Source organism: Patella vulgata, chromosome 6 (genome assembly GCF_932274485.2).
Source record: "Patella vulgata chromosome 6, xgPatVulg1.2, whole genome shotgun sequence".
In the NCBI taxonomy this organism is placed as follows: domain Eukaryota; kingdom Metazoa; phylum Mollusca; class Gastropoda; family Patellidae; genus Patella; species Patella vulgata.
This window is the reverse complement of record NC_065884.2, coordinates 37257461-37329549: the sequence shown is the minus strand read 5'-3', so window position 1 is coordinate 37329549 and position 72089 is coordinate 37257461. Positions and strand designations below refer to the sequence as shown.

Here is a 72089-nt window from a genome sequence, read left to right as displayed (position 1 = left end):
AATAGGTCAAATAGTCACAGAGTTACAGCATTGTAGGTCAAATGCATTCCTTCGTAAAATTCGGTGATTTCGGATTCGTAAAACGTTTTGAAAATATATTTAATCAACAGCCACCACCCATTTTTGGGGGGATAGATAAAAGTTTCAGAACGATCCTATGGTTAGATTCTGAGAAATCCGATTTGTGGACAAAACACAAAAAAAAAATAACAATAATAATCTTAACAGAAACAATAAGCTTTCATATGTAATATGAAAGCTTAACTAGATCTGCATAGCAGATATCAAAGCTTTCATATAAACTTCAAAAGGGGTTATTAGAATCTATGAATCATCAACCACTCTGACGGATGTAGAAAGGAATATATTGTTACTAAATCTGTTGTACTGTTTCTTGTTATGGTAAAGAAAACATGAATACAACTATGAGATTTGTATAGAATTGGCATTAATCAATATATTTATTGTTTAATACTACATGTATATTATAGATACAAAGTGAATTAAATGAACCCAATTACATGTACTTTATATAAGCAATGTTTTTTTATTCATCGTTACTTTGAAATCACATTATTTTCATTGATGATAAAAAGGTTGTATTTGTACCGAATCCAAAAAGTATGTTGTATGACATTGCATTATCTGTACCAATTATTTATTTACAAACCAATATACAATGTTTATTTCTACTCCAATATATTTGTTTCAACCCATGATAGTTTATTCACTCTTCTCACTTAAATACAAGAATAACACACGATTAAATTACTGAAACAAGTAATGCTGGTAGATTATAATTTGATATTGTATACCATTTACTCTCTGTTAGATAAGGCGACGTGGTAATCTGTTAGATAAACATACATGGAAGTATATGTTAGATAACTACAATTTATGATATATTTTAAACCAAGGAAGTGGCCTTTCTAAAAATAAAAAAAAATAAAGGAAAATATATTTCATACAATTGTTATACTGTTACTGTTATCGTGAAGAAACATGATTGTTTATTTAATGTTGTTTATGACAAACATGTAATCATGTACATTTTTTAAATAAGAACAATTATGCTACATGTATGAATAACTCTCAAAAATTATGTTTTCATCAATCCAAGTATTTTTTTATTTGTATTACTTGATTTATACTGAATAAAGATTACACAAACATACAAAATGGTGTTGGCTGTGTGACTGAATTCCTCGTTGAGAAGTGGTATCGGGTGTCCCATAGAGAAGAAGCAAACCCTCCTTGTGAACATTTTAAAAGACCCATTTCGCTGTGTTCCAGAAAAATCCCCATTATAGCTAGTGCATTACATGGTTGTTGTTGGGTGGGTGGGTCTTTTCTATTGGCAATGATTTACTTTTTATAGGCCCACATTGAAATGTGGTCGTATATTGTCGTCGCCCCCCTTTTGCTGTTAATATCCGATTGACTTTAAATTTATACGCAGTGTTTAAGGTCATAAGACGAAGAAGTCTTTGATTTGCTCTGCCCAGGCAACGTTCCTGTTCTCCGATTGCCTTCAAATATGCACAGAATGTACCTTGGGATTCTAGCTATCACATATTAAAAATAGAAGAGTGTTGGATTCCGAGAACGTTCAAAATAAATTCAAAACCCGCCCCCAACAATCAAAGGTTTTTTGCTTAAAAAATTGCCATATTTTATCGAATTTTTATTGTTCTTGATATCTGAGGATTTTTCTCAATTTAGTATGTGATAAATATCATCGCGGCGCAGCCAACCGCTAGAAATTCCAGAGATTTGGACCACCGGAGTGATGCCTCAGCAGTCAAAAAAGGTCAAAATAGGCGATTTCGGTTTCTAGTGTCGATACATCGTTACGGTCATTTTAAAAAATTGTCTTTTAAGGATAATGTGTATAGTACCAGAACCTATCACATACGGAAGAGGCGATAAAATCTCTTTGCATTTGCAATTTCAAAATTAATTAAAACCAATATTAAATTCCGAAAATCGTTTTTTTGCTAAAACTTTTTTTTTTTTAATCGGATCAAAATGGGAGTAAGGCACAGAGTCCGGGGTGGTAATGGGCGTATTGTGTCCAAATTTCATGGTTTTCGGACAATCGGTGCCGGTGTCACGGCGAAATTCCACTTTTTTCCCCTCATGGAAGCCGTAAATTGACTTGAAGCCAGGGTCCTTGAAGTTGTACAGCTGCACCCGGTGACCGATATTTATTTAACGGGGAATAAGTGATAATTCATATTATAGCAGTAAATAATTAAAATATTTCATAGGGATTATAATAATATCTATATCTTGTCTGGGTACAGGGTTAAAACCAATATTAAATTCCGAAAATCGTTTTTTTGCTAAAACTCTTTTTTTTAATGGGATCAAAATGGGGGTAAGGCACAGAGTCCGGGGTGGTAATGGACGTATTGTCTCCAAATTTCATGGTTTTCGGACAATCGGTGCCGGTGTCACGGCGAAATTCCACTTTTTTCCCCTCATGGAAGCCGTAAATTGACTTAGAAAAAAAACGACGAAAGGCAGGTGACAAGAACAAACGACTTGAACGAATGCAGGTATCACCTTGAAATTTTCAGGGTACCTAGGTACCAACGTGCAAAGTTGCTCGCCGGAATTTAGTACTCATGGTACCTTTGGTTCCAGCGTAGCGCATGCGCGAAGTCAAATCCAGCTAAACTCGAAAACAACCTTGTCGGCACGGAAAACATCAAAGGAGAAATTCGAATAAAAAATGATACAATGATTTCACACAACAGGCCAGCTATTAGCCTCTCGATTGACAAGAGTTTCATCGCCCTCCATTCATTATAACCAATGTCATCGTGCCCTAAAGAATCAACAAATCAGCTTGCTTATCTCTGCTTACCCTAGGCAAAAAATGCTCATCTTTGAACTCAATCATGACATTGACCTAGTGAACGCCTACACCAAGTTTGAACATTCTAGCTTAATTAGAAGGAGAGTTCTTGTGTTCCAAAGTCCCGGCCCTTCAAATTGCTTCTATTTTTCATTTTCAATTCAAAATGGTGACCATCACGTGACCGAAATCAAAATTCTGATCCGATAGATTTTTAGGTATTCCTTCCAGTATTCCGAAAATATGACGACCGAGTCTGTAAGTAAAATAGCAAAAAAGCCTTTTTGATTTTTCACGTTTAAAGATGGTGGCACTTCCGGTTCGATCGACAAACTCCATATTTTGTGTACGAATCAGTAATTACTTGTCTAGTATTGAATTTTTTTTTTAGGTCATTCTGACCTATATTTCGACGATTTTTTTGAAAACTTTGATCCTTAATTTCACCAAGGGGAGATAATTTAGAAAATTTCCAAGGACATCATTGAAGTCGCATTGGCAAGATCTACTAACATTCTAAATTTCACGAAAATCGCACAACTATTAAAGAAGTTGTCAAATTGGTAATAACTTCCGGTTCGAAATGACAGCGACGAATTTTCGAAATGCCAAAATCCGAAATTGCAGATTTGAAGTAAATGTTTCAAGATACTCAAAGAAAAAAGAATTAGTAAAATAGGTCAAATAGTCACAGAGTTACAGCATTGTAGGTCAAATGCATTCCTTCGTAAAATTCGGTGATTTCGGATTCGTAAAACGTTTTGAAAATATATTTAATCAACAGCCACCACCCATTTTTGGGGGGATAGGTAAAAGTTTCAGAACGATCCTATGGTTAGATTCTGAGAAATCCGATTTGTGGACAAAACACAAAAAAAAAATAACAATAACTAGATCTGCATAGCAGATATCAAAGCTTTCATATAAACTTCAAAAGGGGTTATTAGAATCTATGAATCATCAACCACTCTGACGGATGTAGAAAGGAATATATTGTTACTAAATCTGTTGTACTGTTTCTTGTTATGGTAAAGAAAACATGAATACAACTATGAGATTTGTATAGAATTGGCATTAATCAATATATTTATTGTTTAATACTACATGTATATTATAGATACAAAGTGAATTAAATGAACCCAATTACATGTACTTTATATAAGCAATGTTTTTTTATTCATCGTTACTTTGAAATCACATTATTTTCATTGATGATAAAAAGGTTGTATTTGTACCGAATCCAAAAAGTATGTTGTATGACATTGCATTATCTGTACCAATTATTTATTTGCAAACCAATATACAATGTTTATTTCTACTCCAATATATTTGTTTCAACCCATGATAGTTTATTCACTCTTCTCACTTAAATACAAGAATAACACACGATTAAATTACTGAAACAAGTAATGCTGGTAGATTATAATTTGATATTGTATACCATTTACTCTCTGTTAGATAAGGCGACGTGGTAATCTGTTAGCTAAACATACATGGAAGTATATGTTAGATAACTACAATTTATGATATATTTTAAACCAAGGAAGTGGCCTTTCTAAAAATAAAAAAAAATAAAGGAAAATATATTTCATACAATTGTTATACTGTTACTGTTATCGTGAAGAAACATGATTGTTTATTTAATGTTGTTTATGACAAACATGTAATCATGTACATTTTTTAAATAAGAACAATTATGCTACATGTATGAATAACTCTCAAAAATTATGTTTTCATCAATCCAAGTATTTTTTTATTTGTATTACTTGATTTATACTGAATAAAGATTACACAAACATACAAAATGGTGTTGGCTGTGTGACTGAATTCCTCGTTGAGAAGTGGTATCGGGTGTCCCATAGAGAAGAAGCAAACCCTCCTTGTGATACACTTGTGAACATTTTAAAAGACCCATTTCGCTGTGTTCCAGAAAAATCCCCATTATAGCTAGTGCATTACATGGTTGTTGTTGGGGGAAAGGTGGGTCTTTTCTATTGGCAATGATTTACTTTTTATAGGCCCACATTGAAATGTGGTCGTATATTGTCGTCGCCCCCCTTTTGCTGTTAATATCCGATTGACTTTAAATTTATACGCAGTGTTTAAGGTCATAAGACGAAGAAGCCTTTGATTTGCTCTGCCCAGGCAACGTTCCTGTGCTCCGATTGCCTTCAAATATGCACAGAATGTACCTTGGGATTCTAGCTATCACATATTAAAAATAGAAGAGTGTTGGATTCCGAGAACGTTCAAAATAAATTCAAAACCCGCCCCCAACAATCAAAGGTTTTTTGCTTAAAAAATTGCCGTATTTTATCGAATTTTTATTGTTCTTGATATCTGAGGATTTTTCTCAATTTAGTATGTGATAAATATCATCGCGGCGCAGCCAACCGCTAGAAATTCCAGAGATTTGGACCACCGGAATGATGCCTCAGCAGTCAAAAAAGGTCAAAATAGGCGATTTCGGTTTCTAGTGTCGATACATCGTTACGGTCATTTTAAAAAATTGTCTTTTAAGGATAATGTGTATAGTACCAGTACCTATCACATACGGAAGAGGCGATAAAATCTCTTTGCATTTGCAATTTCAAAATTAATTAAAACCAATATTAAATTCCGAAAATCGTTTTTTTGCTAAAACCTTTTTTTTTTTAATCGGATCAAAATGGGAGTAAGGCACAGAGTCCGGGGTGGTAATGGGCGTATTGTGTCCAAATTTCATGGTTTTCGGACAATCGGTGCCGGTGTCACGGCGAAATTCCACTTTTTTCCCCTCATGGAAGCCGTAAATTGACTTGAAGCCAGGGTCCTTGAAGTTGTACAGCTGCACCCGGTGACCGATATTTATTTAACGGGGAATAAGTGATAATTCATATTATAGCAGTAAATAATTAAAATATTTCATAGGGATTATAATAATATCTATATCTTGTCTGGGTACAGGGTTAAAACCAATATTAAATTCCGAAAATCGTTTTTTTGCTAAAACTCTTTTTTTTTAATGGGATCAAAATGGGGGTAAGGCACAGAGTCCGGGGTGGTAATGGACGTATTGTGTCCAAATTTCATGGTTTTCGGACAATCGGTGCCGGTGTCACGGCGAAATTCCACTTTTTTCCCCTCATGGAAGCCGTAAATTGACTTAGAAAAAAAACGACGAAAGGCAGGTGAGAAGAACAAACGACTTGAACGAATGCAGGTATCACCTTGAAATTTTCAGGGTACCTAGGTACCAACGTGAAAAGTTGCTCGCCGGAATTTAGTACTCATGGTACCTTTGGTTCCAGCGTAGCGCATGCGCGAAGTCAAATCCAGCTAAACTCGAAAACAACCTTGTCGGCACGGAAAACATCAAAGGAGAAATTCGAATAAAAAATGATACAATGATTTCACACAACAGGCCAGCTATTAGCCTCTCGATTGACAAGAGTTTCATCGCCCTCCATTCATTATAACCAATGTCATCGTGCCCTAAAGAATCAACAAATCAGCTTGCTTATCTCTGCTTACCCTAGGCAAAAAATGCTCATCTTTGAACTCAATCATGACATTGACCTAGTGAACGCCTACACCAAGTTTGAACATTCTAGCTTAATTAGAAGGAGAGTTCTTGTGTTCCAAAGTCCCGGCCCTTCAAATTGCTTCTATTTTTCATTTTCAATTCAAAATGGTGACCATCACGTGACCGAAATCAAAATTCTGATCCGATAGATTTTTAGGCATTCCTTCCAGGATTCCGAAAATATGACGCCCGAGTCTGTAAGTAAAATAGCAAAAAAGCCTTTTTGATTTTTCACGTTTAAAGATGGTGGCACTTCCGGTTCGATCGACAAACTCCATATGTTGTGTACGAATCAGTAATTACTTGTCTAGTATGGAATTTTTTTTTTAGGTCATTCTGACCTATATTTCGACGATTTTTTTGAAAACTTTGATCCTTAATTTCACCAAGGGGAGATAATTTAGAAAATTTCCAAGGACATCATTGAAGTCGCATTGGCAAGATCTACTAACATTCTAAATTTTACGAAAATTGCACAACTATTTAAGAAGTTGTCAAATTGGTAATAACTTCCGGTTCGAAATGACAGCGACGAATTTTCGAAATGCCAAAATCCGAAATTGCAGATTTGAAGTAAATGTTTCAAGATACTCAAAGAAAAAAGAATTAGTAAAATAGGTCAAATAGTCACAAAGTTACAGCATTGTAGGTCAAATGCATTCCTTCGTAAAATTCGGTGATATCGGATTCGTAAAACGTTTTGAAAATATATTTAATCAACAGCCACCACCCATTTTTGGGGGGATAGGTAAAAGTTTCAGAACGATCCTATGGTTAGATTCTGAGAAATCCGATTTGTGGACAAAACACAAAAAAAAAATAACAATAATAATCTTAACAGAAACAATAAGCTTTCATATGTAATATGAAAGCTTAATAATCTTAACAGAAACAATAAGCTTTCATATGTAATATGAAAGCTTAACTAGATCTGCTAAGCAGATATTAAAGCTTTCATATTCACAGTCACTGTCACATGTCATAGAAATAATATGAACAGAAAAAAAAAAATCATTATAATGAGTAAAAATTTGGTGAAGTTAATTCGATTTTTCACTGGTAAATAATTAAATAGACAAGTGGCATAACTTGACCCGCATCCCATCAGCTATCCTGAAAAATGCTGGAAAAATTAAACAAGTAAATTGTGTTTAGTACTGGGTTAATTAAGACAGGCATATGCCTTTGCTATACAGGATGACATGAGGGAAATTTAGCTTGGGAGGTGTAGGCCTGCAGCCAAAATTTCTAGCTAGCTTAGAAACACAACTCCGCTACACGGTCTTCCATAAAAGAAAAACTATACATTTTTGGAAAGCTTATGATGCCAGGAAGACAAAATCTGGGAGTTCCAAGCAAAATGTTTGCAATTTATTGATTTAGGGCCAGATGAAATTCGTCAAAATTGTCAAATAAATGCTATTTGTGTACTAACAATTCTGAAGTTGACATAAAATTAAATAGTTGGTAAAACACCTCATGCCTTCATCCTTGGCAATGAACAGTTTATTGGACAGATTTTGATGTAAATAAAAATGCTCAAAACACAAATGTCATGGGTGAATAAAGAATTGTGGAAATCCATTAACGGTAAAAAAGAATTATCTCCCTTTCTGTCAAATGCCTGTAATTGATAGACTATCAGGTCTTGTATGAATCATAAGACCAGGTGTGGGCAAACAAGCCCAATAATTATTTTGTTTGTTGGATCTCAAGGGCCTGTTAGGGTTGGTTGTTGGATGTTTGCTCAGAAATTATCGCTTGTATGGAACATGCTAGAGTCGATTTGTAGCATATTCTAGCCAGGGGATATGTTTGACAGTAGTTGAGTGATATGCTTTTGAAATAATGGAGATCAGTAGCACTTTATAAGCATTGAACCACATGATTTTTTTCCACTAAGATAAACATTCTAAACCCACATACATGTTCCCTTTCAATTAGCCACTACAGTATTTTTACAACTGTACATGTAGCTGTGAACTACTATTTCGGATATGATTAATGGTCAAATTACAAACATACATGTAGATATAAGTTAAAAAAAATAATTGTGTATCTGGGCTGGAATGAAGGGAAAGGTTAGAAAACAGGATGAACAGTTGTGAAATTATTTATTAAAGTGAAACAATCATTGAAAATCAAAATTAAACAGTTACTCTGCACATCAAATGTCATCAAAGTTAATCTTCATTATCATCATCACTGTCACTAAATGTATTAACATCAAATTCGGTCTCTTTAACAGTTTTTTTTTCATTTTCACATTGACTACACATGCACAGGTCTGTACAAGAAAGGGGGGTTGGGATGGCCTAGAGTGCCGCGCTTCGACCTCTAGCTGGTCGGTCACCTCTGGCTTGTGGCTGTGGCTTTGATCCCAGGTGTGAGCGTATGTGGCATGGAGATAGAGGCGTCTTCTCAACCTCGTGGGTTTCCTCCGGGCACTCCGGTTTCCTCTCACTGCTAAAGACCCATACGCGCAAGCGAATTATTGAAATAAAATTGAAACCGTATGTTAGTCCCAAAATGACCTAGTTTGTGTTGAGTGGACGTTAAACCCCATTTCTCTCTCTCTCTCTCTCTCTCTCTCTGTACAAGACAACTTTGCTGGCCATTTATGATTCTTTCTCTTATGACATCTTCACAGAATATATTGTATGTGGTTTAATATTCGACGAAAGGCTAGTCATCTTTGCTGAAAAATATAAATAAACATATACATGTACACAATTAAAACAAAATTCTGGAGCTTGGTTTACTCTCATTAATTTCGTACAACAGAGGAAAAAGACACTTACACAGGGGTTAACATCTTATTTTCATGCAGAAACCAGCTAATGAAGACAGGAAGGCATTAGCAGTACAAGGAGAGATAGAGAGGAGAATTGCGGTTTAACGTCCACTGGACAAAAACATAGTAATTTCAGGACTCACCCATGGTTCAGTTTTATTTGAATAATACCAGTGGCAAGAAGGCGGAGAATACAAATAAAAAAAACATCACAAATATTTACCTTTCTGATAACTGTCTAAGAAATTCAGTACATGTATATTGCCTATAACATTTTTGGTGATATCTGACCTCAATGGCCACACAATCTTGCCCTCTGATATGCCTTAAAATATCTTCATCCTCTTTCAATTCAGCAGCTTTCAACAGTTGGCCTACAAACAAATTTGCAAACAAATTATACACCATATAGCGTTGAATGTTGTTTGTGCTCAAGGGTGGGGGAGGGAATGTCACTTTGAGGCCTACATGTACATGTACCTGGCTGGTCAACTCTGGCATGCGGTTTAGTTCAGATCCTTTGTGTGAGCGGAAATGGTCTAGAGACAGATCGTCTTAGCAAGGCACCTACAAGTGGGCCAAGAAAATAAAAAACAAGTTAACTTCTCTATGTTTCATCCCTTGTGCAAGCAAATGTGCAACACTTTAACCAATGACTGTGCCAAATCAACAAATGGGGTAAAGGGCTTTACTGGCTAGCTTCATAACAATTTTACAGTGATTGCAGTAGCACTTCTGATTCCATTTACAACAAAAACAACAACACAATAATTAAAAACTGTAGGATGAATATATTTAATATTTATTAGTAATAATTATAAATTTAGTAAGTAACATAATATTAACATTAGGCCTACCTGAGCCTGTTTGGGTCTGAGTCTGTGTTAATACATCCTTCTTCCTATTTTCTCCAACAGTGACAAATCTGTCACGTTTTTTACATATAATACACACAACAGGCAGCACCGATTTACTCTTTCTTTTTGCTTCAGGAGCGTAATTTGTTTGGAGAGCTAGGTCCCAGATCGTCTACACTCCCGCTATTCCCTGGTTGGATTGTAGCCGGGGATTTTAATTTTTCTTTATCTATACGATTACGGGCAGACCCAATTCGGAATTTGTCTGTAAAAGGCCTGTAGCATGTTGGGTGAAATCCAGTATCTTTTGGCGCGTCGATAAATTCCTTGTTTGATTATATCACCCGAAGTCGCCTGTTCAGCTATCCATTTCGCTCGCCCATCAAGTTTTAGCCATTCATGGGCGAGATTTTGTAAATAATTGTTCTCGTTTCTTTCTAAATCCTTGGTAATGAATAATACAGCGTAAATTTGATTTACGTTACGACAAAGTCTAACACTGTAAGTACCAAATAGTCATACGAGATATGTGCATCTCATCAAATTCAGCTTATACCATACCCACAATAATGTTACGGAGTCAGTGAGTTCAAGTTAGACAATACGCTGACCTTCCACTGACCATGCTTATAATATAAAATCTGTCAATGACAGCTGATTCATTGTTTAGTTTTTTATATGATATATTTAATATCAATAATATATGTATATGCATGCTTTATTTTACTTTACACGACCTCTAAAAATGCCCCAAATCGTAAAAATACGACTTTTTGGATTTCGATCTCCTTTTTTCGGCTACCCCGGACATTTTCAAAAAATGATACAATGATTTCACACAACAGGCCAGCTATTAGCCTCTCGATTGACAAGAGTTTAATCGCCCTCCATTCATTATAACCAATGTCATCGTGCCCTAAAGAATCAACAAATCAGCTTGCTTATCTCTGCTTACCCTAGGCAAAAAATGCTCATCTTTGAACTCAATCATGACATTGACCTAGTGAACGCCTACACCAAGTTTGCATATTCTAGCTTAATTAGAAGGAGAGTTCTTGTGTTCCAAAGTCCCGGCCCTTCAAATTGCTTCTATTTTTCATTTTCAATTCAAAATGGTGACCATCACGTGACCGAAATCAAAATTCTGATCCGATAGATTTTTAGGCATTCCTTCCAGGATTCCGAAAATATGACGCCCGAGTCTGTAAGTAAAATAGCAAAAAAGCCTTTTTGATTTTTCACGTTTAAAGATGGTGGGACTTCCGGTTCGATCGACAAACTCCATATTTTGTGTACGAATCAGTAATTACTTGTCTAGTATCGAATTTTTTTTTTAGGTCATTCTGACCTATATTTCGACGATTTTTTTGAAAACTTTGATCCTTAATTTCACCAAGGGGAGATAATTTAGAAAATTTCCAAGGACATCATTGAAGTCGCATTGGCAAGATCTACTAACATTCTAAATTTCACGAAAATCGCACAACTATTAAAGAAGTTGTCAAATTGTAATAACTTCCGGTTCGAAATGACAGCGACGAATTTTCGAAATGCCAAAATCCGAAATTGCAAATTTGAAGTAAATGTTTCAAGATACTCAAAGAAAAAAGAATTAGTAAAATAGGTCAAATAGTCACAAAGTTACAGCATTGTAGGTCAAATGCATTCCTTCGTAAAATTCGGTGATTTCGGATTCGTAAAACGTTTTGAAAATATATTTAATCAACAGCCACCACCCATTTTTGGGGGGATAGGTAAAAGTTTCAGAACGATCCTATGGTTAGATTCTGAGAAATCCGATTTGTGGACAAAACACAAAAAAAAAATAACAATAACTAGATCTGCTAAGCAGATATTAAAGCTTTCATATTCACAGTCACTGTCACATGTCATAGAAATAATATGAACAGAAAAAAAAAATCATTATAATGAGTAAAAATTTGGTGAAGTTAATTCGATTTTTCACTGGTAAATAATTAAATAGACAAGTGGCATAACTTGACCCGCATCCCATCAGCTATCCTGAAAAATGCTGGAAAAATTAAACAAGTAAATTGTGTTTAGTACTGGGTTAATTAAGACAGGCATATGCCTTTGCTATACAGGATGACATGAGGGAAATTTAGCTTGGGAGGTGTAGGCCTGCAGCCAAAATTTCTAGCTAGCTTAGAAACACAACTCCGCTACACGGTCTTCCATAAAAGAAAAACTATACATTTTTGGAAAGCTTATGATGCCAGGAAGACAAAATCTGGGAGTTCCAAGCAAAATGTTTGCAATTTATTAATTTAGGGCCAGATGAAATTCGTCAAAATTGTCAAATAAATGCTATTTGTGTACTAACAATTCTGAAGTTGACATAAAATTAAATAGTTGGTAAAACACCTCATGCCTTCATCCTTGGCAATGAACAGTTTATTGGACAGATTTTGATGTAAATAAAAATGCTCAAAACACAAATGTCATGGGTGAATAAAGAATTGTGGAAATCCATTAACGGTAAAAAAGAATTATCTCCCTTTCTGTCAAATGCCTGTAATTGATAGACTATCAGGTCTTGTATGAATCATAAGACCAGGTGTGGGCAAACAAGCCCAATAATTATTTTGTTTGTTGGATCTCAAGGGCCTGTTAGGGTTGGTTGTTGGATGTTTGCTCCGAAATTATCGCTTGTATGGAACATGCTAGAGTCGATTTGTAGCATATTCTAGCCAGGGGATATGTTTGACAGTAGTTGAGTGATATGCTTTTGAAATAATGGAGATCAGTACCACTTTATAAGCATTGAATCACATGATTTTTTTCCACTAAGATAAACATTCTAAACCCACATACATGTTCCCTTTCAATTAGCCACTACAGTATTTTTACAACTGTACATGTAGCTGTGAACTACTATTTCGGATATGATTAATGGTCAAATTACAAACATACATGTAGATATAAGTTAAAAAAAATAATTGTGTATCTGGGCTGGAATGAAGGGAAAGGTTAGAAAACAGGATGAACAGTTGTGAAATTATTTATTAAAGTGAAACAATCATTGAAAATCAAAATTAAACAGTTACTCTGCACATCAAATGTCATCAAAGTTAATCTTCATTATCATCATCACTGTCACTAAATGTATTAACATCAAATTCGGTCTCTTTAACAGTTTTTTTTTCATTTTCACATTGACTACACATGCACAGGTCTGTACAAGAAAGGGGGGTTGGGATGGCCTAGAGTGCCGCGCTTCGACCTCTAGCTGGTCGGTCACCTCTGGCTTGTGGCTGTGGCTTTGATCCCAGGTGTGAGCGTATGTGGCATGGAGATAGAGGCGTCTTCTCAACCTCGTGGGTTTCCTCCGGGCACTCCGGTTTCCTCTCACTGCTAAAGACCCATACGCGCAAGCGAATTATTGAAATAAAATTGAAACCGTATGTTAGTCCCAAAATGACCTAGTTTGTGTTGAGTGGACGTTAAACCCCATTTCTCTCTCTCTCTCTCTGTACAAGACAACTTTGCTGGCCATTTATGATTCTTTCTCTTATGACATCTTCACAGAATATATTGTATGTGGTTTAATATTCGACGGAGGGCTAGTCATCTTTGCTGAAAAATATAAATAAACATATACATGTACACAATTAAAACAAAATTCTGGAGCTTGGTTTACTCTCATTAATTATTATAATTATTCTTACATTGTTTGTATTCTATTTTAATAATGAACATTAAAACATGCTAATATTTGTTCATCCTTGCTGTATTGGGTTGGATGGCCGAATGGTTAGTGTGTGCATGCTGTATCATACGGCCTGCCATTAAGTCAACTGGCGTGGTCTCGAATCCCTGGTTGTACGTGGCAAGGAGTAGGGTCACCTGTCCATACTCCTGATTTTCTCCGGGTACTCTGGTTTCCCCCCACTGCTAAAGACCCCTACGCGCAAGCAAATTATTGAAATAAAATTAAACCATATGTTAGTCCCGAAATGACCTTGTTTGTGTTGAGTGGACGTTAAACCCATTTCTCTCTAATTATGTTTTGCATACAATGTATAAATACAAATGTAAAGGATGTAACTTTAAAATAGAAGAAAATCAAATATTTTTAATATTAAACAATTGCTTTGTTCTTATACTTCTACAATCATTCTCATGTTGTTCATTTTGCCATATTTTTGTTTATTCATTCATATGTCTTCTATATAATGATGCATAGTATAGTACACTATGTTAAAAAAATACTAGAAATGTATGTTTCTTTATCACCAAATGATTTATGTAAGTTGTGAAGTAAAACAGTTGAACATTAAATCCCATTTCAATTTATTTGCATGAGGTGAAGAGAAATAATGGTATTGAACAATTGACTATTCATGAAAGATACTAAAGAGAACTTTATTAATTTATACATACTTTTGCTAATTTTATTGTTATATCTTGGTAGTAACATACCAATATAAATAGTAATATTGTTTCTAGATGAAGACTATTATAATTGAAATGAAATGGGATTTCACATCATAATGCTATGCACGGACTGGGCTAATAATGACAAAAAACTACAATGAATACAATAGTATAAAATGTTGCTATGAAATTAAATAAATGTTGTATACAATAATTAACCGGTTTAATACTATATTATACATAAAAGTGAATGAAATTCAATGTTTACTATTTTGCTTTATACATGAATATCACAGGTCAAATTATTGAAATAAATAATGCAAATAGATTATGATTTGAAACATCTTGTATGTCATTGTTCTATTTGTTATATAAGACTACATGATATAAACTTTTTGATAAGCCTCTTTTATCATATTTTGAACCAATGGAATAAAGAGCAAAGACCTAGAATATATTGTAAATATAATCAAGTTTTTGATCAACTGATCAAAGGAAAATATTGCGAATAAATTTGTTGTACTGCTATTGTAAAGAAATCATCATTGTTTTATTTGATATTTAGAATACACATAATCGTGTATATATTTGAAGTTAAGAGCAATTATGATTAGTGATACCTGTATGACCAACTCTCAAAAGATAATCTCATTAAACCAAGTACTTTTTTTCATTTGTATTAGTTGATTTATACTGAATAAAGATAACACAAACAAACAAAAATGAGTTGGCTGTGTGAACACCTCAATGACAAGTGGTATCAGATGCCTCAGAGAGAATATTCAAATGCTCCTTGTGATACGTTTGTAACACAATTATAACCTAATGTATTACACGGGAGTGGAGTGGGTGGGTCGGGGGGCTTTTCGATTGGCAGGGGACTATTAAAATGGGTAAGCAGAGATAAGCAATTTGATGAAACTTTGTGTATAGTTTCATTACATTAGTACCTTGACCATATTACCTTGACCAAGTTCGACAATGAGCATTCTCTTAGTCAGGATAAGCAAAGCAACTTGATTGGCCGGGACTTTGAATTGGTTGATGCTTTGGGGTATGATAACTTTGGTTATAATGAAGTACTGGAACATAACAACCCAGCTTTTAATTGAGCTAGAATGTTTAAACTTGGTGTAGATGTTCATCAGGTCTTGACTGAACAGTTTGAGCTACAGCTTGGCAATTTCATTGGTCGATGCTTTGGGACAAGATAACCTTGATTTCTATCTGACAGAGAGTGATGAAATTTACAGTATAGTTTGATTGCTCGATACTTTTGAAAAAAATATGAAAGTGCGATTAATTAATGTGTCATCTTTTACTTTGGGGTTTTGGCGGGAGACATCATCCATACTGTTTGCTTGTTTAATATCCCCTATACAATATACGCTCGACCTCATTACCCGAACTGGGGTAGAAAAGTGGGATCTTTGACAATGAGGCAATGAACTTGTACATTCTTTTGCAGCTGCACAAGAGGGAACATCAACGCCGGATTAACCATGGTGGTGGGGAGGGGGGCTGATACCGACCGTGAAGCCCCGCAAGGGGGTCGGGTCAGGGGGTTCTCCCGCTAAGAAATTTTAATTGGAGGCCGAAAACGTGATTTCATGGCATTTCAGGCACTTGTGTCGGAGCCATTTAGAAGTACCTCCCCCAGAAAAATAAAATTCTGCCACAAAATTAGCCACAATCCATGCGGGTGCTAAATGAGCAGAGCTACATCAAACCTAATTTTGAGTCCCTCAGTGATAAATAACTTGATTCAAAATCGTATTATAGCCCCAACGACGATTTGATGAATGGAGACCGTAACGTTACGACAAAGTCTAACACTGTAAGTACCAAATAGTCATACGAGATATGTGCATCTCATCAAATTCAGCTTATACCATACCCACAATAATGTTACGGAGTCAGTGAGTTCAAGTTAGACAATACGCTGACCTTCCACTGACCATGCTTATAATATAAAATCTGTCAATGACAGCTGATTCATTGTTTAGTTTTTTATATGATATATTTAATATCAATAATATATGTATATGCATGCTTTATTTTACTTTACACGACCTCTAAAAATGCCCCAAATCGTAAAAATACGACTTTTTGGATTTCGATCTCCTTTTTTCGGCTACCCCGGACATTTTCAAAAAATGATACAATGATTTCACACAACAGGCCAGCTATTAGCCTCTCGATTGACAAGAGTTTAATCGCCCTCCATTCATTATAACCAATGTCATCGTGCCCTAAAGAATCAACAAATCAGCTTGCTTATCTCTGCTTACCCTAGGCAAAAAATGCTCATCTTTGAACTCAATCATGACATTGACCTAGTGAACGCCTACACCAAGTTTGAACATTCTAGCTTAATTAGAAGGAGAGTTCTTGTGTTCCAAAGTCCCGGCCCTTCAAATTGCTTCTATTTTTCATTTTCAATTCAAAATGGTGACCATCACGTGACCGAAATCAAAATTCTGATCCGATAGATTTTTAATCATTCCTTCCAGGATTCCGAAAATATGACGCCCGAGTCTGTAAGTAAAATAGCAAAAAAGCCTTTTTCATTTTTCACGTTTAAAGATGGTGGCACTTCCGGTTCGATCGACAAACTCCATATTTTGTGTACGAATCAATAATTACTTGTCTAGTATCGAATTTTTTTTTTAGGTCATTCTGACTTATATTTCGACGATTTTTTTGAAAACTTTGATCCTTAATTTCACCAAGGGGAGATAATTTAGAAAATTTCCAAGGACATCATTGAAGTCGCATTGGCAAGATCTACTAACATTCTAAATTTCACGAAAATCGCACAACTATTAAAGAAGTTGTCAAATTGGTAATAACTTCCGGTTCAAAATGACAGCGACGAATTTTCGAAATGCCAAAATCCGAAATTGCAGATTTGAAGTAAATGTTTCAAGATACTCAAAGAAAAAAGAATTAGTAAAATAGGTCAAATAGTCACAAAGTTACAGCATTGTAGGTCAAATGCATTCCTTCGTAAAATTCGGTGATTTCGGATTCGTAAAACGTTTTGAAAATATATTTAATCAACAGCCACCACCCATTTTTGGGGGGATAGGTAAAAGTTTCAGAACGATCCTATGGTTAGATTCTGAGAAATCCGATTTGTGGACAAAACACAAAAAAAAAACTAGATCTGCATAGCAGATATGAAAGCTTTCATATTAACTGCAACGGGGTTTATTAGAATCTATTGAAACAATAAGTATAAATGTCATCAGGTATCTGAAAAATTACATTTACCTTATGAACAAAATGGGAAAAATACTAAACAAAAATTGTCGACTTGTGGCTACCATCCAATGCATATTTAGAAAACAGTATATTATATACAGAGTACGCAGGACAGGAATTAGTTGTGTTTCAATGTAAACCGGCCCGTTTCTTGCCTTTAGTTTTAGAGTTACGTGTGATTTTCAAAGGATTCAATCGGAAATCGCTGAAAATCAATTGTCTTCTTACCTTAAACACTGTATAAATTTAAAGTCAATCGGATATTGAATTTAGCCTCTAGAGCGTCCACAAGATTTTTTAAAGGGATCAAGGGCAATAACTCTGACGGGAATAAGTGATAATTCATATTATAGCAGTAAATAATTAAAATATTTCATAGGGATTATAATAATATGTATATCTTGTCTGGGTACAGGGTTAAAACCAATAATAAATTCCGAAAATCGTTTTTTTGCTAAAACTCTTTTTTTTTAATGGGATCAAAATGGGGGTAAGGCACAGAGTCCGGGGTGGTAATGGGCGTATTGTGTCCAAATTTCATGGTTTTCAGGCAATCGGTGCCGGTGTCACGGCGAAATTCCACTTTTTCCCCCTCATGGAAGCCGTAAATTGACGAAAGGCAGGTGACAAGAACAAACGACTTGAACGAATGCAGGTATCACCTTGAAATTTTCAGGGTACCTAGGTACCAACGTGAAAAGTTGCTCGCCGGAATTTAGTACTCATGGTACCTTTGGTTCCAGCGTAGCGCATGCGCGAAGTCAAATCCAGCTAAACTCGAAAACAAACTTGTCGGCACGGAAAACATCAAAGGAGAAATTCGAATTTTTGAAATATTCAAATACCAAACGTTCGACCATGATCCAGGCTATCCTGAAATGTATTAATTTTGGTAATAGGAGACATATTCTCTAGGTCACGACCAATTGTATATGTTTTCAAGCCCATAAATGTGGATTTTTCACTAATTGTCATTTTCAATTCAAAATGGCGTCCATCATTTGCCGGAAATCAAAATTGTGTTCTCTACCGTTTTTCGGCTTTCCTTCAAGGATTCGGACAATATAATTGCCTTGTCTGTTAGTAAAATATCAAAAAAGCCTTATGTAATTTTCACATTTCAAGATGGTGGCATTTCCGGTTTGAGCTACAAACTCAATTTTTTGTGTACGAATCAGTAGTGTCGTAGCTAGTAAAGAAAAAAAAATCAAGGCAATCTGACCTATATTTTGTCGATTTTTTTTAAAACTTTGATCCTTAATTTCATCGAGGGGAGATAATTTAGAAAATTTCTAATGATATTTTTGAAGTTGCATTGATAAGATCTACTTACATTCTAAATTTCATGAAAATCGTGCAACTATTAAAGAAATTGTCAAATTGATCTCAACTTCCGGTTCAAAATCCCAGCGACGAATTTTCGAAGTTCGAAAATTCGAAATTGCAGATTTTAAGTAAATGTTTCAAGGCACTCCTCAAAAAAGGAATTAGTAAAATAGGTCAAATAGTTACAAAGTTACAGTAATGTAGGTCAAATGAATTTGTTCGTAAAATTCGGTGATTTCGGATTCGAAAAACGATTTGAAAATATATTTAATCAACATTCGCACCCCATTTTTGGGGGGGGGGGGTAGGTCAAAGTTTCAGATTGATCCTATGGTTAGATTCTGAGAAATCCGATTTGTAGAAATGACACAAAAAAAAAATAATAGGAACCAGTTGTACGTGGCAAGGAGTTGGGTAGCACGTTCATCCTTCGAGGGTTTTCTCTGCGAACTCCAGTTTCCTTCCATTGCTAATGACCCATACGCACAAGCAAATTATTGAAATAAAATTGGACCATGTGTTAATGCCAAAATACCTAGTTTCTGTCGAGTGGACTTAAACCCCATTTTTCTCCGTCTTCTGATTGAAATATGAATACCACATCATTTATTGTCATTTTATATATTTATTATGTAATAATGATTTTTCTCTGTGTTAATTTTTCTTTGTGTGGATACACTATAATACAACAGCTGGCTGAAAAGTTCTAGATCTGAAGAGGAGAGATTTAATTGGCTTTTACCACCACAAGTAGAATCATTGAATGAATCATAGACATAAGACCTGCAGCTGAAGTGTTATTATTGTATTTGTACCAGACAATCTTGTGAACCTACCCATTGAAATCACCAAAAATGGACAGAACTATCTATATGGCAGTCATCAAGTATCTGCAACTGAAAGTCCTAACCCAAACATTGAAATATGTGGATACGGTCTCCACTATAGGAGACAATGGCCCTTCCTTTTCTGCACTAAAGAAGTGGTTGCAGGAGGTACTTGATCCAGTGACATCCAGTGACAATCTGTGCTGTTTTCAATATTTCCTAAAAAAAATTTAGCCAGATTTTTAAACATAGAGGAGACCTGGATTCATCAGTTTCAACCAGAATGCAAAATTCAATAAAAACAATGGAAGCATCCAGACTCGCAAGTCCCCAATCAAGCCAGGTCAGTTCTTTCGACTGGACAGGTGATGGGTTCACTCGTTTATGATTCCTAAACTATTCTGCTGATTGACTACCTTAAAAACAGCCAGACTATCAATAGAAGTATTATAAAGGTGTTCTATTCAGACAATACTTCTGTTCATAAATGGGTGATATCATTTTCCCTCTATGATTACGTCATGTCAGCTGTGATCAATTTTTTAAGGGTAACTGAAGATAATTTCTTCCTGGCAGACATCAAGGCCATGCAACATCATTAACTAAAGAGTGAGAGTGTACACTTCAAAAGTGACTACATAGAAAAATAAATGGAAACAATGGACTTTATACAATTCTATACAGTTCTTTCACAGATGGGTTTAGAATTTTTCAGCCAGCTCTCAATAGTTATTGAAATTGAATTATTTGTTTTGGTTTGATACATGATATTATAATTATTCTTACATTGTTTGTATTCTATTTTAGTAATGAACATTAAAACATGCTAATATTTGTTCATTCTTGCTGTATTGGGTTGGATGGCCGAATGGTTAGTGTGTGCATGCTGTATCATACGGCCTGCCATTAAGTCAACTGGCGTGGTCTCGAATCCCTGGTTGTACGTGGCAAGGAGTAGGGTCACCTGTCCATACTCCTGATTTTCTCCGGGTACTCTGGTTTCCCCCCACTGCTAAAGACCCCTACGCGCAAGCAAATTATTGAAATAAAATTAAACCATATGTTAGTCCCGAAATGACCTTGTTTGTGTTGAGTGGACGTTAAACCCATTTCTCTCTAATTATGTTTTGCATACAATGTATAAATACAAATGTAAAGGATGTAACTTTAAAATAGAAGAAAATCAAATATTTTTAATATTAAACAATTGCTTTGTTCTTATACTTCTACAATCATTCTCATGTTGTTCATTTTGCCATATTTTTGTTTATTCATTCATATGTCTTCTATATAATGATGCATAGTATAGTACACTATGTTAAAAAAAATACTAGAAATGTATGTTTCTTTATCACCAAATGATTTATGTAAGTTGTGAAGTAAAACAGTTGAACATTAAATCCCATTTCAATTTATTTGCATGAGGTGAAGAGAAATAATGGTATTGAACAATTGACTATTCATGAAAGATACTAAAGAGAACTTTATTAATTTATACATACTTTTGCTAATTTTATTGTTATATCTTGGTAGTAACATACCAATATAAATAGTAATATTGTTTCTAGATGAAGACTATTATAATTGAAATGAAATGGGATTTCACATCATAATGCTATGCACGGACTGGGCTAATAATGACAAAAAACTACAATGAATACAATAGTATAAAATGTTGCTATGAAATTAAATAAATGTTGTATACAATAATTAACCGGTTTAATACTATATTATACATAAAAGTGAATGAAATTCAATGTTTACTATTTTGCTTTATACATGAATATCACAGGTCAAATTATTGAAATAAATAATGCAAATAGATTATGATTTGAAACATCTTGTATGTCATTGTTCTATTTGTTATATAAGACTACATGATATAAACTTTTTGATAAGCCTCTTTTATCATATTTTGAACCAATGGAATAAAGAGCAAAGACCTAGAATATATTGTAAATATAATCAGGTTTTTGATCAACTGATCAAAGGAAAATATTGCGAATAAATTTGTTGTACTGCTATTGTAAAGAAATCATCATTGTTTTATTTGATATTTAGAATACACATAATCGTGTATATATTTGAAGTTAAGAGCAATTATGATTAGTGATACCTGTATGACCAACTCTCAAAAGATAATCTCATTAAACCAAGTACTTTTTTTCATTTGTATTAGTTGATTTATACTGAATAAAGATAACACAAACAAACAAAAATGAGTTGGCTGTGTGAACACCTCAATGACAAGTGGTATCAGATGCCTCAGAGAGAATATTCAAATGCTCCTTGTGATACGTTTGTAACACAATTATAACCTAATGTATTACACGGGAGTGGAGTGGGTGGGTCGGGGGGCTTTTCGATTGGCAGGGGACTATTAAAATGGGTAAGCAGAGATAAGCAATTTGATGAAACTTTGTGTATAGTTTCATTACATTAGTACCTTGACCATATTACCTTGACCAAGTTCGACAATGAGCATTCTCTTAGTCAGGATAAGCAAAGCAACTTGATTGGCCGGGACTTTGAATTGGTTGATGCTTTGGGGTATGATAACTTTGGTTATAATGAAGTACTGGAACATAACAACCCAGCTTTTAATTGAGCTAGAATGTTTAAACTTGGTGTAGATGTTCATCAGGTCTTGACTGAACATTTTGAGCTACAGCTTGGCAATTTCATTGGTCGATGCTTTGGGACAAGATAACCTTGATTTCTATCTGACAGAGAGTGATGAAATTTACAGTATAGTTTGATTGCTCGATACTTTTGAAAAAAATATGAAAGTGCGATTAATTAATGTGTCATCTTTTACTTTGGGGTTTTGGCGGGAGACATCAGCCATACTGTTTGCTTGTTTAATATCCCCTATACAATATACGCTCGACCTCATTACCCGAACTGGGGTAGAAAAGTGGGATCTTTGACAATGAGGCAATGAACTTGTACATTCTTTTGCAGCTGCACAAGAGGGAACATCAACGCCGGATTAACCATGGTGGTGGGGAGGGGGGCTGATACCGACCGTGAAGCCCCGCAAGGGGGTCGGGTCAGGGGGTTCTCCCGCTAAGAAATTTTAATTGGAGGCCGAAAACGTGATTTCATGGCATTTCAGGCACTTGTGTCGGAGCCATTTAGAAGTACCTCCCCCAGAAAAATAAAATTCTGCCACAAAATTAGCCACAATCCATGCGGGTGCTGTGAAATTTCTAGAGGAGGGAGCTGGAACCCATGAGCCCGTTAAATTCGCCACTGTAAATGAGCAGAGCTACATCAAACCTAATTTTGAGTCCCTCAGTGATAAATAACTTGATTCAAAATCGTATTATAGCCCCAACGACGATTTGATGAATGGAGACCGTAACGTTACGACAAAGTCTAACACTGTAAGTACCAAATAGTCATACGAGATATGTGCATCTCATCAAATTCAGCTTATACCATACCCACAATAATGTTACGGAGTCAGTGAGTTCAAGTTAGACAATACGCTGACCTTCCACTGACCATGCTTATAATATAAAATCTGTCAATGACAGCTGATTCATTGTTTAGTTTTTTATATGATATATTTAATATCAATAATATATGTATATGCATGCTTTATTTTACTTTACACGACCTCTAAAAATGCCCCAAATCGTAAAAATACGACTTTTTGGATTTCGATCTCCTTTTTTCGGCTACCCCGGACATTTTCAAAAAATGATACAATGATTTCACACAACAGGCCAGCTATTAGCCTCTCGATTGACAAGAGTTTCATCGCCCTCCATTCATTATAACCAATGTCATCGTGCCCTAAAGAATCAACAAATCAGCTTGCTTATCTCTGCTTACCCTAGGCAAAAAATGCTCATCTTTGAACTCAATCATGACATTGACCTAGTGAACGCCTACACCAAGTTTGAACATTCTAGCTTAATTAGAAGGAGAGTTCTTGTGTTCCAAAGTCCCGGCCCTTCAAATTGCTTCTATTTTTCATTTTCAATTCAAAATGGTGACCATCACGTGACCGAAATCAAAATTCTGATCCGATAGATTTTTAGGCATTCCTTCCAGGATTCCGAAAATATGACGCCCGAGTCTGTAAGTAAAATAGCAAAAAAGCCTTTTTGATTTTTCACGTTTAAAGATGGTGGCACTTCCGGTTCGATCGACAAACTCCATATTTTGTGTACGAATCAGTAATTACTTGTCTAGTATCGAATTTTTTTTTTTAGGTCATTCTGACCTATATTTCGACGATTTTTTTGAAAACTTTGATCCTTAATTTCACCAAGGGGAGATAATTTAGAAAATTTACAAGGACATCATTGAAGTCGCATTGGCAAGATCTACTAACATTTTAAATTTCACGAAAATCGCACAACTATTAAAGAAGTTGTCAAATTGGTAATAACTTCCGGTTCGAAATGACAGCGACGAATTTTCGAAATGCCAAAATCCGAAATTGCAGATTTGAAGTAAATGTTTCAAGATACTCAAAGAAAAAAGAATTAGTAAAATAGGTCAAATAGTCACAAAGTTACAGCATTGTAGGTCAAATGCATTCCTTCGTAAAATTCGGTGATTTCGGATTCGTAAAACGTTTTGAAAATATATTTAATCAACAGCCACCACCCATTTTTGGGGGATAGGTAAAAGTTTCAGAACGATCCTATGGTTAGATTCTGAGAAATCCGATTTGTGGACAAAACACAAAAAAAAAATAACAACTAGATCTGCATAGCAGATATCAAAGCTTTCATATAAACTTCAAAAGGGGTTATTAGAATCTATGAATCATCAACCACTCTGACGGATGTAGAAAGGAATATATTGTTACTAAATCTGTTGTACTGTTTCTTGTTATGGTAAAGAAAACATGAATACAACTATGAGATTTGTATAGAATTGGCATTAATCAATATATTTATTGTTTAATACTACATGTATATTATAGATACAAAGTGAATTAAATGAACCCAATTACATGTACTTTATATAAGCAATGTTTTTTTATTCATCGTTACTTTGAAATCACATTATTTTCATTGATGATAAAAAGGTTGTATTTGTACCGAATCCAAAAAGTATGTTGTATGACATTGCATTATCTGTACCAATTATTTATTTGCAAACCAATATACAATGTTTATTTCTACTCCAATATATTTGTTTCAACCCATGATAGTTTATTCACTCTTCTCACTTAAATACAAGAATAACACACGATTAAATTACTGAAACAAGTAATGCTGGTAGATTATAATTTGATATTGTATACCATTTACTCTCTGTTAGATAAGGCGACGTGGTAATCTGTTAGCTAAACATACATGGAAGTATATGTTAGATAACTACAATTTATGATATATTTTAAACCAAGGAAGTGGCCTTTCTAAAAATAAAAAAAAATAAAGGAAAATATATTTCATACAATTGTTATACTGTTACTGTTATCGTGAAGAAACATGATTGTTTATTTAATGTTGTTTATGACAAACATGTAATCATGTACATTTTTTAAATAAGAACAATTATGCTACATGTATGAATAACTCTCAAAAATTATGTTTTCATCAATCCAAGTATTTTTTTATTTGTATTACTTGATTTATACTGAATAAAGATTACACAAACATACAAAATGGTGTTGGCTGTGTGACTGAATTCCTCGTTGAGAAGTGGTATCGGGTGTCCCATAGAGAAGAAGCAAACCCTCCTTGTGATACACTTGTGAACATTTTAAAAGACCCATTTCGCTGTGTTCCAGAAAAATCCCCATTATAGCTAGTGCATTACATGGTTGTTGTTGGGGGAAAGGTGGGTCTTTTCTATTGGCAATGATTTACTTTTTATAGGCCCACATTGAAATGTGGTCGTATATTGTCGTCGCCCCCCTTTTGCTGTTAATATCCGATTGACTTTAAATTTATACGCAGTGTTTAAGGTCATAAGACGAAGAAGCCTTTGATTTGCTCTGCCCAGGCAACGTTCCTGTGCTCCGATTGCCTTCAAATATGCACAGAATGTACCTTGGGATTCTAGCTATCACATATTAAAAATAGAAGAGTGTTGGATTCCGAGAACGTTCAAAATAAATTCAAAACCCACCCCCAACAATCAAAGGTTTTTTGCTTAAAAAATTGCCGTATTTTATCGAATTTTTATTGTTCTTGATATCTGAGGATTTTTCTCAATTTAGTATGTGATAAATATCATCGCGGCGCAGCCAACCGCTAGAAATTCCAGAGATTTGGACCACCGGAATGATGCCTCAGCAGTCAAAAAAGGTCAAAATAGGCGATTTCGGTTTCTAGTGTCGATACATCGTTACGGTCATTTTAAAAAATTGTCTTTTAAGGATAATGTGTATAGTACCAGTACCTATCACATACGGAAGAGGCGATAAAATCTCTTTGCATTTGCAATTTCAAAATTAATTAAAACCAATATTAAATTCCGAAAATCGTTTTTTTGCTAAAACTTTTTTTTTTTTAATCGGTCAAAATGGGAGTAAGGCACAGAGTCCGGGGTGGTAATGGGCGTATTGTGTCCAAATTTCATGGTTTTCGGACAATCGGTGCCGGTGTCACGGCGAAATTCCACTTTTTTCCCCTCATGGAAGCCGTAAATTGACTTGAAGCCAGGGTCCTTGAAGTTGTACAGCTGCACCCGGTGACCGATATTTATTTAACGGGGAATAAGTGATAATTCATATTATAGCAGTAAATAATTAAAATATTTCATAGGGATTATAATAATATCTATATCTTGTCTGGGTACAGGGTTAAAACCAATATTAAATTCCGAAAATCGTTTTTTTGCTAAAACTCTTTTTTTTTAATGGGATCAAAATGGGGGTAAGGCACAGAGTCCGGGGTGGTAATGGACGTATTGTGTCCAAATTTCATGGTTTTCGGACAATCGGTGCCGGTGTCACGGCGAAATTCCACTTTTTTCCCCTCATGGAAGCCGTAAATTGACTTAGAAAAAAAACGACGAAAGGCAGGTGACAAGAACAAACGACTTGAACGAATGCAGGTATCACCTTGAAATTTTCAGGGTACCTAGGTACCAACGTGAAAAGTTGCTCGCCGGAATTTAGTACTCATGGTACCTTTGGTTCCAGCGTAGCGCATGCGCGAAGTCAAATCCAGCTAAACTCGAAAACAACCTTGTCGGCACGGAAAACATCAAAGGAGAAATTCGAATAAAAAATGATACAATGATTTCACACAACAGGCCAGCTATTAGCCTCTCGATTGACAAGAGTTTCATCGCCCTCCATTCATTATAACCAATGTCATCGTGCCCTAAAGAATCAACAAATCAGCTTGCTTATCTCTGCTTACCCTAGGCAAAAAATGCTCAATTTTGAACTCAATCATGACATTGACCTAGTGAACGCCTACACCAAGTTTGAACATTCTAGCTTAATTAGAAGGAGAGTTCTTGTGTTCCAAAGTCCCGGCCCTTCAAATTGCTTCTATTTTTCATTTTCAATTCAAAATGGTGACCATCACGTGACCGAAATCAAAATTCTGATCCGATAGATTTTTAGGTATTCTTTCCAGGATTCCGAAAATATGACGACCGAGTCTGTAAGTAAAATAGCAAAAAAGCCTTTTTGATTTTTCACGTTTAAAGATGGTGGCACTTCCGGTTCGATCGACAAACTCCATATTTTGTGTACGAATCAGTAATTACTTGTCTCGTATCGAATTTTTTTTTTAGGTCATTCTGACCTATATTTCGACGATTTTTTTGAAAACTTTGATCCTTAATTTCACCAAGGGGAGATAATTTAGAAAATTTCCAAGGACATCATTGAAGTCGCATTGGCAAGATCTACTAACATTCTAAATTTCACGAAAATCGCACAGCTATTAAAGAAGTTGTCAAATTGGTAATAACTTCCGGTTCGAAATGACAGCGACGAATTTTCGAAATGCCAAAATCCGAAATTGCAGATTTGAAGTAAATGTTTCAAGATACTCAAAGAAAAAAGAATTAGTAAAATAGGTCAAATAGTCACAGAGTTACAGCATTGTAGGTCAAATGCATTCCTTCGTAAAATTCGGTGATTTCGGATTCGTAAAACGTTTTGAAAATATATTTAATCAACAGCCACCACCCATTTTTGGGGGGATAGGTAAAAGTTTCAGAACGATCCTATGGTTAGATTCTGAGAAATCCGATTTGTGGACAAAACACAAAAAAAAAATAACAATAATAATCTTAACAGAAACAATAAGCTTTCATATATAATATGAAAGCTTAATAATAATCTTAACAGAAACAATAAGCTTTCATATGTAATATGAAAGCTTAATAATCTTAACAGAAACAATAAGCTTTCATATGTAATATGAAAGCTTAATAATAATCTTAACAGAAACAATAAGCTTTCATATGTAATATGAAAGCTTAATAATAATCTTAACAGAAACAATAAGCTTTCATATGTAATATGAAAGCTTAATAATAATCTTAACAGAAACAATAAGCTTTCATATGTAATATGAAAGCTTAATAATCTTAACAGAAACAATAAGCTTTCATATGTAATATGAAAGCTTAATTAAATGAACCCAATTACATGTACTTTATATAAGCAATGTTTTTTTATTCATCGTTACTTTGAAATCACATTATTTTCATTGATGATAAAAAGGTTGTATTTGTACCGAATCCAAAAAGTATGTTGTATGACATTGCATTATCTGTACCAATTATTTATTTGCAAACCAATATACAATGTTTATTTCTACTCCAATATATTTGTTTCAACCCATGATAGTTTATTCACTCTTCTCACTTAAATACAAGAATAACACACGATTAAATTACTGAAACAAGTAATGCTGGTAGATTATAATTTGATATTGTATACCATTTACTCTCTGTTAGATAAGGCGACGTGGTAATCTGTTAGATAAACATACATGGAAGTATATGTTAGATAACTACAATTTATGATATATTTTAAACCAAGGAAGTGGCCTTTCTAAAAATAAAAAAAAATAAAGGAAAATATATTTCATACAATTGTTATACTGTTACTGTTATCGTGAAGAAACATGATTGTTTATTTAATGTTGTTTATGACAAACATGTAATCATGTACATTTTTTAAATAAGAACAATTATGCTACATGTATGAATAACTCTCAAAAATTATGTTTTCATCAATCCAAGTATTTTTTTATTTGTATTACTTGATTTATACTGAATAAAGATTACACAAACATACAAAATGGTGTTGGCTGTGTGACGGAATTCCTCGTTGAGAAGTGGTATCGGGTGTCCCATAGAGAAGAAGCAAACCCTCCTTGTGATACACTTGTGAACATTTTAAAAGACCCATTTCGCTGTGTTCCAGAAAAATCCCCATTATAGCTAGTGCATTACATGGTTGTTGTTGGGGGAAAGGTGGGTCTTTTCTATTGGCAATGATTTACTTTTTATAGGCCCACATTGAAATGTGGTCGTATATTGTCGTCGCCTCCCTTTTACTGTTAATATCCGATTGACTTTAAATTTATACGCAGTGTTTAAGGTCATAAGACGAAGAAGCCTTTGATTTGCTCTGCCCAGGCAACGTTCCTGTGCTCCGATTGCCTTCAAATATGCACAGAATGTACCTTGGGATTCTAGCTATCACATATTAAAAATAGAAGAGTGTTGGATTCCGAGAACGTTCAAAATAAATTCAAAACCCGCCCCCAACAATCAAAGGTTTTTTGCTTAAAAAATTGCCGTATTTTATCGAATTTTTATTGTTCTTGATATCTGAGGATTTTTCTCAATTTAGTATGTGATAAATATCATCGCGGCGCAGCCAACCGCTAGAAATTCCAGAGATTTGGACCACCGGAATGATGCCTCAGCAGTCAAAAAAGGTCAAAATAGGCGATTTCGGTTTCTAGTGTCGATACATCGTTACGGTCATTTTAAAAAATTGTCTTTTAAGGATAATGTGTATAGTACCAGTACCTATCACATACGGAAGAGGCGATAAAATCTCTTTGCATTTGCAATTTCAAAATTAATTAAAACCAATATTAAATTCCGAAAATCGTTTTTTTGCTAAAACTTTTTTTTTTTTAATCGGATCAAAATGGGAGTAGGGCACAGAGTCCGGGGTGGTAATGGGCGTATTGTGTCCAAATTTCATGGTTTTCGGACAATCGGTGCCGGTGTCACGGCGAAATTCCACTTTTTTCCCCTCATGGAAGCCGTAAATTGACTTAGAAAAAAAACGACGAAAGGCAGGTGACAAGAACAAACGACTTGAACGAATGCAGGTATCACCTTGAAATTTTCAGGGTACCTAGGTACCAACGTGAAAAGTTGCTCGCCGGAATTTAGTACTCATGGTACCTTTGGTTCCAGCGTAGCGCATGCGCGAAGTCAAATCCAGCTAAACTCGAAAACAACCTTGTCGGCACCGAAAACATCAAAGGAGAAATTCGAATAAAAAATGATACAATGATTTCACACAACAGGCCAGCTATTAGCCTCTCGATTGACAAGAGTTTCATCGCCCTCCATTCATTATAACCAATGTCATCGTGCCCTAAAGAATCAACAAATCAGCTTGCTTATCTCTGCTTACCCTATGCAAAAAATGCTCATCTTTGAACTCAATCATGACATTGACCTAGTGAACGCCTACACCAAGTTTGAACATTCTAGCTTAATTAGAAGGAGAGTTCTTGTGTTCCAAAGTCCCGGCCCTTCAAATTGCTTCTATTTTTCATTTTCAATTCAAAATGGTGACCATCACGTGACCGAAATCAAAATTCTGATCCGATAGATTTTTAGGTATTCCTTCCAGGATTCCGAAAATATGACGCCCGAGTCTGTAAGTAAAATAGCAAAAAAGCCTTTTTGATTTTTCACGTTTAAAGATGGTGGCACTTCCAGTTCGATCGACAAACTCCATATTTTGTGTACGAATCAGTAATTACTTGTCTAGTATCGAATTTTTTTTTTAGGTCATTCTGACCTATATTTCGACGATTTTTTTGAAAACTTTGATCCTTAATTTCACCAAGGGGAGATAATTTAGAAAATTTCCAAGGACATCATTGAAGTCGCATTGGCAAGATCTACTAACATTCTAAATTTCACGAAAATCGCACAACTATTAAAGAAGTTGTCAAATTGGTAAAAACTTCCGGTTCGAAATGACAGCGACGAATTTTCGAAATGAAAAAATCCGAAATTGCAGATTTGAAGTAAATGTTTCAAGATACTCAAAGAAAAAAGAATTAGTAAAATAGGTCAAATAGTCACAGAGTTACAGCATTGTAGGTCAAATGCATTCCTTCGTAAAATTCGGTGATTTCGGATTCGTAAAACGTTTTGAAAATATATTTAATCAACAGCCACCACCAATTTTTGGGGGGATAGGTAAAAGTTTCAGAACGATCCTATGGTTAGATTCTGAGAAATCCGATTTGTGGACAAAACACAAAAAAAAAATAACAATAATAATCTTAACAGAAACAATAAGCTTTCATATGTGATATGAAAGCTTAACTAGATCTGCATAGCAGATATGAAAGCTTTCATATTAACTGCAAAGGGGATTATTAGAATCTATTGAAACAATAAGTATAAATGTCATCAGGTATCTGAAAAATAACATTTACCTTATGAACAAGATGGGGAAAAATACAGAGTATGTTAGATAAGACGACGTGGTAATCTGTTAGATAAACATACATGGAAGTATATGTTAGATAACTACAATTTATGATATATTTTAAACCAAGGAAGTGGCCTTTCTAAAAATAAAAATAAAAAGGAAAATATATTTCATACAATTGTTATACTGTTACTGTTATGGTGAAGAAACATGATTGTTTATTTAATGTTGTTAATGACAAACATGTAATCATGTACATTTTTTAAATGAGAACAATTATGCTACATGTATGAATGACTCTCAAAAATTATGTTTTCATCAATCCAAGTATTTTTTTATTTGTATTACTTGATTTATACTGAATAAAGATTACACAAACATACAAAATGGTGTTGGCTGTGTGACGGAATTCCTCGTTGAGAAGTGGTATCGGGTGTCCCATAGAGAAGAAGCAAACCCTCCTTGTGATACACTTGTGAACATTTTAAAAGATCCATTTCGCTGTGTTCCAGAAAAATTCCCATTATAGCTAGTGCATTACATGGTTGTTGTTGGGGGAAAGGTGGGTCTTTTCTATTGGCAATGATTTACTTTTTATAGGCCCACATTGAAATGTGGTCGTATATTGTCGTCGCCCCCCTTTTGCTGTTAATATCCGATTGACTTTAAATTTATACGCAGTGTTTAAGGTCATAAGACGAAGAAACCTTTGATTTGCTCTGCCCAGGCAACGTTCCTGTGCTCCGATTGCCTTCAAATTTGCACAGTATGTACCTTGGGATTCTAGCTATCACATATTAAAAATAGAAGAGTGTTGGATTCCGAGAACGTTCAAAATAAATTCAAAACCCACCCCAACAATCAAAGGTTTTTTGCTTAAAAAATTGCCGTATTTTATCGAATTTTTATTGTTCTTGATAAATGAGAATTTTCTCAATTTAATATGTGATAAATATCATCGCGGCGCAGCCAACCTCTAGAAATTTCAGAGATTTGGACCACTGGAAGGGTGCCTCAGCAGTCAAAAAAGGTCAAAAAAGGCGATTTCGGTTTCTAGTGTCGATACATCGTTACGGTCATTTTAAAAAATTGTCTTTTAAGGATAATGTGTATAGTACCAATACCTATCACATAAGGAAGAGGCGATAAAATCTCTTTGCATTTGCAATTTCAAAATTAATTAAAACCAATATTAAATTCCGAAAATCGGTTTTTTGCTAAAACTCTTTTTTTTTTAATCGGATCAAAATCGGAGTAAGGCACAGAGTCCGGGGTGGTAATGGGCGTTTTTTTTCCAAATTTCATGGTTTTCGGACAATCGGCGCCGGTGTCGTGGCGAAATTCCTCTTTTTTCACCCTTACTGAAGCCGTAAATCGCGGAAAAAGCCGAACGGCAGGAACCATGTGAAGAACAAACGACCTGAACGAATGCAGGTATCGCCTTGAATTTTTCAGGGCACCCAGGTACCAACGTGAAAAGTTCCTCGCCGGAATTTGGTAGTCATGGTACCTTTGGTTAAAGCGCGGCGCATGCGCGAAGTCAAAAGAAATTATGGTCGATTTTGGGATTTTGGGTATATTTCGGAGTGGTTTGGTAAGTGACGGTGTATCTAAGATGGCGGTCATAACACAATATTATAATAACTTTAAAGAATGAACAAATTTCCGCGACCGGGTTGATTTGCTCTGCCCAGGCAACGTTCCTGTGCTCCGATTGCCTTCAAATTTGCACAGAATGTACCTTGGGATTCTAGCTATCACATATTAAAAATAGAAGAGTGTTGGATTCCGAGAACGTTCAAAATAAATTCAAAACCCACCCCCAACAATCAAAGGTTTTTTGCTTAAAAAATTGCCGTATTTTATCGAATTTTTATTGTTCTTGATATCTGAGGATTTTCTCAATTTACTATGTGATAAATATCATCGCGGCGCAGCCAACCGCTAGAAATTCCAGAGATTTGGACCACCGGAAGGATGCCTCAGCAGTCAAAAAAGGTCAAAATAGGCGATTTCGGTTTCTAGTGTCGATACATCGTTACGGTCATTTTAAAAAATTGTCTTTTAAGGATAATGTGTATAGTACCAATACCTATCACATACAGAAGAGGCGATAAAATCTCTTTGCATTTGCAATTTCAAAATTAATTAAAACCAATATTAAATTCCGAAAATCGTTTTTTTGCTAAAACTCTATTTTTTTAATCGGATCAAAATGGGAGTAAGGCACAAAGTCCGGGGTGGTAATGGGCGTATTGTGTCCAAATTTCATGGTTTTCGGACAATCGGTGCCGGTGTCACGGCGAAATTCCACTTTTTTCCCCTCATGGAAGCCGTAAATTGACTTGAAGCCAGGGTCCTTGAAGTTGTACAGCTGCACCCAGTGACCGATATTTATTTAACGGGGAATAAGTGATAATTCATATTATAGCAGTAAATAATTAAAATATTTCATAGGGATTATAATAATATGTATATCTTGTCTGGGTACAGGGTTAAAACCAATATTAAATTATGAAAATCGTTTTTTTGCTAAAACTCTTTTTTTTAATGGGATCAAAATGGGGGTAAGGCACAGAGTCCGGGGTGGTAATGGGCGTATTGTGTCCAAATTTCATGGTTTTCGGACAATCGGTGCCGGTGTCACGGCGAAATTCCACTTTTTTCCCTCATGGAAGCCGTAAATTGACTTGAGGCCAGGGTCCTTGAAGTTGTACAGCTGCACCCGGTGACCAATATTTATTTAACGGCGAAAGGCAGGTGACAAGAACAAACGACTTGAATGAATGCATGTATCACCTTGAAATTTTCAGGGTACCTAGGTACCAACGTGAAAAGTTGCTTGCCGGAATTTAGTACTCATGGTACCTTTGGTTCCAGCGTAGCGCATGCGCGAAATCAAATCCAGCTTAACTCGAAAACAACCCTGTCGGCACGAAAAACATCAAAGGAGAAATTCAAATTTTTGAAATATTCAAATACCAAACGTTCGACCATGATCCAGGCTATCCTGAAATATATTAATTTCGGTAATAGGAGACATATTCTCTAGGTCACGACCAATTGTATATGTTTTCAAGCCCATAAATGTGGATTTTTCACTAATTGTCATTTTCAATTCAAAATGGCGTCCATCATTTGCCGGAAATCAAAATTGTGTTCTCTACCGTTTTTCGGCTTTCCTTCAAGGATTCGGAAAATATAATTGCCTTGTCTGTAAGTAAAATATCAAAAAAGCCTTATGTAATTTTCACATTTCAAGATGGTGGCATTTCCGGTTTGAGCTACAAACTCAATTTTTTGTGTACGAATCAGGCAATCTGACCTATATTTCGTCGAATTTTTTGAAAACTTTGATCCTTAATTTCATCAAGGGGAGATAATTTAGAAAATTTCTAATGATATTTTTGAAGTCGCATTGATAAGATCTACTTACATTCTAAATTTCATGAAAATCGTGCAACTATTAAAGAAGTTGTCAAATTGATCTCAAATTCCAATTCAAAATCACAGCGACGAATTTTCGAAATTCGAAAATTCGAAATTGCAGATTTTAAGTAAATGTTTCAAGGCACCGCTCAAAAAAAGAATTAGTAAAATAGGTCAAATAGTTACAAAGTTACAGTAATGTAGGTCAAATGAATTTGTTCGTAAAATTCGGTGATTTCGGATTCGAAAAACGATTTGGGAATATATTTAATTAACATTCGCACCCCATTTTTGGGGGAGTAGGTCAAAGTTTCAGATTGATCCTATGGTTAGATTCTAAGAAATCCGATTTGTAGAAATGACACAAAAAAAAAAATAATAATAGGAAAAATGAGCAGAGCTACATCAAACCTAATTTTGAGTCCCTCAGTGATAAATAACTTGATTCAAAATCGTATTATAGCCCCAACGACGATTTGATGAATGGAGACCGTAACGTTACGACAAAGTCTAACACTGTAAGTACCAAATAGTCATACGAGATATGTGCATCTCATCAAATTCAGCTTATACCATACCCACAATAATGTTACGGAGTCAGTGAGTTCAAGTTAGACAATACGCTGACCTTCCACTGACCATGCTTATAATATAAAATCTGTCAATGACAGCTGATTCATTGTTTAGTTTTTTATATGATATATTTAATATCAATAATATATGTATATGCATGCTTTATTTTACTTTACACGACCTCTAAAAATGCCCCAAATCGTAAAAATACGACTTTTTGGATTTCGATCTCCTTTTTTCGGCTACCCCGGACATTTTCAAAAAATGGTACAATGATTTCACACAAAAGGCCAGCTATTAGCCTCTCGATTGACAAGAGTTTCATCGCCCTCCATTCATTATAACCAATGTCATCGTGCCCTAAAGAATCAACAAATCAGCTTGCTTATCTCTGCTTACCCTAGGCAAAAAATGCCCATCTTTGAACTCAATCATGACATTGACCTAGTGAACGCCTACACCAAGTTTGAACATTCTAGCTTAATAAGAAGGAGAGTTCTTGTGTTCCAAAGTCCCGGCCCTTCAAATTGCTTCTATTTTTCATTTTCAATTCAAAATGGTGACCATCACGTGACCGAAATCAAAATTCTGATCCGATAGATTTTTAGGCATTCCTTCCAGGATTCCGAAAATATGACGCCCGAGTCTGTAAGTAAAATAGCAAAAAAGCCTTTTTGATTTTTCACGTTTAAAGATGGTGGCACTTCCGGTTCGATCGACAAACTCCATATTTTGTGTACGAATCAGTAATTACTTGTCTAGTATCGAATTTTTTTTTTAGGTCATTCTGACCTATATTTTGACGATTTTTTTGAAAACTTTGATCCTTAATTTCACCAAGGGGAGATAATTTAGAAAATTTCCAAGGACATCATTGAAGTCGCATTGGCAAGATCTACTAACATTCTAAATTTCACGAAAATCGCACAACTATTAAAGAAGTTGTCAAATTGGTAATAACTTCCGGTTCGAAATGACAGCGACGAATTTTCGAAATGCCAAAATCCGAAATTGCAGATTTGAAGTAAATGTTTCAAGATACTCAAAGAAAAAAGAATTAGTAAAATAGGTCAAATAGTCACAAAGTTACAGCATTGTAGGTCAAATGCATTCCTTCGTAAAATTCGGTGATTTCGGATTCGTAAAACGTTTCGAAAATATATTTAATCAACAGCCACCACCCATTTTTGGGGGGATAGGTAAAAGTTTCAGAACGATCCTATGGTTAGATTCTGAGAAATCCGATTTGTGGACAAAACACAAAAAAAAAATAACAATAATAATCTTAACAGAAACAATAAGCTTTCATATGTAATATGAAAGCTTAACTAGATCTGCATAGCAGATATCAAAGCTTTCATATAAACTTCAAAAGGGGTTATTAGAATCTATGAATCAACAACCACTCTGACGGAAGATATTCTCTGGGCTAAAAAATCTTTTTTCTCTCAGCTACGAGAGATACGTAGAATTAAACCGGCCCAGAGCCGACCGTGTTGATACGAAGCCGCTTATTTGAGATTGACACATAACTGAAGGTGAATAGGCCTACCCGTCCAGTTAATACAATGGGCAATCTCACATCGGTCCACTAAAGAGAGGCACATGCTAGTCGCCCCCTACTTCCCCAAGACATTTAGTCCAAACCTTGACTCTCATACATATAAACCATTTGGTACTACATGTACATGTATTTCGTACTTATATCATATTAAACCCCTCGGCCGCCATGTTGAATCACACAGTATTTAACGTTCTATATCCTAACATCTTTATGAAATCAACGACAAATCTAAACTTGGGCACTCCAACCATTTTTATTTTTACATCATTCAGTTTTTTTTAAATAAGTAATTCTATCACAAATTATAGTGAAGACTGGACCACTAAACTAGTTACCCATCAGTTTTTCTTTGTGTTAATGCGTTCTACATTTTCAAAGCAATGATTCTTATAATGTGCGAGCCGCCATGACACCGGCGGATATTATAACTTCGATAGGCGAGAAACTTCAGGTAGCAGTTGGGTTTCATCAAATCATATAATTATGCGGTACGGCTTCACCTTTATTTCAATGGGAATTGGTTTATTATATGTGCAGTGCAGTTTTAGGTCAGTTTATGTGTAAATTAAGGGAGCTATACATAGGCCAGTAACCTTTTTGTAGTCATTTGACTAAAAAAAACTTGCGGAAAGGAACTCCGTAGGACAAGCCACTACTGTGGCAGGAGTAAGGCGGAAGACATCAGTAGTGGAACCATTTCTAAGTTAATCCCGAAGTGCGTTGCTATTGTAAGAATATATAAAATCGGGTTTCCGTTCCGCTTTTTTTTTGCTGTAGTTTGAGTAATGAGTTAGAACGTATATTTTGTAGTCAAAAAATCATTGCAAATAGAAGACCTCATCCCCACCACCACCAACCTGTAATACACTAGCTAGCTTGTGTATTTCCATATTCCATTTCCGAGAGATAGATAGAGAACACGCGAAATATAAAGTGATTTTTCTTACAATCAGGGACCATAATTCATGAAGTTACGATTCGATATGCGCAAATATCGAAAGGAACCATATCTTTGGGTTATAAACATGAGTAGTATCTGTGGCCTTCTAGCCATATTTTTACCAAGGAGAGTTGACGCCTTTGATCTATTCACTAGATTGAATAGGGGTATTGTTATCCGAACAATGGGTATATGAATATAGATAAATAGGTATTGTTATAATGAACTCTTGTTTATCCTTTGACCTCATTTGACTTCTGTTACGAGGTTAGCTGGAGGTCACGCATTGATTATTGGGAGTGAGTGGGGTGGGGTTGTCTTTATAGGGGTTCGTGCTGAGGTCAGGTCGTGCGTGGTCTAGCGTTAAGGGTTAACGTTAAGATTGACAGGTGATTGTATGAAGATTTTTTGTACTAAGCCAATAGTTTTTTTATTCTACATATTTGGGGGATAGTTAAATTAAGTTTCGAGAAAATCTACGTATAAAAGGAGGGGGTTGTCTACATGATCAAATGTAGAATTGTTTTACGAAGTTGAGCAAGAGGCTAACATCATGGGTTCTGACTTGTATCGAAAGGATATTGGAAATGATTATTTAGTTGTGAAATGTATCTGGCAAGATGTTGTGTGTTATCACATCAGACAGTATGGTTACAGTTTTAAGCGCGATAGATTTCCAACACCCTGCGGTATCATGTTTTTCGATCGGCAATGGCAAATGTTGATAAACACCGCCCCAGAGATAGATGAGTATCTACAAAAAAACATTGTGAAGAAGTCCGTGCATATTGGTAATGATGTGTACATAACGGTTGACAATAAATTCCCTGGAGTCAACATTCGTAAATTTTGGTGGTGTGAAGAGGCCCGAATGCCAAAACCTACCCGAAAGGGTGTTCATTTAAACTTGAATCAATGGGAGGCCCTGAAAGTTAGTTTCAAAGAGCTGTGTGAAAATAATTTTACGGACGAGGAACCACCCCTGGGTGTGGTCGGCTTAGGAGTGGTGGAGACGTGTGTATAGTTTGTGTCAAACATTTTTTCATTGGCTTGACTGCGAGAACCAATGGTGTAGCGAGCTACATATATATATAAATATAAGGTATCTAACTATTAAGTTATCATACGCGACAACATGGCGGCCCCGAAGATATCGGATGTTTCAGTCGGTTTGACAATGAATTTAGAGTCAAAAGATAATACAGACCCCGAAATATACCTGAAGGCGGGCTATTTAGGTTTGAAACGAAAAATGGTTTTCAAGATGACGTTAAAAGAATGGAGTAGGGTTGTTGATCGTTTCAAGCGATATCTAGGTTGTACAAAACCTACAAAATTTGCCATCAACCCGGAACTCAGTTGTGAACTAGGGACAGCGCGTCAAATAGTACTGCAACGGAAAAACGGTAGACAGCTGGTGATGCCTGAAAAAACTTTTTCCGACCTGACAGCCGTATCGCGAGTTACAAGATCTTTCAAGAGGGGTCGTTATCAAGTGTTCGGATGCCCCCCCCTCCAAACTAGGGGGTGCGGTTGAGGATTGGAGTTTGTTAAAATCGGGTCAGACGTGGTATGCGACCCCCGAAGAATGTGTTTCTGCAGCGGAAAATGAAGGTTGGGATCAGCCCGACTGTTACGCGACTCAAGTACGCGTAGAAGGTGTTTACGACGAATCTCAACTCATTTTGCACGAGGATCTTGTTGCCGAAACCGAAAATGTTACACCTCTCGTACCGTGTGCCCTGTGTTTCAAACCTGTACATGCGTCTGAAACTCATTACTGTCCGCCCGAAAATGTCCGGTCGTTAGTCTTGGAAATCTTGGCAGACTTGATCAACACTGAAATTTCAAAATGCGTAACTAGTCAGTGTGACGGTTGTCTCAATGAACGTGGCGGTCAGCTTGAACATACGTGTTTGGGGATTGACTACTGGTTCAACGAACTCAGCTTTGTGGACTTGTATTTTGAAACCTGTTTTCTAGAGGTGAATAAAGAACGATTTTTACAGATAGCCCGATTCGTACCAGAGATTCGTGATCATAGTGAAGAATTGTTTCTACATGGAACCCTGTATTGGAAACCTCAAATCTTAGAATGTGTTCGGACGTTGTCCAAATAACTCTTTTTTTTTTATGATTATTATTTCTTTTCTATATGTATTACATTACACCATTTGTACTTTGATATAATAAAAGATTAAACATTTTTTTAAAAGGTGTTAGTTATTTTGACCCTGGCATATGAAATGGATGTTAGATTAAAGTGGCCGTTTACTTGTATGATATCAGGGCCGACGCAGTCGGGTAAGAGTCAGCTGGTCAGACGCTTGATTCTAGAACTACCCCAAGTTGTCGATCAAACCGTAGATCGCACTGTGTGGTGTTACGGTGTTTGGCAACCCCTGTACGCAGAATTAGCGGGTGTCGTAGAATTTGTCGAAGGGGTGTCGGTTAGCCTAAATCCCAAGGAAAGAACACTGTTGGTCATCGACGATCTAATGGATGAGACGTCCGATAAAGTTTCAAAACTCTTTACTAGAGGGAGTCATCACGAAAATGCTTCTGTCATTTATATTGTTCAAAATCTGTTTCATAAAGGAAAACACCACCGGACAATTAGTCTGAATGCCCATTACATGATTATATTTAAGAATCCTCGCGATGTGTCGGCTGTGACACAACTAGCTAAACAGATGTATCCGGGGAAAACTAATTTTGTTCGTGAAAGTTACGAAGATGCGACACGGAAACCCTATTCGTATTTAGTTCTCGATTTGAAGAGTACAACTCCAGAACTTTTGAGACTTCGGAGTAGTATTTTCCCTCGGGACAACCCTACAGTGTACGTACCAAAGGTATAAAAAGCAATTGCTTCTAACCCCTTCCTATACATAGTTGCCCTAAAATAGATAATGCACGGTCTAGAACGTCATGCAGAGTTGTTACAAGCACTCAAGCGTTCCAAACCCCGGCAACGATTACATATTATTAAAAATGCGAGTAAACCCGTCATTAACGCATTGTGTGAGTGTTGCCTTAACATCTTGAAAGGTAGAGTTCGACTCTCGTCATACCACAAGAAACGATTGTCGAAACATAAACGTAGCCTAAGACATTTAGTGGACCGTAAAGTCCCGCTGAAACAGAAGAAAAAAATTCTACAGAGGGGCGGTTTTCTAGGGGCCTTGGTAGCACCGCTGGTAGGGGTTCTAGGTAGTGTGCTGCCTAAATTACTTGGGTTGTAATGGAATTTACTAAAAAGATGGCTCTAGTCCCAGAGAGTTTGTTGGAAAATTTGCAAACGCCTAAATCACAGATATTACAACCACCATCGGTGAGAAAAGTTTCGGAATTAGATGGTGAAATACGCCGCATCCTTGAGGACCCCCACTTGAGTGATTCGGAAAAAGCCGAAAAATATGGACAAAGGCTAAGAGAGTTTATATTTCATAAAAATCGCGCCATGGAACCCCCGACGGTATACGTCAAACAACAAGGGTTAAGTACTGATACACCGTACAAACAGCCGGCGGCAAAGGCCGAAGATCCAATCATCGCGCCACCACAAACGGAACAGGTGCGGGTTATCCCCCCTGAGCCTCCCTTAAAATCAGACATCATGACTACAGTTCCGAAATCTTTGAAAAATAAGGCCGCACTCTTAATAGAAAAATTATATCAAACACCAAACATCACGTGGGATGATAACGGTACTGTTACTATACAAGGAGGTGTTGTACAGGGTTCAAATATAACCGATCTCGTCAATGATTTGCTACGAAAGAGAAAATACTTTAACCCCATAGGATGGCAAGCACTAAGCAAAGCCTTGTCTACCTATAATTTACCTCAAGATTTGGTAGGTAACGCCGACAGATATCACTACATGAACAACCCGAGCCTTATGGGGACCCCCGGCCGTAAACAACGTCCACGTTCGCGCTCGGTTGATCACACACCTGAAAGTAGATGGATGAGGGGGTATATAAATGACACACCGAAAGCCGGTCGCGGCCTTGAATCCACTGGTTACCTTACCGGGCCAAATGAGACCCCATGTAAATGAAATTTTGACAAAGATTTATTATAACCCCGAACACCCCGCTGGATATGGGGGTATGCACAAGCTTCATAGATATCTTAGACAGACCAAACAACCAATCCCTCTTAAAGATATCAGGGAGTGGTTAATGTCCCAAGAAGCTTACACTAAACACGTAATGCCACGGAGACATTACAGACGTGATAGAGTCTATGTACACGGGATTGACCATTTGTGGCAAATCGATCTTTGCGACCTTACGTCATTGAAAGAACATAATAGTGGACATACGTTCCTATTATGCGTCATAGATGTTTTAAGTAAATATGCATGGGTGTACCCGATGAGAAATAAGAGCAGTAAAAGCGTTGTCTACGCCTTCACCCACATTTTGAAAAGCTCGCAACGAAAGCCTATTACTATACAAACGGACAAAGGTACGGAGTTTTTGAACAAATCCTTTCAAGCTATGCTCAAGAAACGGGGTATAGGGTTTTATGTTAGTCAAAATGACGATATCAAGGCGGCTATAATTGAACGCTTTCTGAGAACATTGAAAAATCGATTGTTCCGCTACTTTACGAAAAATAACACGTACCGTTACAGGGACGTTTTACAAAAGCTAGTCAAGGGCTACAACAATGCGAAACACCGTAGCATACAAATGGCCCCGGCTAATGTGACACCGGCCAACCAAGATAGAGTACTCGACGTTCTTTACAAAAAGAAACCACACGAAAACAAAAGAGAGAAATACACATTAAATGTTGGTGACTATGTGCGAATATCCGGGTCTAAACATCCGTTTAAAAAAGATTATTTGGGGTCTTACAGCGAAGAAATATTTCAAGTGGTTCAGAGATTGCGCCGGGATCGAGGCTTGTATAAAATAAATGACCTACAAGGTGTTGCGGTAAAAGGTACATTTTATCGTGAAGAACTGATCAACGTTATACCACCTAAACATTACGATATCGAACAAGTCATTTCTAGAAAGACGGTACGCGGTTCAAAATATATATTAGTTCGGTGGAAAGGTTATGGTAAAGCCTTTGATAGTTGGGTAAAAGCGTCGGATATCCGTCGAAAATGACAACGTTAAACCCTCGAGTTCACAACCGTGCCCGTACGTTTTTACAAGAGGTAAAGAGACCCAACTGCGATGACGCATTGTGTGAGTTGTTTCTTTATATATTCACGGGGCTCCTCATACTGGCTATAATAATTGTTGAAATTTCGAATACCGTGATGCTAAACAAAGAGTTAACGATTAACAATTCATCGAGGTTGTAATATTTTTACTTAAAAGGGGGTGTATACCGTCCAGACCAACCCCACAACTCCCAAACGACAATCGTATCAGACAAGTCAGAATTAGACAACCATGTCCGAAAGAGAAAGTTTCTATTTAATATTACCTTCAAATAGTAGTGAAAGATATTTTTCTAATAATAAGATTAGTCATTATACTACCAAATTAGCAAAACCAATTCAATTAGAAGGCGCATGGACATGTTCCCTCGTGGAGATTCACTACCCTTGCAGCTGGAATAAAATCTTTATCCAAGATTGTTGGCTTTCATACAGGAGTAAGACTGGAAATGAGGGGCCGCACCGTTTACGTTTTGCGGTACCCGACGGGTACTACGACACAGGTAATGACATAATCAACCACCTTAATAAAGCTGCTTTGGAAGTTGGAGCGTCGCTATCTATTATGAAAGATACCGATGGGCATATATTATTACTTTTGGGAAAAGACGGCCGAAAAGTACATTTATCTACCAATTTGGCCAGAATATTTGGTTTCATGAAAGAGAATGAATTTACAAGCAGTGTGAAAAGTGATGCAAAGGTCGATTTAGATTCCAATTTTCACAATATTTTCATTTACACGGATATTATTGAAAATCAGTTGGTCGGTGATAAAAGCGCCCCATTATTACGAGCAATACAAGTTGACCTGACTAAACCCTTCGGTTCGGCAGTCTATAAAACCTTTGACACCCCATATTATATACCAGTTAGTCAGACCTACATAGACACCATTGAACTCGGTCTTTACACAGAATTGGGGAAATTAGTGCCATTTGAATTTGGTGTAGTTTTAGTTAAATTACACTTTAGACGCGAAGAATAATGACATGTCTTCACCCTTATAGGTGTGATGAAACCAAAGTACGTCGTTATTATCTAAGTCAAACGGGTGAAGGCTTTCCTGTATACAGCGGTACCCCTTATCAGAAAGGATACGGTGTCGGTTCAGTTCTATCAAGCTTATTTAGAGCTGCAACCCCTCTCTTAAAGTCTGCCGCCCGAACTGTTGGAAAAAAAGCGTTAACTACGGGGTCGAATATTATTGGCGATGTTCTTCAGGGTAAAAATTTAAGGACCTCCGCTAAACACCACTTGCTGCAGGCGGGTCGGGATCTAGGCACAAGGGCACTTAGTTCTATAAGACACTCTACACCGCGTGGTTCGGTCAAACGTGTAAAAAATAACAGAGGAAAGAACAAGAAGAGACGAAAAAAAGCAGCCCTAGACATATTTAGCTGATATCCAGATCCCTTTAGGCGTTCAAAAAATGATCGATCCTAGATCATGTGAATGTGTATCCACAGGGTTAGAATTATTTTCACACCCAAATACCAAAATAGATATCGAAAGTGGAAAATGGCACGAATATCACCCTATATCTAATCTAGACAGTGGAGCCCCTCTTGAATTTTACATGTCGGGGTCCGGGGATGAATATCTTGATTTGGCACAAAGTTTTTTTACCGTCCGGGCCAAAATAACCAATGCCAACGGTACAAATATAGCAGACGACGCTAATGTAGGTCCTGTGAATAATTTCTTACACAGTCTGTTTAGTCAAGTCGACGTAACCCTAAATGGAAAGAGAATCTCTCAGCCTGCCTCCGTCAATCCCTACCGTTGTTATCTGGAGAACCTCCTCAGTTACGGCAGTGACGCCCAAAAATCTCACCTATTATCGTGCATGTGGCGTTTAGACACCCCTGGACAATTCGACAGTCATGATGTATCAGACGCGGGGGGTAATACCGGGTTTAAGGGTAGATCCAGATATTTTTCATCGAGCAAGACGGTGGACATGGTTGGAAAGTTACACTTGGACTTGTTCAGTCAGAATAAATACTTACTTAATGGCATTGATCTTAGAGTTAGAATGGTGAGGTCTAAAGATGCTTTTTGTCTCATGGCAGACGCCGATGCCTTCAAAGTAGTCATAGAAAAGGCGTCACTTTTTATCCGGAGATTAAAACTGAACCCCTCGGTTATCGTGGCACATGGCGCAGCTCTGATGAAACGAAATGCCGTTTACCCTATTCGACGTGTAGATGTAAAAAGTTTTACCATACCTGCAGGGAATCGTAGTTTGGATAAAGACAATCTGTTCTTGGGGCAAACGCCTCGTCGAGTTCTTGTGGCATTTGTGAGTAACCAGGCATTTTCAGGTAGTGTGGAACATAATCCCTTCAGGTTGCAAAATTTTGACATTAACCATATATCACTCCAGGTTAACGGTGAAGATGTTTTCGCTAAGCCTTTGACCCCCAATTTCAGCGAAGCTTTGGGGTTTGGATATACAAGATCATTCAATACATTATTTTCGGGGACGTCTAGCCTTTTTCAAGACAAGGGTCCTGTAATTACCCTGAATGCTTACCGAAAAGGTTTCTGCATATTCTGTTTCGATTATACCCCAGAACTCTCTGACGACAACACAGTACATCTAACCAAAACGGGTAATGCTAAACTCGAAGTTCGATTCGGGACCCCCTTGCCGTCCACTGTGAACGTAATTCTATACAGCGAGTTTGAAAATAAGATCGAGATAGACAGTGCTCGAAATGTTATAACAGACTTTTGAGATGAATACAGACCAGCTGACGACTATTTTGAAAAGTGACCCCCATACAGCCGCTTATTTTCGAGGGGTATTTGCTCGGGATAAGCTACCCAGGACCCTACAACCAGGCGTGTACATTTACAATTCTCATACCGCCAACAAAATAGGGGAACATTGGTTACTTCTTTATGTGGGCAGTCAAGGGGTGGAATATTTCGACTCTTTCGGGTTCAAGCCTTATCACGGCAATGTCATGCACAGGGTTAAAAAAACGGGGTTGCCTCTGTTATATAACAAACGTCGCCTGCAAGGATTGTTCAGTGATGTTTGTGGGCAATATTGTGTCTTTTACGCCTTTCACCGCTGCAGGGGTAAGAGTATGAAAAGAATTGTAAATACATTTTCTCGAAACCACCGTGAGAATGACAGATATGTCCATCGTTTTGTTGCTCTTAGATTTAAAATGTAAATGTCCATACCTATATAACCACCCCTTCAAGCTAAAATGTAACTCTAGATGCTGAATAGATGAATAAAATGATTTTTTTAGAAAAAACAAAACAAATGGTTTTTCTTTTTTTATATCTTTTATATATCGTATATACACAGGGTTATCAACAAATGGTGTTACAATATACGAGATTACAGTTACAAAAAAAAAAAACATTATTCATTTTGTTTGACGAAATCCATAAGGCATTGTATCGTAAGAATCCTTAATTTCTACGCGTTTATCGTAATTGAATGATAAGGTTTTTGACTTCTCTTTCATAGAAACCACAAACACTTTACTGCGGTGGAAAGCTTTCGGGTATGTGACTTTGACCTTACGGCAGTGATCATGTACTAATTCAACAAACGTTCGAAACTCGATACGTTGACTGACATCATGGTTAAACGTAATACCTTTAGATTTTATGGTGTAAGAGATTTCACGTGTTTTTTTATTTTCTATTTTCAAAGCGTAGGATTTGGGGGCGGTAGCGACGTATTCAAGTATATGGCAGTCAGGGTCTATTTCGTCCGTAAGTTCACCTAAATAAACCCCGGTTTTTACAGGGGTATCATTGGCGGTCTCTGTGAAAATGATGGAATCGGTATCAAAATACAGAACCCGATGGTTCAATTTATCTAAATATTCGTACAGTTTCATACGTCCGTAAGCGGCGGTGAAAGCCCCTATAGGTACATTTACGTGAGGGGCGACAGGGACAAGATCTTGGCGGTCTGTATATTGGACCAAGACCATTTCTTCATTGAGAATTTCGATATTTTTGACAATCTTTGTGCCGTCATAAAGATAATCATAGAAGACGGTTGGGTCGTGCACGAGGGCAGCGTGTACCCTTGTATCTGTTCGTTCAGCGAATTTTCCCCATAAACTATTTAAGCAGATCTTTGATACATATCGTAGCCCGGGGTTTTTAGATATTTTATTTGCTTCGAGAGTAATGTTTTCGTGTTGTTCGTAAGCTTTAATATACGCCGCCCGTTTGCGTTCGAGATCCCCCCAATCGATATGACAACACGTATCTAGATTATCACACGAGGTACACGAAGGATTAAGCGCGTTTGGATACCCTGAACTCTCTTGTTTAATTTTGAGAAACATATTGATATATTCGCTGAACAGGTCTTTTTCGGGTAGTTGGTCAAATATATCCTTTTCAGGTATATCCTCGTAATTGTCTTTAATTGTGGGGATATGGATATCGTAGTCTTTCTGATCAAGCTGAGCATCGTTGCTGCAATATCGGCGCGTGTGTGGGAAATTCCACACCTCGAAAATTTTAACCAGGCTGTAACCTTTTTTAATTGCGGCGATAACTTCAAATATAACCCAAGTCCCCGTCAGCGCCCTATCGTCGTCATTGTGAGTACACGGCTCTTTGTTTCGGTTCAAAGCGCATTTAGAACACAGTGGAAACAGTAGCTTACCATTAGCCCTAAACGGTAGGACTGGAATATATAAGGAGCGGGGTGGTAGAATTTGACATTTAACGAAACCTACATAATTCTCCAAAATATCGAAGTCACGCAGAATAAGCATTGGATGTCCGACCGGGTATAGCATTCTCTTATTCACAAAAGGGTAAAGCGACGTGAAATCCAGGTAACGAATTCTTTCGTTTTCACGGGCCTTGTGATAAAATTTCAATAAGTTCGTCCTCCCTCCATAGAAGGCGTCACGTACTTGCAAGGGTTCTGTCAAGGTGGGGGTGCACGCTTCAAAGGCTAAAAACATAGGGGTATTTGTGAGACGCTTGTATTCGCATTCCCATATACATCGAATACGTCTGGTCGGAGTCTTCAACCTCTCCAAACGGGCCAGGTGCTCCTCGTACAATGCGGCCATGGTTTTGTTATTGTATGGGGAGGGTTGATCTCTGTTTTTGATACAGAGACACCCGTGGAAAACGCAGCCTAAATATTCGATACACACCTCGATGTTATTTTCCATATACCAACCATCTACAGACATATTGAAAATGACCTTTTCACCACCGTTACGGGCGTGTTGTATATGACGATTTTCAACATATTCAAGATATTGCATGTACCGTATACATGAATTTGAATATTTGCGTGCGGATACATACTGACCCTGGGGCTCTATAGCTATCGTGAAGGGGGGTAAGAATTTTCGCCGATAGACGAGGTTACACAAGGATGCAATCGTAATAGCCTTTTGAAATGGCGATATTTTGGTTAATTCCATGAAAAGCTTTCTATAGCTAGCCGCGCCTAACCGTAGAAGATCAACATCCGCTTTACAGTATCGCACCAATTCAAACTTAGCGTCAAAATGATTGTTTAGAAGCACCCGCTCATTATACCATTTCATGACCTTATCGCGATCACTAGGGGACATAGATGACGTTTCGTAAAAACTTATCGAGGGCATTACGCCTTTATATTCCAGATTTTCGGGTTTAAGGAATGCATACGGAAATATACCCTTCGCAACAGGTAAATCAAATGTTTTGCTAAAATCTGCAAGTTTCATATGCATAAACGCTAGGCTATCTAAAAAACGTATATTACCGGGTATAGTCATACAAATGATTTTAGACCCGTTTGCAATGATTTCCGGTAGAATTCTAGTATGTGTGACGAAATATCTCAATACAAATAGGGCATCGAAAGCTTGACTGTTATGGGCTATGAATCTGGAATGCCTGTGGGTTAGAACGGTCGTTTTTTTACCTTCGAGGTCGACATTTATTTCGGTCTGAATTATCCAACGGCAAAACTCTGCAACGCAATATTTACCATAAAAAATCCACTCTCTCTGGGAGTTTTTTAAGTTACAGCCGACACACGGCGCGTTAATATCTATCTCCAAACATAAAGGACACACGCGATGAGCAATGCATAATATAGGAACGTGTATATTATCTTCATCCAAAATAGTCTCAAAGTCATAAAAAACAAAATATTTGATAGTCTCACCTTCAACCTCCTCTGATAACCGTTTCATATAGCATCTATGATTAGGCTTGCACAGTTGCATACAATTACGACATTTGTGCACGTCACAGGTGTGCTTATTAATCGCATCCTCTTCGTGGGTGTCTATTGTTGTATAACACTTTAAGCACGCCCTATATTTCATACACGTCGACACTGTGTATAACGGAACATTTTGGTTATGTCTCTCCAAACACTTTTTGCCTCTAAAATAACGGTGACAAAGTTCACACTGTATTCGCGGCCTATCCAGAGGGCAGGCCACTAATTGCCTGCAGCTTCGACATAGCGCTTTACACACATGGTTATTCTTATTAGAATATGGTTTTTCACACCCTGAACAATAGTATGAACGATTAAATAAGCTGTTGATTTTCTTTATATAGTAGAAATGTTTTTCCATTAAATACAGCCTTAAAACGGGGACATTGGGGTCCGCGTCACCCCTGAATATGATACAGTTGGCCGCCTGTCCATCATAGATGAGAATTTGATATTCAGCTTTTAAGTGTTCTTGAAATATACACCATTCAGGTCGACCTGCGGCTACTAGCGGGTTAACATTGAATTCTTGATACATTTCCATAGCCATGGCAATCTGCAGTGGCCTTTTCGCATAGGTGGCAGCTACACGTTTGTAATGTTTAGTTTCTTCGGCTGTTGGGGAAATTTTCTTATGATAAGAAATTTCGTTCATACCCAGGACTATAGATTGCCCAAAACAAGTTTGATAACCAGCGTTGGCTACGGGGGATATAAATGTCCGTTTTTTTCCACTCATAAAGGCCTCGTTCAAAATCGCCTTATTTGCTGAAAAACCCCCTTCTTTAGATGCAACGTAGGTAACGGTTATAGAGGTTTGATCGTCTATAACGAGGGTTTTTTTTGACTGCATAACTTTCGCAATTTCATCCAAAATTAATTCCAAAGTTAGTTCACTGTAAGGCCTAAACGCAATATATATTGGATTGTCCAAATCAGGGTGATTTAATTGTATTCTTACCCTCTCGTTTGGTTGTACATTGAAATTTTCTCTAACGGTCGCTAATATCTGAGTGAATAGTCTCTCTAGCCAATCGGGAGTAGTAGGGTCATCCGTGTTTATAATTTCCAGACGTAGCAATTCGGAATGTATGTTAAATTTCCTTGAAAACCGTTGTTCCACCGAAATCAGCCTTACTAAATCTTCGCCGCCACGGCCCTCTTGACAAATCTTTAAAAAAAAACCAAAAAACGGGAGTTGGTTATTTTAAAAAAAAAAAACCGGTGGGGTTAACAAATCGAGAATATCGACTACCTCCCCATCTTTTTCTTCACACGCCTTAGCAACTAAAGATTTGAACTTAGAAGGGGTTGCTATGTCACTCGTTAATAGAGCAATTAAGGGATCGTGATGTTCGCTTTCTGTAGACGAATTAGGTTCCCCATTATTTTGAGTATCGTGTAAAGTTTTTTTGCTCACCTGTGCCATGTCAATGTCACTATCGTCATCCGAAAATAATACAGGACTATCCAGTTGGCGATGACCCCTTTCGCACCTTTCGTCCTCCGTGTCGTCATCTGTGTCGGCGTCAGACCGCTGGTGTTTAGTCCCCGCTCTTTCATTATGATTACTTGTTTGATTTTCAATCTCGGCCCTGTCTAAAGTTTCGCTAATTGCCAGGACTTGACTCGGTGTCCAAAATTCAAATTCATCTGTAAGCCCTATTATTTCATGCCATTCAGCGTCTGTGTAGTTTTCAAACGGGTCCATCTTAAAAGAAAATAGATAATTTTGTTTTTTAATTACTAATCGTGTCGGAGCCGGTAAGTATTATTATTAAACATACATTATGCAAGAACATTATGTTAAAATGGTCCCGAAGTGTATATATTAATGTTAAAAACAATTTAAAATTAACAATAATAATAATAACGTAATAATTTAAAAAAAAAACCACAAAAAAAAAAAAAAAAAAATGGAGCTTATGTATTAAAGGAGAGATAATGTTAGCAAAAGCCCCGGATTGAAAACGTATAAAAAGGGGGATAACTCTCTTTTTTTTTCTATTTCCGGGGTAAATAAAGTTAGCAAACGTCTCGGATCGAAAACGTATAAAAGGGGGATAACTCTCTTTTTTTCTATTTCCGGGGGAAATAAAGTTAGCTAACGCCCCCCCGGATTGAAAACGTATAAAAGGGGGAGGATAACTCGCTTTTTTTTTTTTCAAAGATTTCAAGCGCGAGTCTATTTCCGGGGATAAATAATTAAAAAAAAAAAATTAATAAAAAAAGATTAAAAAAGAATAATAATAATAATAATAACATAATAATTTAAAAAAAAAAAAAAAAAAAAAAAATGGAACTTATGTATTAAAGGGGAGATAATGTTAGCAAAAGCCCCGGATTGAAAACGTATAAAAAGGGGGGGGGGGATAACTCGCTTTTTTCAAAGATTTCAAGCGCGAGTCTATTTCCGGGGATAAATAATTAAAAAAAAAAAAAAAAACATTAATAAAAAAAAGATTAAAAAAGAATAAAAGGGGGGGGGGGGGTAACTCGCTTTTTTCAAAGATTTCAAGCGCGAGTCTATTTCCGGGGATAAATAATTAAAAAAAAAAAATTAATAAAAAAAAAGATTAAAAAAGAATAATAATAATAATAATAACATAATAATTTAAAAAAAAAAAAACACAAACAAAAAAAAAAAAAAAATGGAGCTTATGTATTAAAGGAGAGATAATGTTAGCAAAAGCCCCGGATTGAAAACGTATAAAAAGGGGGATAACTCTCTTTTTTTTTTCTATTTCCGGGGTAAATAAAGTTAGCAAACGTCTCGGATCGAAAACGTATAAAAGGGGGATAACTCTCTTTTTTTCTATTTCCGGGGTAAATAAAGTTAGCTACCGCCCCCAGATTGAAAACGTATAAAAGGGGGGATAACTCGCTTTTTTCAAAGATTTCAAGCGCGAGTCTATTTCCGGGGATAAATAATTAAAAAAAAAAAATTAATAAAAAAAAAAAGATTAAAAAAAAAATAATAATAATAATAACATAATAATTTTAAAAAAAAAACACAAACAAAAAAAAAAAAAAAATGGAGCTTATGTATTAAAGGAGAGATAATGTTAGCAAAAGCCCCGATTGAAAACGTATAAAAAGGGGGATAACTCTCTTTTTTTTTTCTATTTCCGGGGTAAATAAAGTTAGCAAACGTCTCGGATCGAAAACGTATAAAAGGGGGATAACTCTCTTTTTTTCTATTTCCGGGGGAAATAAAGTTAGCTACCGCCCCCAGATTGAAAACGTATAAAAGGGGGGTAACTCGCTTTTTTCAAAGATTTCAAGCGTGAGTCTATTTCCGGGGATAAATAATTAAAAAAAAAAAAAATATATAGTTTCAGGGCCTAACCATATGTAACAGAGTCGTTTAATTATTATGACCGGAATAATTCTAAATGGACAGATATATGTATTACGGTATAGCCATGCCCCATATTTATAACACATACCTATTTTGAAATAAATTATAATCTAATGGAGACAACTCGGTTAACAAAAAAAATTAATATATTTCAGAAAAAATACTATTACCTCAAAAAGAGATTAATAAAATTTATAATAATTTTCCCACCCTAGCATCTTGGTTTTGTTTACGATACGGTTAAGAGCACGAATAATATATCCAATGACCTGATTATTAGTCCCCAAATGTTTTCATAGCATCTAGACTAATATTTTTGGAATATTTTTTGGCATGATATCGAAAACAAAAAAAAAAATCTTACATAATGTATCTTTAAAGAATAGGCTTACCATAATTTTTTCCGAATGTGTCCTATAATGACGACGTGTATACTCAAAGACAACGTCTCACGAGTTGGGTGTTGTTGCTACTTCAAAGACCACGGAGCTCAATGACGTTAAAACGACTGTCGCATTTTTGGTCAACAAACCATGAGAGCCTTCCATGATTGGTTAGTATGGGTCACGTGGTTGTTTAGCGCCAACTTCTGACCAGTGTCTTTGTCTCGTAAAGGGTGGTTAATCCTTTAGTTCCAGTCGACAGAGTAACTACAATGTCTGACGGTAAACCCCACGACTGAAAGGTGTTATAATTATGGGGACGCGTAGTGGTGTCACGCTGTCCTTAAGGTAATCACCTCAAATAGTGCTGGTTGACTGATTTAACATAGTACTCTTTAGAAATGCCGCGACAGTCCGAGCAATCGTTTTTATAAACCTTTTTAAAATAGCGGAGACCCACCAACAATTTTTTTTTTAAAACTCACTTTACAGCGTTTGTTCAGTTTTAATGTATTTCATTTTTAAAAAGAAAATTTTAAAAACAGTTCTCGAACCCTCAATTTGCAGTTGGTCATAAAATTATGCTATACCCTTTAAAAACAGCCGTACTTATGAAAATTGTCACTTCGACTTGTGGCTGAAAAGAATACAACAGCAAAACAGAAAGACTTGACGAAAAAAAACTATACAAGAAAAGACAAATAATTTAAAATGTAAGTTACTTTTTTTTTCTTTTTCTTTCAAAATTATGATTCAAAACCTACTTTACAAAAAAAAAAAAAAATCTGTAATCGTTAGACTGAAAGCATGGGGGGGGGGGGGGGGTGAGGGGGGGGAGATGAGGGGGGGGGGGGCCTTAGACCCTACATAATTTGAAGCTTTTAAAGAGGCATAACATTGTATGAGTACGGTATGATTTGACGATATATTCGGTCTAAAAAACATTTTCAAACTATTTAATTTATCATAATTTGGCTATAATGCATCTTGTATGGATTAACAACGATACGTGCAACTGTCGTTGGATACCGTTGTTGAATTCGTTGCATAAACACGATTTTTGACCGTGATGTGGGCCGAACCCTTGGCAAGACAGGTGCTTAGTCGTCCGGATAGGCCGAAAACAATGCAGAACTCCACGGGTACATAGTCATGTACGCGTAAAAGATCGATATAAGCGTTAACCCTTCACACCACACCCTGCGACCTAAATATTTTACGGTGAAAATATCTTTAATATTATATTTTTTTTGGTCTTTTTTTTAAGGTATGCAATTGCTGATGTTCGAAATTTTATATTATCAACCATTAGCCTGATTACGGCGACATTGGCACCCTATGCGCCTTCCTAAGGCACGCCTGATGTTGTTATACAATTACGGGGTATTTTGGCAGACGCAGACGCTTTGTTGTCGACCCACAACCCGTTCATCCCAACTAGACCAGCCACGCCTAGCCAGGAAAAAGAAACGTAAGTTTTTTAACTACTTGTATGGTGTTTCGGTAGAAAGGAGGGTGGGGAGGGGGGGGGGGTCGCCGCCACCTTTGCAATGAGAGTCTTGTCTGTATCGGGTTGCCCATTCAAGGATGTTCAGTCAAGCAGACTGTACTTTACAGGTCACGCGTGTTTGTTTGTTTGTGGTTTCTAAGTATCGATTCTTGAACGTCGTTTTGTTTTGAACGACACCAATATAGCCTATGGCATTAATTTAGGTATAGGAAACAAACAGTGAGGCAGTTAAACGTCTCACTCCATTTCACCTCCCGCCATTTGAAGATGCTTGCGTGTATACCCTCCGACCCCACACCCACACACCTCGGCGTCAATACCTAAATGAAATGTAATATGGGGTGGGGTGGGGGGGTAAAATCCTACTGTTCTACTCCTAACGTGTGCTTAGGAAGGACCGAGCATAAGACAGACCGTGTGCTATGAGTGAAATTTTGTCCGGGTACCCCGACTACGACCTACTCCTATATCCTTTTCCGACGGTCAAGGGATCTTTTACATGCACGACAATGGGTACACACGTCACCTCAGTTTTTCGTCCCATCCGGACGACTAGACGGCCGTCCTTGGCTGGACCACCGACCTGAATCACAGCCAATGGGGAAACCCCTCCAGAAATCGGGGTGACCTTTCTCAGCCAATGCAAGGGATCGAACACCCGACCTCTAGGCTAGCGAACCCAAGACTGTAATCAATGCTATTCTTATAATATTAATAATATTGCTTTATTTACCTGATACCTATTTGTTTTGTTCTTTTCTGCAGATTGTTAGCATACACTGACTACATATTGGCACGTTTGAGGTTGGTGGCCGACACAAATCCGGGGTTCAAGAAGCCAATGGATATTTTAGAAACTTACAGGGAATTGGCCGATTGGAACTCACCGGCGCTTTAAAATGTAAATTAAAAATAAAAAAAAAATATTGAAAAAAAAACAACCCAACATTGTTAGCTTCTTCCTTGTCACTAATTGAAAAATATAGAGGAATGAAATGGGGGGGGGGGGGAGGGGCACGTTGGGGTGAAGGGGGAGGGGGGTGTAACTAATTGAAGAATATAGAGGAATGAAATGGTGGGGGGGGAGGGGGGGGCTCTGGGGTGAAGGGGTATGTGGGAGAAGGGGGGTAACTGAGTGGAAGGGGGGGGGGACCAACCCCGGATAAACAATCGCAACCCAATCAATGGTCAATCTTAACGTTAACCCTTAACGCTAGACCACGCACGACCTGACCTCAGCACGAACCCCTATAAAGACAACCCCAATAATCAATGCGTGACCTCCAGCTAACCTCGTAACAGAAGTCAAATGAGGTCAAAGGATAAACAAGAGTTCATTATAACAATACCTATTTATCTATATTCATATACCTATTGTTCGGATAACAATACCCCTATTCAATCTAGTGAATAGATCAAAGGCGTCAACTCTCCTTGGTAAAAATATGGCTAGAAGGCCACAGATACTACTAACATGCATGTCAAGTTTCATCAAAATCTTTCACTGTGAAAAACCGGGGCTAAGTCATCTGAAATCAAACAAATTTTACAATGTAGGTAGTGAAAACAAAATGTTATGTTAAGCGTTGTTCGAGGGTGGGGTGGGTGCATAAAATTCCAAATGCAAAGGGTTATTTTTCGTGCACGCCAATATGCACACAGGATTTCGATTTTTCGTCCTACCTAAAAAACTGCACGCAAAGTTAGTTGTCGGGCCTTCGGTCTAGAACCACAGACAAAGGGAGAGAACGGGGACCTCTGTTTTGCATACCATCCAAGCGACTAGGCACTAATCCTTGTACCATGGACGAGGGGACGGGCGTTTTTCGTCCCATCGAAACGACTAGACACAGATCCTTGCTAGGCCTTCCATACTTCACCACTGCCAACGGGGAACCACTTTGACCTCGGGTTTTCGTACCATCCAAACGACTAGACACTAATCCTTGCAAGGCCTTCCGTTCTGCAGCAAATGAGCCACGCTGGCCTCGTTTTGTCGTAACATACAAACGACTAGACAATGTTTCATAAATTAGTCATGTTCGCGTGGGTGGGTTGGCAGCAGAATTGATATGTACATGATAGTGACACGAGGAGGGGGGGGGGGAGCGGGGTGTACACAAATCACACAAATCAGAGCTTTGTAATACACGCATATACTTGATATACTAAATACACAAATGGCTGAATTTCGAGACATTTCTGGCACTCTTTTATCACATAATGAGAACACTGCATTAATTTCTATATATCAATAAAATATGCCTCAGACCCATTGTTTATTTTTAAATTTGAATTAGACTCGTAACAAAATATATTTTCTGGCCACAAATAGCATATAAATAAAACTAGATTTACTTTCTGATTATTGTTTTTAAATGAAATCATTCCAGGGCTTTTATTGACATTTCAGAAAATGTAGAGTTGGTCCCATGCACTTGAGGCCCAAGGTCCTTGAAGTTGTACAGCTGCACCCGGTGACCGGTATTTATTTAACGGGGAATAAGTGATAATTCATATTATAACAGTAAATAATTAAAATATCCCATAGGGATTATAATAATATGTATATCATGTAGGTGTGCATGTAGGTTAAAATTGTGACCTCTGTAAATAGGCCCGTTCCTTGCATTTAGTTTTAGAGTTAGTAGTGCTAAAATTGAGAGAGCGAAATGGGGTTGATCGACCACTCGACACAAACTAGGTCATTTCGGGACTAACGTATGGTTCAATTTTATTTCAATAATTCGCTTGCGCGTAGGGGTCTAGCAGTGGGGGGAAACCGGGTGATCCTGAAAAAATACACAGGTTGGACGGGCGACCTACTCCTTGTCACGTACGGAAAGATACCCCAGCAGTCAAAATAGGTCAAAATAGGCGATTTCGGTTTCTAGTGTCGATGCATCGTTACGGTCAGTTTAAAAAATTGTCTTTTAAGGATAATGTGTATAGTACCAATACCTATCACATACGGAAGAGGCGATAAAATCTCTTTTCATTTCCAATTTCAAAATTAATTAAAACCAATATTAAATTCCGAAAATCGTTTTTTTGCTAAAACTCTTTTCTTTTTAATGTGATCAAAATGGGGGTAAAGCACAGAGTCAGGGGTGGTAATGGGCGTATTGTGTCCTAATTTCATGGTTTTCGGACAATCGGTGCCGGTGTCACGGCGAAATTCCACTTTTTTCCCCTCATGGAAGCCGTAAATTGACGCAAGGAGTAGGGTCGCCTGTCCAACCTTGAGGCCAGTGTCCTTTAAGTTGTACAGCGGCACCAGGTGACCGATATTTATTTAACGGGGAATAAGTGATAATTCATATTATAGCAGTAAATAATTAAAATATTTCATAGGGATTATAATAATATATCATGTCTGGGTATTACAGGGTTAAAACCAATATTAAATTCCGAAAATCGTTTTTTTGCTAAAACTCTTTTTTTTTAATGGGATCAAAATGGGGGTAAAGCACAGAGTCCGGGGTGGTAATGGGCGTATTGTGTCCAAATTTCATGGTTTTCGGACAATCGGTGCCGGTGTCACGGCGAAATTCCACTTTTTTCCCCTCATGGAAGCCGTAAATTGACGCAAGGAGTAGGGTCGCCTGTCCAACCTTGTGGGTTTTCTCCGGGTCCTCCGGTTTCCTCCCACTGCTAAAGACCCCTACGCGCAAGCGAATTATTGAAATAAAATTAAACCATATGTTGGTCCCGAAATGACCTAGTTTGTGTCGAGTGGACGTTAAACCCCATTTTTCTCTCTCTCTCTCTCTCTCCGTAAATTGACTTGAGGCCAGTGTCCTTTAAGTTGTACAGCGGCACCAGGTGACCGATATTTATTTAACGGGGAATAAGTGATAATTCATATTATAGCAGTAAATAATTAAAATATTTCATAGGGATTATAATAATATATCATGTCTGGGTATTACAGGGTTAAAACCAATATTAAATTCCGAAAATCGTTTTTTTGCTAAAACTCTTTTTTTTTAATGGGATCAAAATGGGGGTAAAGCACAGAGTCCGGGGTGGTAATGGGCGTATTGTGTCCAAATTTCATGGTTTTCGGACAATCGGTGCCGGTGTCACGGCGAAATTCCACTTTTTTCCCCTCATGGAAGCCGTAAATTGACTTAGAAAAAAAAAACGACGAAAGGCAGGTGACAAGAACAAACGACTTGAACGAATGCAGGTATCACCTTGAAATTTTCAGGGTGCCTAGGTACCAACGTGAAAAGTTGCTCGCCGGAATTTAGTACTCATGGTACCGTTGGTTCCTGTGTAGCGCATGCGCGAAATCAAAACCAGCTAAACTCGAAAACAACCTTGTCGGCACGGAAAACATCAAAGGAGAAATTCGAATTTTTGAAATATTCAAATACCAAACATTCGACCATGATCCAGGCTATCCTCAAATGTATTAATTTCGGTAATAGGAGACAGATTCTCTAAGCCACGACCAATTGTGTATGTTTTCAAGCCCATAAATGTGGATTTTTCACTAATTTTCATTTTCATTTCAAAATGGCGTCCATCAGTTGACCTAAATCAAAATTCTAAATCTATAGATTTTTAGGCTTTCCTTCAAGCATTCAGAAAATGTAACTCTTATGTCTTTAAGTAAAATATTGCAAAAGCCGTATGGACTTTTCACATTTTGAGATGGTGGCACTTCCGGTTTGCTCGACAAACTCCATATTTTGTGAACTCATCAGTACTGTCTTAGCTAGTACAGAAAAAAAATTTCAAGGCAATCTGACCTATATTTCGTCGATTTTTTTGAAAACTTTGATCCTTAATTTCACCAAGGGGAGATAATTTAGAAAATTTCCAAGGACATCATTGAAGTCGCATTGGCAAGATCTACTAACATTCTAAATTTCACGAAAATCGCACAACTATTAAAGAAGTTGTCAAATTGGTAATAACTTCCGGTTCGAAATGACAGCGACGAATTTTCGAAATGCCAAAATCCGAAATTGCAGATTTGAAGTAAATGTTTCAAGATACTCAAAGAAAAAAGAATTAGTAAAATAGGTCAAATAGTCACAGAGTTACAGCATTGTAGGTCAAATGCATTCCTTCGTAAAATTCGGTGATTTCGGATTCGTAAAACGTTTTGAAAATATATTTAATCAACAGCCACCACCCATTTTTGGGGGGATAGGTAAAAGTTTCAGAACGATCCTATGGTTAGATTCTGAGAAATCCGATTTGTGGACAAAACACAAAAAAAAAATAACAATAATAATCTTAACAGAAACAATAAGCTTTCATATGTAATATGAAAGCTTAACTAGATCTGCTAAGCAGATATTAAAGCTTTCATATTCACAGTCACTGTCACATGTCATAGAAATAATATGAACAGAAAAAAAAAATCATTATAATGAGTAAAAATTTGGTGAAGTTAATTCGATTTTTCACTGGTAAATAATTAAATAGACAAGTGGCATAACTTTACCCGCATCCCATCAGCTATCCTGAAAAATGCTGGAAAAATTAAACAAGTAAATTGTGTTTAGTACTGGGTTAATTAAGACAGGCATATGCCTTTGCTATACAGGATGACATGAGGGAAATTTAGCTTGGGAGGTGTAGGCCTGCAGCCAAAATTTCTAGCTAGCTTAGAAACACAACTCCGCTACACGGTCTTCCATAAAAGAAAAACTATACATTTTTGGAAAGCTTATGATGCCAGGAAGACAAAATCTGGGAGTTCCAAGCAAAATGTTTGCAATTTATTGATTTAGGGCCAGATGAAATTCGTCAAAATTGTCAAATAAATGCTATTTGTGTACTAACAATTCTGAAGTTGACATAAAATTAAATAGTTGGTAAAACACCTCATGCCTTCATCCTTGGCAATGAACAGTTTATTGGACAGATTTTGATGTAAATAAAAATGCTCAAAACACAAATGTCATGGGTGAATAAAGAATTGTGGAAATCCATTAACGGTAAAAAAGAATTATCTCCCTTTCTGTCAAATGCCTGTAATTGATAGACTATCAGGTCTTGTATGAATCATAAGACCAGGTGTGGGCAAACAAGCCCAATAATTATTTTGTTTGTTGGATCTCAAGGGCCTGTTAGGGTTGGTTGTTGGATGTTTGCTCAGAAATTATCGCTTGTATGGAACATGCTAGAGCCGATTTGTAGCATATTCTAGCCAGGGGATATGTTTGACAGTAGTTGAGTGATATGCTTTTGAAATAATGGAGATCAGTAGCACTTTATAAGCATTGAACCACATGATTTTTTTCCACTAAGATAAACATTCTAAACCCACATACATGTTCCCTTTCAATTAGCCACTACAGTATTTTTACAACTGTAATGTAGCTGTGAACTACTATTTCGGATATGATTAATGGTCAAATTACAAACATACATGTAGATATAAGTTAAAAAAAATAATTGTGTATCTGGGCTGGAATGAAGGGAAAGGTTAGAAAACAGGATGAACAGTTGTGAAATTATTTATTAAAGTGAAACAATCATTGAAAATCAAAATTAAACAGTTACTCTGCACATCAAATGTCATCAAAGTTAATCTTCATTATCATCATCACTGTCACTAAATGTATTAACATCAAATTCGGTCTCTTTAACATTTTTTTTTTCATTTTCACATTGACTACACATGCACAGGTCTGTACAAGAAAGGGGGGTTGGGATGGCCTAGAGTGCCGCGCTTCGACCTCTAGCTGGTCGGTCACCTCTGGCTTGTGGCTGTGGCTTTGATCCCAGGTGTGAGCGTATGTGGCATGGAGATAGAGGCGTCTTCTCAACCTCGTTGGTTTCCTCCGGGCACTCCGGTTTCCTCTCACTGCTAAAGACCCATACGCGCAAGCGAATTATTGAAATAAAATTGAAACCGTATGTTAGTCCCAAAATGACCTAGTTTGTGTTGAGTGGACGTTAAACACCATTTCTCTCTCTCTCTCTCTGTACAAGACAACTTTGCTGGCCATTTATGATTCTTTCTCTTATGACATCTTCACAGAATATATTGTATGTGGTTTAATATTCGACGGAGGGCTAGTCATCTTTGCTGAAAAATATAAATAAACATATACATGTACACAATTAAAACAAAATTCTGGAGCTTGGTTTACTCTCATTAATTTCGTACAACAGAGGAAAAAGACACTTACACAGGGGTTAACATCTTATTTTCATGCAGAAACCAGCTAATGAAGACAGGAAGGCATTAGCAGTACAAGGAGAGATAGAGAGGAGAATTGCGGTTTAACGTCCACTGGACAAAAACATAGTAATTTCAGGACTCACCCATGGTTCAGTTTTATTTGAATAATACCAGTGGCAAGAAGGCGGAGAATACAAATAAAAAAAACATCACAAATATTTACCTTTCTGATAACTGTCTAATAAATCCAGTACATGTATATTGCCTATAACATTTTTGGTGATATCTGACCTCAATGGCCACACAATCTTGCCCTCTGATATGCCTTAAAATATTGATTGCTCGATACTTTTGAAAAAAATATGAAAGTGCGATTAATTAATGTGTCATCTTTTACTTTGGGGTTTTGGCGGGAGACATCAGCCATACTGTTTGCTTGTTTAATATCCCCTATACAATATACGCTCGACCTCATTACCCGAACTGGGGTAGAAAAGTGGGATCTTTGACAATGAGGCAATGAACTTGTACATTCTTTTGCAGCTGCACAAGAGGGAACATCAACGCCGGATTAACCATGGTGGTGGGGAGGGGGGCTGATACCGACCGTGAAGCCCCGCAAGGGGGTCGGGTCAGGGGGTTCTCCCGCTAAGAAATTTTAATTGGAGGCCGAAAACGTGATTTCATGGCATTTCAGGCACTTGTGTCGGAGCCATTTAGAAATACCTCCCCCAGAAAAATAAAATTCTGCCACAAAATTAGCCACAATCCATGCGGGTGCTGTGAAATTTCTAGAGGAGGGAGCTGGAACCCATGAGCCCGTTAAATTCGCCACTGTAAATGAGCAGAGCTACATCAAACCTAATTTTGAGTCCCTCAGTGATAAATAACTTGATTCAAAATCGTATTATAGCCCCAACGACGATTTGATGAATGGAGACCGTAACGTTACGACAAAGTCTAACACTGTAAGTACCAAATAGTCATACGAGATATGTGCATCTCATCAAATTCAGCTTATACCATACCCACAATAATGTTACGGAGTCAGTGAGTTCAAGTTAGACAATACGCTGACCTTCCACTGACCATGCTTATAATATAAAATCTGTCAATGACAGCTGATTCATTGTTTAGTTTTTTATATGATATATTTAATATCAATAATATATGTATATGCATGCTTTATTTTACTTTACACGACCTCTTAAAATGCCCCAAATCGTAAAAATACGACTTTTTGGATTTCGATCTCCTTTTTTCGGCTACCCCGGACATTTTCAAAAAATGATACAATGATTTCACACAACAGGCCAGCTATTAGCCTCTCGATTGACAAGAGTTTCATCGCCCTCCATTCATTATAACCAATGTCATCGTGCCCTAAAGAATCAACAAATCAGCTTGCTTATCTCTGCTTACCCTAAGCAAAAAATGCTCATCTTTGAACTCAATCATGACATTGACCTAGTGAACGCCTACACCAAGTTTGAACATTCTAGCTTAATTAGAAGGAGAGTTCTTGTGTTCCAAAGTCCCGGCCCTTCAAATTGCTTCTATTTTTCATTTTCAATTCAAAATGGTGACCATCACGTGACCGAAATCAAAATTCTGATCCGATAGATTTTTAGGCATTCCTTCCAGGATTCCGAAAATATGACGCCCGAGTCTGTAAGTAAAATAGCAAAAAAGCCTTTTTGATTTTTCACGTTTAAAGATGGTGGCACTTCCGGTTCGATCGACAAACTCCATATTTTGTGTACGAATCAGTAATTACTTGTCTAGTATCGAATTTTTTTTTTAGGTCAATCAGCTTGCTTATCTCTGCTTACCCTAAGCAAAAAATGCTCATCTTTGAACTCAATCATGACATTGACCTAGTGAACGCCTACACCAAGTTTGAACATTCTAGCTTAATTAGAAGGAGAGTTCTTGTGTTCCATAGGGGGGATAGGTAAAAGTTTCAGAACGATCCTATGGTTAGATTCTGAGAAATCCGATTTGTGGACAAAACACAAAAAAAAAATAACAACTAGATCTGCATAGCAGATATCAAAGCTTTCATATAAACTTCAAAAGGGGTTATTAGAATCTATGAATCAACAACCACTCTGACGGAAGATATTCTCTGGGCTAAAAAATCTTTTTTCTCTCAGCTACGAGAGATACGTAGAATTAAACCGGCCCAGAGCCGACCGTGTTGATACGAAGCCGCTTATTTGACATTGACACATAACTGAAGGTGAATAGGCCTACCCGTCCAGTTAATACAATGGGCAATCCCACATCGGTCCACTAAAGAGAGGCACATGCTAGTCGCCCCCTACTTCCCCAAGACATTTAGTCCAAACCTTGACTCTCATACATATAAACCATTTGGTACTACATGTACATGTATTTCGTACTTATATCATATTAAACCCCTCGGCCGCCATGTTGAATCACACAGTATTTAACGTTCTATATCCTAACATCTTTATGAAATCAACGACAAATCTAAACTTGGGCACTCCAACCATTTTTATTTTTACATCATTCAGTTTTTTTTAAATAAGTAATTCTATCACAAATTATAGTGAAGACTGGACCACTAAACTAGTTACCCATCAGTTTTTCTTTGTGTTAATGCGTTCTACATTTTCAAAGCAATGATTCTTATAATGTGCGAGCCGCCATGACACCGGCGGATATTATAACTTCGATAGGCGAGAAACTTCAGGTAGCAGTTGGGTTTCATCAAATCATATAATTATGCGGTACGGCTTCACCTTTATTTCAATGGGAATTGGTTTATTATATGTGCAGTGCAGTTTTAGGTCAGTTTATGTGTAAATTAAGGGAGCTATACATAGGCCAGTAACCTTTTTGTAGTCATTTGACTAAAAAAAACTTGCGGAAAGGAACTCCGTAGGACAAGCCACTACTGTGGCAGGAGTAAGGCGGAAAACATCAGTAGTGGAACCATTTCTAAGTTAATCCCGAAGTGCGTTGCTATTGTAAGAATATATAAAATCGGGTTTCCGTTCAGCTTTTTTTTTGCTGTAGTTTGAGTAATGAGTTAGAGCGTATATTTTGTAGTCAAAAAATCATTGCAAATAGAAGACCTCATCCCCACCACCACCAACCTGTAATACACTAGCTAGCTTGTGTATTTCCATATTCCATTTCCGAGAGATAGATAGAGAACACGCGAAATATAAAGTGATTTTTCTTACAATCAGGGACCATAATTCATGAAGTTACGATTCGATATGCGCAAATATCGAAAGGAACCATATCTTTGGGTTATAAACATGCATGTCAAGTTTCATCAAAATCTTTCACTGTGAAAAACCGGGGCTAAGTCATCTGAAATCAAACAAATTTTACAATGTAGGTAGTGAAAACAAAATGTTATGTTAAGCGTTGTTCGAGGGTGGGGTGGGTGCATAAAATTCCAAATGCAAAGGGTTATTTTTCGTGCACGCCAATATGCACACAGGATTTCGATTTTTCGTCCTACCTAAAAAACTGCACGCAAAGTTAGTTGTCGGGCCTTCGGTCAAGAACCACAGACAAAGGGAGAGAACGGGGACCTCTGTTTTGCATACCATCCAAGCGACTAGGCACTAATCCTTGTACCATGGACGAGGGGACGGGCGTTTTTCGTCCCATCGAAACGACTAGACACAGATCCTTGCTAGGCCTTCCATACTTCACCACTGCCAACGGGGAACCACTTTGACCTCGGGTTTTCGTACCATCCAAACGACTAGACACTAATCATTGCAAGGCCTTCCGTTCTGCAGCAAATGAGCCACGCTGGCCTCGTTTTGTCGTAACATACAAACGACTAGACAATGTTTCATAATTTAGTCATGTTCGCGTGGGTGGGTTGGCAGCAGAATTGATATGTACATGATAGTGACACGAGGAGGGGGGGGGGAGCGGGGTGTACACAAATCACACAAATCAGAGCTTTGTAATACACGCATATACTTGATATACTAAATACACAAATGGCTGAATTTCGAAACATTTCTGGCACTCTTTTATCACATAATGAGAACACTGCATTAATTTCTATATATCAATAAAATATGCCTCAGACCCATTGTTTATTTTTAAATTTGAATTAGACTCGTAACAAAATATATTTTCTGGCAACAAATAGCATATAAATAAAACTAGATTTACTTTCTGATTATTTTTTTTAAATGAAATCATTCCAGGGCTTTTATTGACATTTCAGAAAATGTAGAGTTGGTCCCATGCACTTGAGGCCAAGGTCCTTGAAGTTGTACAGCTGCACCCGGTGACCGATATTTATTTAACGGGGAATAAGTGATAATTCATATTATAACAGTAAATAATTAAAATATCCCATAGGGATTATAATAATATGTATATCATGTAGGTGTGCATGTAGGTTAAAATTGTGACCTCTGTAAATAGGCCCGTTCCTTGCATTTAGTTTTAGAGTTAGGAGTGCTAAAATTGAGAGAGCGAAATGGGGTTGATCGACCACTCGACACAAACTAGGTCATTTCGGGACTAACGTATGGTTCAATTTTATTTCAATAATTCGCTTGCGCGTAGGGGTCTAGCAGTGGGGGGGGGGAAACCGGGTGATCCTGAAAAAATACACAGGTTGGACGGGCGACCTACTCCTTGTCACGTACGGAAAGATACCCCAGCAGTCAAAATAGGTCAAAATAGGCGATTTCGGTTTCTAGTGTCGATGCATCGTTACGGTCAGTTTAAAAAATTGTCTTTTAAGGATAATGTGTATAGTACCAATACCTATCACATACGGAAGAGGCGATAAAATCTCTTTGCATTTCCAATTTCAAAATTAATTAAAACCAATATTAAATTCCGAAAATCGTTTTTTTGCTAAAACTCTTTTCTTTTTAATGTGATCAAAATGGGGGTAAAGCACAGAGTCAGGGGTGGTAATGGGCGTATTGTGTCCTAATTTCATGGTTTTCGGACAATCGGTGCCGGTGTCACGGCGAAATTCCACTTTTTTCCCCTCATGGAAGCCGTAAATTGACGCAAGGAGTAGGGTCGCCTGTCCAACCTTGTGGGTTTTCTCCGGGTCCTCCCACTGCTAAAGACCCCTACGCGCAAGCGAATTATTGAAATAAAATTAAACCATATGTTGGTCCCGAAATGACCTAGTTTGTGTCGAGTGGACGTTAAACCCCATTTCTCTCTCTCTCTCTCTCTCTCTCTCTCTCTCTCCGTAAATTGACTTGAGGCCAGTGTCCTTTAAGTTGTACAGCGGCACCAGGTGACCGATATTTATTTAACGGGGAATAAGTGATAATTCATATTATAGCAGTAAATAATTAAAATATTTCATAGGGATTATAATAATATATCATGTCTGGGTATTACAGGGTTAAAACCAATATTAAATTCCGAAAATCGTTTTTTTGCTAAAACTCTTTTTTTTTAATGGGATCAAAATGGGGGTAAAGCACAGAGTCCGGGGTGGTAATGGGCGTATTGTGTCCAAATTTCATGGTTTTCGGACAATCGGTGCCGGTGTCACGGCGAAATTTTCAGGGTGCCTAGGTACCAACGTGAAAAGTTGCTCGCCGGAATTTAGTACTCATGGTACCGTTGGTTCCTGTGTAGCGCATGCGCGAAATCAAAACCAGCTAAACTCGAAAACAACCTTGTCGGCACGGAAAACATCAAAGGAGAAATTCGAATTTTTGAAATATTCAAATACCAAACATTCGACCATGATCCAGGCTATCCTCAAATGTATTAATTTCGGTAATAGGAGACAGATTCTCTAAGCCACGACCAATTGTGTATGTTTTCAAGCCCATAAATGTGGATTTTTCACTAATTTTCATTTTCATTTCAAAATGGCGTCCATCAGTTGACCTAAATCAAAATTCTAAATCGATAGATTTTTAGGCTTTCCTTCAAGCATTCAGAAAATGTAACTCTTATGTCTTTAAGTAAAATATTGCAAAAGCCGTATGGACTTTTCACATTTTGAGATGGTGGCACTTCCGGTTTGCTCGACAAACTCCATATTTTGTGTACTCATCAGTACTGTCTTAGCTAGTACAGAAAAAATTTTTCAAGGCAATTTGACCTATATTTCGTCGATTTTTTTGAAAACTTTGATCCTTAATTTCACCAAGGGGAGATAATTTAGAAAATTTCCGAGGACATCATTGAAGTCGCATTGGCAAGATCTACTAACATTCTAAATTTCACGAAAATCGCACAACTATTAAAGAAGTTGTCAAATTGGTAATAACTTCCGGTTCGAAATGACAGCGACAAATTTTCGAAATGCCAAAATCCGAAATTGCAGATTTGAAGTAAATGTTTCAAGATACTCAAAGAAAAAAGAATTAGTAAAATAGGTCAAATAGTCACAGAGTTACAGCATTGTAGGTCAAATGCATTCCTTCGTAAAATTCGGTGATTTCGGATTCGTAAAACGTTTTAAAAAAATATATAATAATCAACAGCCTCCACCCATTTTTGGGGGGATAGGTAAAAGTTTCAGAACGATCCTATGGTTAGATTCTGAGAAATCCGATTTGTGGACAAAACACACAAAAAAAATAACAATAATAATCTTAACAGAAACAATAAGCTTTCATATGTAATATGAAAGCTTAATAATAATCTTAACAGAAACAATAAGCTTTCATATGTAATATGAAAGCTTAACTAGACCTGCTAGCAGCACTGAACCGGCTTTCAGGAATCAGACAGGAAGTGTATCATACAATAGCCCATTTATCGAGCTACCAAACGATACTTTAGATGTTTTGATCCGGTACCACCCGACGGCGAAATCCCGATTGTTCTAAGAGCACCGATTTTTTTTGACCACTTCCTATTTACGGATCATTATCGGGATAGATTTAACAAGTGGTATGTGAACTTAACTTCCTGTACCAGAAGTTTCAGAAAGATCCATTGGACAGTTTTACCTCCCTTATACCATTAGAAGCAGATTTACAGATATAACGATTTTTCGACTTTTTTCAAAGATTGTGGCCCTTTTGGACCATTTATACGATATTGAGGCTTTTAAATTTGGATTCACATCATAGACCACTGTTAGGACTCTAAGTAACATAAGTTTAAGAAAGGAAATAAGAGTAGTTTTCAAAATAATAGCGTCTAAATAGGCTCAAAAAAAGAAAATAATAGATTTTCAGCGTTCCATTATATATTGCCTAACCCGCGAATTTTTACCATTTAGATCTCATAAGATCGTCCATTGTTCGAACTATCCAATGACACTTTAGTTGTTTTGATTCTGTGGAATTTGGCGTAGTAATCACTTTTTTCGCAAGATCGCCATTGTTTTACTTTTTACGTTTTTTTTTTCTCAAAATATCGGAAATTTTTTGATTACTTCCGGTGTTTGAATCATTGTCGGGATAGCTTAAACAAGTTGTTTGGTTACCTTACCTTCTGTACAAGAAGTTTCAGAATAATCCATTCAGCTGTTTTCCAAAGAAAGAAAATTAGAAGATCATTTTCAGTAATTTAAGGATTTTTCAACTTTTTTCCAAGATTGAGGTTCTTTTTGGACCACTTATATTATTTTAATGCTTTTTTTTGGACTCACGCCATAGTCCACCGATAGGACTCTGAGTAAAAAAAAGTTTAAGAAAAAACTTAGTTTTCGTTTTCGAGAAAATGGCGTCTCAAAATGCTCCAAAACGGAAAATACTAGATTTTCGGTGTACCATAATTTATTTTCTAGCCATCTAAATTGTATCATTCAGATGTCATATGATAGTCCATTAATGGGGCTATCCAGCGAAACTTTAGTTCTTTTGGTCCGCTAAGATCTGATGGAGCGCTAATTTTTTTAACCTTTTTCTTCATTTTTTGAATACGTCCGGTATGGAGATTATTGTCGGGATAATTTTAATAACCAATTTGGGCAATTAGATAGCCACAGGGCTCTGTAATGATATATTACATTATCTGATCAGATAAAATGGCCCTGAGAAATCCTATGTTCAAAAGTGCCAAAAATTCAAAAATGTCAATATATCGAAAATTAAATTTAAATATTTCAATACATATTATACATCGTTAGAATCGTAATTAGGTCAGCTAGCTGAATGTGTAACTTTTTTGTAAAAATTCGTTTAAATAATAAAATAATATAGCATTTTCCAAAATTTCACGATTTTTCAACTTTTTTCGATTTTCAGTACGTTATTTTACCTATTCCAGAAATTTCAATGTCTTATTGGATGGATTCATGCACAAGACTACCGGAGGGACTCTCGATAGGGAAAGTTTAAAAAAAATCCTTGGAGTAGTTTTCGAGATACAGGCGTCCAAAAACGCTCCAAATCAGAAAATACCTGATTTTCAGAATGTTACATTTTGCTGCCCTCTCATAGGATCCGCGTGAAATGGGTATCATTTGACAGTCGAATCCCCGGGCCACCCAACGATACCTTAATTATTTTAATCCGTTGATATCGGACGGAGAAATCGTGTTTTTACCCAAAACACCAATTTTTCACGTTTTTTTTCAAAATATCGCATATTATTTCGACTACTTCCGGTTTAAGGATTCTTGTCGAAATTGCTTTATAAGTTGGTATTGGACTATAACTTCATGTTCCAGAAGTTTCAGAAACGTCAATTCTGCCATAAAACGAAACCCGAGCTCACAAAATGGGAAGAAAATTCGAAAAAGATCGAAAAATAAAGGGCGATAACTCTGAATAAAACTTATATTACTGGAATCGGATGGACTTCAGGTATCCAAAAATGTAAGTCAAATTTAAAAATTTTGAAAAATAACAAAAATTGTCTCGTAAACAACATGTTTTCAATTTTCGAACGATAAAAGTCATAGACGAATGTTCGAAATTGAAAAATGTGAGATAGCCATTGTCTTAGAAAAGATTCAGGGATTCCAAAAATGTAATTTGCTTGAAAATGGATAAAGAATTGACGAAACTATGGCCAATTTTCAATTTTTAGACAACGTACGAAGTTCGGTCACTTCCGGTATGCGCAGAAATTTCAAAAATATTTTATCAAGTAGCCACCACATGGTTTCCCGATAGAAAATCTAATTCCAGATCGATATCTGTTTTCGATCATGGAGATCTAGGCTCCCGCGGTAAATAATAATAATAATAACTAGATCTGCATAGCAGATATCAAAGCTTTCATATAAACTTCAAAAGGGGTTATTAGAATCTATGAATCATCAACCACTGTGACGGATGTAGAAAGGAATATATTGTTACTAAATCTGTTGTACTGTTTCTTGTTATGGTAAAGAAAACATGAATACAACTATGAGATTTGTATAGAATTGGCATTAATCAATATATTTATTGTTTAATACTACATGTATATTATAGATACAAAGTGAATTAAATGAACCCAATTACATGTACTTTATATAAGCAATGTTTTTTTATTCATCGTTACTTTGAAATCACATTATTTTCATTGATGATAAAAAGGTTGTATTTGTACCGAATCCAAAAAGTATGTTGTATGACATTGCATTATCTGTACCAATTATTTATTTACAAACCAATATACAATGTTTATTTCTACTCCAATATATTTGTTTCAACCCATGATAGTTTATTCACTCTTCTCACTTAAATACAAGAATAACACACGATTAAATTACTGAAACAAGTAATGCTGGTAGATTATAATTTGATATTGTATACCATTTACTCTCTGTTAGATAAGGCGACGTGGTAATCTGTTAGATAAACATACATGGAAGTATATGTTAGATAACTACAATTTATGATATATTTTAAACCAAGGAAGTGGCCTTTCTAAAAATAAAAAAAAATAAAGGAAAATATATTTCATACAATTGTTATACTGTTACTGTTATCGTGAAGAAACATGATTGTTTATTTAATGTTGTTTATGACAAACATGTAATCATGTACATTTTTTAAATAAGAACAATTATGCTACATGTATGAATAACTCTCAAAAATTATGTTTTCATCAATCCAAGTATTTTTTTATTTGTATTACTTGATTTATACTGAATAAAGATTACACAAACATACAAAATGGTGTTGGCTGTGTGACTGAATTCCTCGTTGAGAAGTGGTATCGGGTGTCCCATAGAGAAGAAGCAAACCCTCCTTGTGATACACTTGTGAACATTTTAAAAGACCCATTTCGCTGTGTTCCAGAAAAATCCCCATT

At 36.7% G+C, this 72089-nt stretch overlaps 1 protein-coding gene and 1 long non-coding RNA gene across 2 annotated transcripts; both read right to left on the bottom strand.

Moving 5' to 3' along the window:
• Positions 1–8525: 8525 nt before the first annotated feature.
• LOC126825440 (uncharacterized) lies at positions 8526–10541 on the bottom strand. Its single transcript, XR_007681953.2, has 3 exons — positions 10080–10541; positions 9446–9596; positions 8526–9126 (listed from the first exon to the last, which is right to left on the bottom strand). It is a non-coding gene; the product is annotated as an uncharacterized LOC126825440 (long non-coding RNA).
• An 8653-nt stretch (positions 10542–19194) lies between these two features.
• On the bottom strand, positions 19195–51184 carry LOC126824339 (uncharacterized). Its single transcript, XM_056101734.1, has 3 exons — positions 50900–51184; positions 49355–50650; positions 19195–19215 (listed from the first exon to the last, which is right to left on the bottom strand). Exons 1-3 carry the CDS (start codon positions 50906–50908, stop codon positions 19195–19197), a joined length of 1326 nt encoding a protein of 441 aa, XP_055957709.1. The 5' UTR covers positions 50909–51184.
• Between the last annotated feature and the right edge of the window lie 20905 nt (positions 51185–72089).

What these genes read in the sequence shown, in the direction of transcription:
- LOC126824339 (XM_056101734.1), bottom strand. An exon ending in TGGATGAAGATAATATACAC is followed by an intron (nt 19,216 to 49,354) that starts GTTCCTATATTA and finishes TTTTTTGAGGAG; the next exon opens with TGCCTTGAAACATTTACTTA.